This window comes from Neoarius graeffei, chromosome 12, assembly GCF_027579695.1.
Source record: "Neoarius graeffei isolate fNeoGra1 chromosome 12, fNeoGra1.pri, whole genome shotgun sequence".
Taxonomy (NCBI): Eukaryota; Metazoa; Chordata; class Actinopteri; order Siluriformes; family Ariidae; genus Neoarius; species Neoarius graeffei.
The window spans coordinates 46,817,762-46,889,850 of NC_083580.1; the positions used below are offsets into that span (position 1 = coordinate 46,817,762).

General features: G+C 42.6%; 1 protein-coding gene across 1 annotated transcript; it reads left to right on the forward strand.

The window, feature by feature from the left end:
* Positions 1–13,526: 13,526 nt before the first annotated feature.
* slc26a1 (solute carrier family 26 member 1) lies at positions 13,527–23,345 on the forward strand. Its single transcript, XM_060935060.1, has 2 exons — positions 13,527–14,123; positions 21,837–23,345. The coding sequence occupies exons 1-2, from the start codon at positions 13,530–13,532 to the stop codon at positions 23,343–23,345; spliced, it is 2,103 nt and encodes a 700-aa protein (XP_060791043.1). The 5' UTR covers positions 13,527–13,529.
* The last annotated feature ends 48,744 nt before the right edge of the window (positions 23,346–72,089 follow it).

Consider the following 72,089-nt stretch of genomic DNA (forward strand, 5'->3'; position numbering starts at 1 on the left):
ATGGTTTTGTAACCTTTTCTAGCCTGATGAGCATCAACAATGCTTTTTCTGAGGTCCTCAGAAATCTCCTTTGTTCGTGCCATGATACACTTCCACAAACATGTTGTGAAGATCAGACTTTGATAGATCCCTGTTCTTTAAATAAAACAGGGTGCCCACTCACACCTGATTGTCATCCCATTGACTGAAAACGCCTGACTCTAATTTCACCTTCAAATTAACTGCTAATCCGAGAGGTTCACATACTTTTGCCACTCACAGATATGTAATATTAGATCATTTTCCTCAATAAATAAATGACCAAGTATAATATTTTTTTCTCATTTGTTTAACTGGGTTCTCTTTATCTACTTTTAGGACTTGTGTGAAACTCTGATGATGTTTTAGGTCATATTTATGCAGAAATATAGAACATTCTAAAGGGTTCACAAATTTTCAAGCACCACTGTATATAAGGCTTTTTATTTGCAATGATCTGTGCATGTACAGTTTATTTACTTTGAGCTAAGTCTCTCATGAAATTCTTGTATCTTCTACAGAGAGATTCTCAGACAGAGGAGGCACTGTTTCCATGGTGATAAGACTGAGGGACCACATCTCCCCCCATCTTTCCTGGATTGGTTGTTGAGCCAGAGCTCTGAAAGGCACGACATTTTTTTTCCCATCATCCTCTATCCCATTCAAGGCATGCAGAGTGAACTACTCCATACCAGGAAGTCATGGCTAGGAGAAATGCATGGCATACATCCTCTCTCCACTGCACTTTCTTGAAGCTGTGATGTGGGTGAGTTGCTATTTCTGTCTCAGCTTAAAGCAAGCATTGTGAACTAAGAGTGTTAATGGATTTAAATGTTTCTATGCATGAATGCGTGCAGTCAGATCAGGGATATGATGTTTTGAATGAGAAAATGGCCCTGCTTTTTCACCCATCCTTTCAAACCTAGTTTGCTAACATGTCTTTGTATAACCATTGTGCTGGTTCCCAGCTGCTACTATCCAAAATATGATTCATGATGTACAAATAAGTTTTTTTTAAATATCCCATTCTGTCAGTGATTCTTACATCAAAACACTTTCCATATACTTTTCAACTAAATAGAGGAAAGGGCCATGATTATGCAGGGATATTTTTCAGTGTTGAGTCCTTTGATTGACACTGCAGACTTTCTTCAGAAACAAAACCAACTGAAAAACCAGTACAAAAACATGCTCTACTAATAAACACACAAAAATTTGGGACAAACCCAATCATTTCTCTGACACATCAGTCATCTGCTGAATGGCTTTGATGATAATACTGCTTGTAAGACAACTCCGAAGTGAAATTATTCAGCTAAACAAAGCTATTCTGTTTATTCAGTTCATATACTGTACCCCCACTTTCTCACACAAAGAAGCCTCTATTTTAAATGTACTTGTCTCACTTAAAGTACAAATCTGAACACTCCCCCATGGAGACATAAAATTTTTGTAATATAGTTGTGCTGAAATATGCATGGAAAAAAAACCTATACACTCAAATTATCACGATCTCATGCTTGCAAATGATACATTCAATCCAATATCAATTTAGATTTCACATTTTTAGGGCGGCACGGTGGTGTAGTGGTTAGCGCTGTCGCCTCACAGCAAGAAGGTCCGGGTTCGAGCCCCGTGGCTGGCGAGGGCCTTTCTGTGTGGAGTTTGCATGTTCTCCCCGTGTCCGCGTGGGTTTCCTCCGGGTGCTCCGGTTTCCCCCACAGTCCAAAGACATTCAGGTTAGGTTAACTGGTGACTCTAAATTGACCGTGAGTGTGAATGGTTGTCTGTGTCTATGTGTCAGCCCTGCGATGACCTGGCGACTTGTCCAGGGTGTACCCCACCTTTCGCCCATAGTCAGCTGGGATAGGCTCCAGCTTGCCTGTAACCCTGTAGAAGGATAAAGCGGCTAGAGATAAGGAGATGAGATGAGATTTTTAATGTTAGAGTTAGGGTCACGGCTAGTTTGGATGAAATAAAAAATAAAATAAATCCAGCCACTTCACTTCAATTTGTTACTCATCTCATTATCTATAGCCGCTTTATCCTGTCCCACAGGGTCGCAGGCAAGCTGGAGCCTATCCCAGCTGACTATGGGCGAGAGGCGGGGTACACCCTGGACAAGTCGCCAGGTTATCGCAGGGCTGACACATAGACAACCATTCACACTCGCGGTCAATTTAGAGCCACCAATTAGCCTAACCTGCATGCTTTTGGACTGTGGGGGAAACCGGAGCACCCGGAGGAAACCCACACGGACACGGGGAGAACATGCAAACTCCACACAGAAAGGCCCTCGCCAGCCACGGGGCTCGAAACCGGACCTTCTTGCTGTGAGGCGACAGCACTAACCACTACACCACTGTGCCGCCCTGCAACTTGTTACAATTCACAATTATTTTTATATGACCAAATAGTGTGGTTCCAGTGGCAGCACCAGGAAAATTGTATATTGCGTTTTGGGCTAGCTGAGCTACATGTTTCATGGTTTTGGTTGTCCTACAACAGTATGTAGAAAGCTTTCCAAACTAGAAACCTTTGAGAAAGCTAAGGCCCTTGAACTATATAAAGAATGCCTTGAAGAATGTCTTTTTCTAAGAGTTTATCATGAGGTATATCTTGCCGTTTGGCACTCTTGACCACAATGGTTTCTATTATTTGTCAGAAATACAGATGTTTTTGGTTGGTATTGTTTTTATCACTCGTACCACAATAATTTTCCAAAAGTATGATTTTTTTTTTAATTATGAAAGAATGACACTTCATTTTTTTTAATCCAGTATGGTTACATTTAATGTTCTGGAAAATCCATGAAACAAATTAAATCCTGTTATCACTTACTTATAGAAGCTATCAGCCCCTCTTTTTTTTTTCTTTCGCTTGAAATCAGTAAGAAAAAAATATGGCTTTCTATTTTACCACAGTTTACAAAAACAGAAACTCTCAAAGCATTGGAAAGGTTTTTCATGTTTATGCTAATGAATCCATTGTTTCTATTTACCTTTTTTAATTAAAGGAGAAGTAGGTGATTTTGGAAAAGAATCTAGATTTTGAGAGAATATGCTAGATTTTGAAAGTATCCACCTGAAAAATTCTATCCTCTCCCTCAGGCCTCTTTCCAAACCCACTCCTCCAAAACACATGAATGTGCACTGCTTGATTGCTGCTGGAGGACAAGTCCACGAAAAAGAGCAAGAGAAAGCGTTAGGGGAGGTGCAGTGCATCATTATCATATCAAACTAACAAAATTCCCCCCAAAAACAAAACAAACCAGATAACTCCCTCAGTTGTCACATCGTTGAAAAGCCATACCAATGTTCACTCTAGTTTGAATTTGCTTTTGTTGCCTTCATGTGCTAATCAGAAGGTCCTACTTCCCACTTGTGAAGTCAGAGTTAAGAGAATGTCATGGTCAAGTGCTTTGTTGTTGGAACAAAATGAAAAATAATGGACAAAAGATTTCTTCTCATTTGTTTCTTGGGGAAATCCTATTTTGATTATGTAATGTACATGCTAAAAAACATGCATTGTTCGATATAAAGTGGACACAAACAAGCACGATAGTTGTAGTGCTAAACAATTATGTACCATCCACTACTGAAACTGTCCTCTTCTCTGGCATGTTGAAAGGCTGAAGGTCATTTTGAAAAATCAGGTATCAAAATTACAGTACCACCCAAAAGTTTGGACACTCCTTCTAATTCAATTTTTTTTCTTTATTTTTATTAATTAAGGCACTTCATGTCTTAAAGTAATGATGGACTGTCATTTCTCTTTACTTAGTTGAGCAGTTCTTGACATAATTACTACAATTGTGGAATAGGGCTATTTACTGTGTTCTTATTCTTTACTATTTGATCTCAAATGCATTAAGACCACAAGAAATTGCACTAATTAACTTTTGATGAGGCACACCTGTTAATGAAAAGCATTCCAGGTGACTACCTCATGAAGCTGGTTAAGTTAATGCCAATAGTAAGAGTCATTAAGGTAAACACTGATTACTGTGAAGAATCTAAAATATGAAGTGGGGGTTTTTTTTGTGTTTTTTTTTTTTTTTACATCACATAATTCTATATATGTTCCATGTGTTATTTCATACTTGTGATGTCTTCAGTATTTTTCTACAATGTAGAAAGTAGTCAAATATGTAGAAAAACTGGTGAATGTGTTGGTGTGTCCAAACTTTTGACTGGTAGGGGAGAGCAGGGAGACTTGGGACAAGTTTTCAGCTTTTGTAGATTGTCAAGTCAAGTTTATTTTTATAGTGCTTTTAACAATAGACATTGTCACAAAACAGCTTTACAGAATTTAAATGACTTTAAACATGAGCTAATTTTATTCCTAATCTATCCCCCAATGAGCAAGCCTGTGGTGACAGTGGCAAGGAAAAACTCCCTTTTTGTCATCCAAAAAGGTATCCCTTTTTGTAATCCAAAAAACTGATTGGTTGAAATAAATTTAGACAGAACAGGACAAACTGTCCTGTCTCCCTGGTCCCAAGTCTCTTTGGAAAAAAATAAATAAATAAAAGGCATGGTAGGCTTTTTTTTTTAAAAGATAGGAATGTTCCATGAGTTGCTGTGTCTACTCCAATTTCTGTCAAGACTAAAGTCTAAAATAACAGACTGCTTGGTCTAATTTTCATTATGATGTGATTTGCATTTCAGCAGACATTTTTAGTCTCTGGGACATATTTAAAATAATACATTTAAGAAAAAGTACATTTTATAGCCAATGAACATTAAACCCTGAGATAACGATTTTTTCAAACCTCACAATTCATGTAGTAATTCAGAGCACAGACATAAGTAATGTCCTGTAAGAGACAGGCAATAAGTAGGTATAACTCATGTACTGAATCATAATTGGCTGGTTTACACAGTTGATCATTAGAGTGAAAAGCTGAGGTAGCTCTTTTAGGTGACTTCTGTACACTTTGCCCTTATCCTGCTGACATTGCTCGTTGGAGCATGTCCGAACCCTTGCTGCTCCACCCTGTGTGTTTTCAGCCTATAAAAACAGACAGTATCTATTGAGTGACTGTCTTTTATGCTGTGCCAACATGCTTCAATGACATGCTGTCTGAGCCACAAGGTAGCAAGTGACATTTCTATTAGAAAGGAAAGGTAGGACAGAAGTTTGATTTTAGTCTTGAACCTGTATTATTTGGGTATGTGGCTTTTTATGTCTAATGTATGAATTTGAACTTTGAATTATCATAACTTCAGAAAAAATAATGCTTTCTAAGTTTTTACCCTCTGAATTTTAGAACTTGGGTTCACACCTACTTTCAATGCTTTCAGTAATGCTTTACATAACGGTTCAGTTAACTAATATTCACTGCATTAGTTAAGATTACCACAGTACAGTTGCATTCTGTTTTCTGATCTGGTCAGATGTTTCTATTGTTTTTATTATTACAACAGCTGTGAATATATTGCAGCTGCAAATAAGAGATTTGTCTTTACGCACTTGCTCTAATATGTTGTCATGTCTATAGTAACAGCTCATTCACAGAGACTTGCATGGGGGATATAATCAAAGCCTAATAAGAACTTTATTTAAAGAAAAATAACTTCAAAATTATTATTGACTTCAAGAGAGACATTCAAGAGAGAAGAGAGTCATGGTGAAGGAATGACTTTTTATAGCTGCTATAATGTTGATGACAGGATTTAACTTGTTTTACAGACATTATACAACATCATCTAACTATAAACAAAGTATGATGCATCACTCTAATTACTTACATTACAGCATCTATAAACAGTTGCTCCCTCACCAGCTTCTGTAATTTAACAACCCTGCAGCTACACAGCTACCTCACAGCTACAAATCCTGAACATGACAGTGGCAGTATGGGGTTCTGTGTATGTATTCTTTTTTACAGGGAGGAAAAGCACATCAGTACCCATCTATGTGCTTTCATTACTTCATGACAGCATCATTTAGTCTTCTGTGCTTAAACATGTTACCAGGATGCAAGTGAATGCCTTTAGTAATTCACATATTCAACCAGAACTGCTCTCTTATTCTGTAGGAACTCATTATCTGGGGTAGCATTTACTTAAATTATCAGTTCAATAAAAGTAAAAAAAAAATAATAATCAAATGTGCACAGTTCTGCATGTGGTTTGAGGCAGATACTTACAGAAACAAGTGTTGCCAGACAAAACAAACCTCGCCCAGTAGCACTTATGATGAATATGAAGGAAGATATCGCGAAAAAAAGATTTTGACCTTTTTGGTGACCTTGACCTTGTGTGTGAACATACTTGGCCAATAAACATGGTTCTGATTTTGATTCTCTGCTGCCCTCAGCCAATCAGAACAAACGATTGTTAGACTCTTACATTCTTACAGCACGATGACAGTGGCTACCGCCTCTATATGAAGCAGTAGCCACAAAGACCTTGACCGGATGACCCCAAAAATGTTGGAGGTTCTATTTGAGACCAATGCCCATCTATCCTGAAAGTTTCATGAAGATTAAGTCAGCTGTTTTCCTGTAACGTCATTAGCAAGAAACAAACAAACCCCACTGAAAACAATACCTCGCCCCCTGGAGGACTGTGTCCCGGGCAAGGTAAATATGTTGGGTGAGACAGCCTTCAATTATGGGTTAGAATTGTAACTCCAGTGGAAAATCAAACAAGCAACCAACAAAACGTGTCTTAGTTAAACATGTCTTAGCCTGCTTTTTGTGTCAGGGGAAAATTATGGCAATTTTCACCAAATTATATCATTATTTAATTAATTTCCTCTAGATAGGCTTCCTAAAATGAAATAAGAAAACTGTTAGCAGAAAACAGGATGATCCTGGTGACCACATGTGAAAAAGTCTTCACCAGACCTTCAGTGGACTGCTTTATTGTGGACAGAAGTTTAGGCTTTTTCAGATTTTATATGTTAAAAGAATGTAGAAAAACATCCTGAAAATGTAATGCTGACAGATCAAGAGATGGGACACCACAGCGTATCTGTACTTTGAGTTTTTCTTTCACCTAACACTTTTACTACATCTTAAAAGAAAAAAAATTCACTTTCTACCCACTACTTTTTCAAACATTATTACATTTCTCTATAGCCATATATTTGTAAAATCATAAGGCAGTTTTTTTTAGCATCAGACAGTTTCCATCAGAAGAGTCAATCTAAATTCCTAACAAATCTAAAATTTAACAGATGTGACCTTGAGAGTGAGGCCTAAATACCATCACCGTAATCTATATGCTGCTGTACACTTTATCACTGCAATTTGTATTGTGACACCAGTGATTAGCATTCAGCTAGTTTGTAGCATCAGCTATTATCTCACTAGCTAATATTGGAAAGATTAGGACTAAAGAGGTCGTTAATTTGTTTAAGTTAATGTTTTCCCATGCTCCTTGGTGAAAGAGGTACTAATTTACCAACAGTATCTAAAATCAGTGTGAGATTTGAACTCGGGGCAGGCAGACACCTTTTTTTGTGAATCTTTCTTGTATTATTACATTCATACAAAGTAAAGTGGTGCTTTACTTATCTACTGTGTGAAGATTTTAAAGTTGTACTTTAACTTTTACCACAGTATTTATTTGGGTAAGTAATTATACTTTGACTTTTTCAAAGCATTTGGGTATGTTTACCTGGATGAACCTGCAATAATAATGTCTCTTAATGGGCTAATTTAGATTAGGCCATGCTGTTGTACTAATGGACATCTCTGGTCAGTGGCTGATGACTAGAATGAGTTAATGCTGCCTTCTGTAAATTCCTACTGTGCTGTGGATATGAAGTTATACCCTGTATAAGTAATCCCAGTGTTAGACTTACGTTGAACAAATGTAGGCAATTTCTGTTAGGAGTGCTTTTTTTTTTTTAAATAGACTGTGTTCAATTTTTGTATTTTGTCATTCTATGGCCTTTTATTACTCTTTTCATTTGTTCACATTTAAATCATCTATTCTTCTGTGTTTTTCACTTTATGTAATAAATTTATTTTTGCCTGGCTTGGTTTACTTTTGCAAAATAATCATATTAAACCTCAATCAAAACAAAGAATTGGGGCCACTCAGGGGTTAAACTGGGCCGGGGCTGTCCGGGGCTGAGCCCTGGCACATAAGCTCGGAGCGGATGGCATATGATCACGCACACATCAAAAGCAACAAACCCTTTTCACGATTTTCAGTTCTGCATAATTAAATATCGTTTTATTAATCAATCATGACTTTTATGAGAGAGATCATAGTTTTCCTGATAAGACAACCTATCAAAGCTATTTAGAACAGAACTTGCGATCAGAGATTCTGGTTTCTGGAACACTGCGTGGGTTGCCAATTCCGCTTTTTATAAGCGACTTTGGGGTTTCTTTTTTTGTGAGCTCGCTTTAAAAAAAAAATCAGAAGTCGTGGTTTGCGGGTTTTTGGGCTTGTGTTTCAGCGTTGTGACTTGTTTATAATTTTCTCCGTACACCATCTCCCCTTTTAGTGTTGTTTGTATTTGGTTGCATTCACTGCATGAATATATTTGATTGACAATTTGACTGACAGTGTTTTGGCATATTTAACATTTATCCTCCAAAATAAATCAACTGTTTTGGTTTAAGATTGTGCAAGCCTTCAAATTTTCTCACTGAACATTTCTCCTTCACATTTTTCACCTGTAGGCATGTGACAAGATTTAACATGATATTGCTCAACCTACCTCTGTAAAGTCAGCTAACAACTTATTAAAATGCACCAGAATTCAGCAAATAACATGTATGATAATAAAAAACTTCTGGAGGAGGACCCCCAGACCCCCCACTAATCATTTCCTTCAAACCAATGTACAACAACCTGTACAATCTGTTATATTGGCCAACCAATCTACATTCAAACTGCCATAATGTGTAGGGGGGCACTACAAGACACACATAAGCCTACAACACACAGATAAGGTGTATATCTCTGTGCAATATGATATGGTTATCAAATTAGAGGGTTATTTTCCAAAAAGTATATTGGGGCGGGGGCAGGGGTGGGTACGAGGCAGAGCCCCCCCACATAACCAATCCCAATTTAACCCCTGGGGCCACTAATGTGTAGTTTACAGCTACAGTAATTTATATATAATATATTAAACACTATATAGCAGTGGCGCGGGAAGACATTGTCGGCAGGGGGTGCTGTGACGTGACCTGGGACATTTTTTTTGAAGGGGGGTCTGGGGGTCCTCCCCCAGAAAATTTTGTATTTCTTAGATGCAATTTCCTGCATTTTAACCAATCAGGCGTCCGAAATCCTTTTAAGCTTGCAATTGCAATATTTCGTTAAACTGCCTACTACTTATAGGCCTAATCCGTAAAAACGAGGTTTTTGTTTTTTTTTTTGAGTGATGACGGAAGAATCTGAAGCCTGTCTGTCAATGACAATTCTCAGTTAACACGATTACGAAGGACAGGTTATTTTAGAAGCAGAAGCGCACTTAACAGTCGCAGGTTTTACATCTGCTCTAGATAAACTGAAGGAGATGCGGATTCCACCCGATTACAGCCTTACATACCCAGATCCAGTCAAGCGAGTGTGCATTTCAAATACAGTAGTTAGTCGCACGCACACACACACACGAAACAGAACAACACTCTCGCTGGAACAACACAAACACCATGGTTCTCTCAATCAACAGACCGAAATCCATGAACCCACTCATCCTACTACTATGGGTTAGTGACACTAACTTAGTGTTCTATTGCAAAAATCACTCATAAAAGTGATGCAGCGGTATTTCACACTCTCCATTAAGAAAAGTAAAACATGATGAGCATGGACACACCGTTTTAAACGAACATTTTTTAAGACTGTAGTTACATCTGAGTCAACTTCAAAGCACGATGCTAGCAACACCTGCACTTGTTCAAGGCATACCAAATAGGCTCAAGTGAACACGACACAGCGGGCAAAATTAATAACCAAATGGCCTTACCTTAAAGCGCTGTCTTGATCATATGACTTCTCGCAATTATTCCACTTAAATCCACACGGTTCTCTTCTGAGACATAGTAACTATTAAGTATCAACTAACTAACTAACTCTTACTCTTCTCTACAGACGGTCGACTCGTACTCGCTTCCTGTTGTAATTTCACGTGCTGAAAAGCTGAACGTCAACGTCACGACAAAAAAAATTCTGATGGTCCACTAGGCTACATATTAAGTTATAAGTTTTAATTAAATCCTTTTTTAAATAACTAAAATGTAGCCCTCATCATCCTACATCTAAAACATGACCTATAAAATCAGCAGAGCCAAATGAAAACAAATAAATAAATATATTTTCACGTAAGTGTTTTATGTTCATGTCAGTTTTGAGGGTCCACCACCAGGGGGTGCTGCCGCACCCCCCGCACCCCGGTTCCCACGCCGGTGCTATATAGTGTAAAAAAAAAGTTATATATTCATTATTTCATACTTGGGTTAAATAGAAAAGCTTCCTGAGTTTTTGTGAATGAAAAAAACATTCTACAAAGCAAAATTCCTTATTTGTTAAATAGTGTTTTCATTGAAACTTTTACATGACAACTCAGTTTAAGTCAGTTATTCCCTTTTAGGGCCTCTGCATGCTCTTGCGACAAGGCTTTCGCAGATAGCTTTTCGCAGACAGTTGTAATTTATCGTTGAGCGGGGAGTAATAGGCGTGCGCGATGTTATTCACAGCCACAACGCAAGGGGGCGCGAAGTCGCTAGGAGTAGTTGGTGGGTGTGGTTAGTGGAGTGTTTATCCTCCGGTTACTTATAATCAGTGTTGTGCAAGTTCACACTTTTTTTGAACTAGTTCAAGTTCAGTTCAAACATGTTAAAAGTGAACTGTTCACGTTCATAGTTCACAGTTTTAATTCTGAACTAGTTCAAAGTTCAGTTCATTTTACTTTTAGGTGGGATATGAAAATAAAGACTAAAATCATATGCTACACTCTAGCTCAAAACTACTCGTATATTATAGATATTATATTCTATCACACAAAATGGAAGTTATTGTACATACTATATATGGAAAAAAGGACAAAATATTTTGATTTCTTCAGTGACTCAACCACTGCTACCAAAACGTTACACGTGACTTCAAACAAATGCTTTCAGTTTCAACTAACAGTAACTTCTAATAAACGACAACTAGACTTCCTCCTAAATGTGTGTTTCTAAAAAGATGACTGCCAATACGTATATACACTGAAGGAGTGCTATTTTAAGATCCATATCAACAGCATTGACCATATCAGCCATATTGATCAGACAGGGATGCATGCTCAAGGGCTTTTTATTTCTCAAAATACAAAACAGGAAAACTTCAGATAGCCTCATTCTTCAGTACACATCTGTGTATGCACACAACAATCAAATTTCTAAAATTATTTGGCATTGTACTCAGGGGCGTGTTTAGCCTATTTTTGGGGGTGCTCAAGCACCCCCAAAAACGAGCTCAGCACCCCCTAGCTCAGCACCCTCAAAAACACTGCTTTTGGACGTAATTTTCAGAAATAAGTGCCCTTGCGCACTGCGCAATGAATGTGTGCGCGGGCATGTGTGTGTTCTTGAATTCACCTGTTACGTGATAGTTCTATGACCAGTAAAATCCCTCTCCTCCTTGCGTCCCCATTGGGTTGCCTGTCTGCGCGAGTGCTTGCTACGACATGGTGTTTTTTTTAACTGGATTCCACGCCGATGAGGAACTCGAAGTAGCACCTGAGTATTACTGGCATAGCGAGATGTGAAGGTACGGACTGGAGTTAAGTAATTAACAATTACCACTGTTCAAAATGAATAGCTCCAACATTACAAATGCAGTGGTAGGTCTTGTTTAGTTAAAAATATAACGTAAATATTGTAAATCTGTAGATATCATAGTTTATTGGGTCAGCTTCTGTTAAAACATTGCATAAGTCTAGTCTTGTCTAGTCTAGTCTTCTTGTCTAGTTAAGTCTAGTCTAAATGCGGAATAAACGTGGAAACACTGTCGTTCAAGCCAGGTGCCTCTGTCAGCTCTGGGGGCTAAGCACCCCCAAAGATCAGATGCTAGAATCGCCCCTGATTGTACTCATCTATGTTCTCCGTGCCGCTACTTGAACTTTCACTGGCCATGTTGCTGTGAGTGTGCGCCGGCTGTGGTCGTGTGCGCGCTGTCTGCTGCCTGTAGCTAGGGAACGCTGGGTTACGCCTACTCTGCTCTGCTGCATCATGGGTAACGTAGTATGGAGCCAAATCATAGAGCCATCCACTATCTCCGGCTTCACACTACGTTATCCATGATGCATTGCACACACGCGGCACCTCAGGGCAGTGAGTGACAACAACATCAGACTGACAGTGAAGTAGTAGAAAGTAAAATATCTTGCAAGTAGACGTGCCACTCGATTCATCAGGTTTCATGTTTCGTTCATCTTCATGTTTGTCGTTCATGTCGCATAATTTGAACGAATTCACGTTCAAGTTCTTTCATTAAAAAGTTGTTGCGTTCAGTTCAAAGTTCATGGAAAAACGAGCGTGTTCAGTGCACAACACTGCTTATAATGACTAGAACTGGAGTCGTATAGATGTATGTACTTCCTCGATCAACCGCTCTTCGTGCTGCTCCATCTTCGCTCGTGTTTTTAAAAATGGCGGTAGTGAAAACAAACCAAACTGGGAAAGTAGGGAAGCGGAAGTGCGTGTACAGCGGATGTAGAGTGGACCAATCAGAGCCCTCTTGTCTGCGATGCTGTCTGTGAAGCTTCTGCGGTGGTCACAATTTTTGGGAGGTGCGCGCAGAGCGTCTGCGAAGGGGGGGCTACGCAGACGCCATCTGCGACACCATCTGCGAGGACTGCATTGTCAGCATAAATTAGCCTTTAGTTTGCATCACTATTAGCATGCTTTACTTCATTGTTCTCACACATCTTACCCTTTCTCCAACCTCCATTGGTGGAAAACCCAAAACTGCAGGCATCGCATACTTTCTTAGCAAATAACCACACAAGAATATACACAGCCAGAATTTTGAGATTTTGGATTTTCTTTTGCACTCGGCTCTCTCTTGCCATTACTTTCATTTGTGAGAATATGACTTTGTCTTACCAGAAACTCCATTTTGCTAATAGCCCTGTTCTGATGACATTCAGGTAACTTGTTAATTGTGTACAGAACAGCTGTGAATTGTAACTGGTTGGCATATAGTACATTTCAATAACTTTTAGCATCTTTTCTCATTTTGAGAACTGCTGCTGTACCTTAATTATTTGAATGGACCTCATTAAAGTGTAATGAATTAACCTATGCAACACACTTAAGTCTTGTTAAAACGACAATTTCAGTTAATCTGAAGCTCTCAAGTAGCTTGCTGTAAGCAGTCAATTTAGAGATCAATTGAAATCAGGAAATTCATTCAGAAATTTTAGCAATTTTATCACCATGCAGTCTCTGAATCAATTAACTAAACAATATATCTGTTTTTTGTGTCTTCTTCAGGAGGTAGGATAAAGAACCTCATTGGCACACGAGGATAACATTAGAAGACATGGAGGATGCAAAACCTCAATACATATGCCATCTGGAACGCAAGGTTCAGCAGAAGAAGGGGACAGTAAAGATTATTAAGACCAAACTGCGTCAACTGTCTTGTTCACTACCAAAAGTGAAAAGCACATTAACTGACTTTTTCCCTGTCGTGCTCTGGCTGCCAAAATATAAAATAAAGGAATATATCTGGGGTGATGTGATGTCTGGGCTCATAGTGGGGATTATTTTAGTGCCTCAAGCCATTGCTTACTGCCTTCTTGCAGGCTTAGAGCCAATTTACGGTTTGTACACATCCTTTTTTGGCAATCTTATCTATTTCTTCTTGGGCACATCCAGGCATGTATCTGTGGGTATCTTCAGCCTCATGAGTTTAATGGTAGGACAGGTGGTGTACAGAGAAGTCTATTTAGCAGGGTTTGATTTGAGTGAGAACAGTAAGCAAAACTCCTTGCCTGCTGGATGGAACAGTGCTGATGAAAACCAGGATACTGCAGTGAACCTCACCCTAGGAGCCTTCAGCATGGAGTGTGGAAAGGAATGCTACGCTATCAGCATTGCGACAACTTTAACATTCCTTGCCGGAGTTTACCAGGTATTCCCTCTCTCCCAATTACACACACACAAATTAATTATATATATATATATATATATATATATATATATATATATATATATACACATACACTTGTGGTCAGAAGTTTACATACACTGACATGAATGTCATGGCAATATTTGGGCTTTCAGGCAGAATGTACAGCATACATCTTTAATTAAAAAAAACACTAGAATTTGGTGCACAAGATTATCATCTTTGGGTTTTCTGAAATCAACACGGTCAAAATTATACATACACAGTAAAATCGCCAGTGTTAATATAACACTTAGAGTTAATTTCAACACTACCTCAGTGAACATATGGTCCCTATCTACAGAGTATAATGTGTACACTGAACATAGAGTTAAATTTCCAGAGTCAATTTTACTCTGGTAAGAGTTAATATTTTACACTACACTAAGAAGTGTCAATCAAGTTTTACACTATGTGAGATGTAACACCCATAATGTTATTCACATTCAACACTGAAGAGTTAAGTATTAAGAAATAAACTTTTCCAGTGTTAAACCTACTTAACACTACATGTTGATTAAGAAATTACTCCAAAGAGTGTTGATTTTTAACTGACTCCTACCAGTGTTACACATGATCTAGTTGTGTAGTTCCAGTGTTATGGCTCACCATGTAGAGCTATGACACAAAACTTTGTTTGTGGGGGGGACACAATTATATCCATAACTTAATACCAGTTTATTCACTTTAAAAGGCTTACATATCCATTTTTAGAGTAGGGATCCATCAAGTACAGGAAGAGCTCAACTATGCCTCGAGCGTACATCTCTCTCACATTCCATAGTGGGGCCGTCCTGACCAGAGTAAACTTACTGTTAAATGACATACTTCCAATGACTTCACAGCAAAGCCAATAACAAGAACATAAATGTTTTCCCCACAAACACAGAAGAAAAAGTTCTAGCAGAGACAACCAAATTACTCATGTGTTTATGTCATGTCAGCCACAAGTATGTTGATCATTTGGCGGTGTGAGGAGTCGGGCAGACTTTTGGTGTGGTGGTACTCTTTGGTGATATGGTCCCCTCCAGGTCTCCTTGTTAGCGTCAATTCAACCAACTGAAGTGGACAAGCCTTTCACAACTGACAATGCATATACTTAACTAGATAGAACTCGACGCCAACAGCGTCGATGGGGATGCCTCCGCCCGGTAGACTACATGCCTTTATTAAGTTGTGATTTGGGGATGGACATTTGACCTCACAGTAATCTTGACTTGGTGAAATTACTTGTATTAGCCTTGGAGATATTGTGTTCACAAGGTTTTTGGACAGACATTTGACCTCACAGTGACCTTGACCTTAGACCTTTTGATCTCAAAATCTAATCAGTTTATCTTTGTCCCCAAATGCACAAATGGTGAGAGTTTGGTGAAATTCCTTTCATCTGCCTTGGAAATATTGTGTTCACAAGGTTCTCGGACAGACATTTGACCTCACAGTGACCTTGAGCTTAGACCTTTTGATCTCAAAATTTAATCAGTTCATGTTTGTCCCAAAGCGCACAAATAGTGAAAGCTTGGTGAAATTCCTTTCATCTGCCTTGGAGATATTGTGTTCACAAGGTTCTCGGACAGACATTTGACCTCACAGTGACCTTGAGCTTAGACCTTTTGATCTCAAAATTTAATCAGTTCATATTTGTCCCAAAGCACACAAATAATGAAAGCTTGGTGAAATTCCTTTCATCTGCCTTGGAGATATTGTGTTCACAAGGTTTTTGGACAGACATTTGACCTCACAGTGACCTTGACCTTAGACCTTTTGATCTCAAAATCTAATCAGTTTATCTTTGTCCCCAAATGCACAAATGATGAGAGTTTGGTGAAATTCCTTTCATCTGCCTTGGAGATATTGTGTTCACAAGGTTCTCGGACAGACATTTGACCTCACAGTGACCTTGAGCTTAGACCTTTTGATCTCAAAATTTAATCAGTTCATATTTGTCCCAAAGCACACAAATAATGAAAGCTTGGTGAAATTCCTTTCATCTGCCTTGGAGATATTGTGTTCACAAGGTTCTCGGACAGACATTTGACCTCACAGTGACCTTGAGCTTAGACCTTTTGATCTCAAAATTTAATCAGTTCATGTTTGTCCCAAAGCGCACAAATAGTGAAAGCTTGGTGAAATTCCTTTCATCTGCCTTGGAGATATTGTGTTCACAAGGTTCTCGGACAGCCATTTGTCCTCACAGTGACCTTGAGCTTAGACCTTTTGATCTCAAAATCTAATCAGTTCATGTTTGTCCCAAAGTGCACAAATGGTGAAAGTTTGGTGAAATTCCTTTCATTAGCCTTTGAGATATCACGTTCACAAGGTTTTGGGATGGACGGACGGACGGATGGACGCACGGACGGACAACCTGAAAACATAATGCCTCCTGCACCTTACGGTGGCGGAGGCATAAAAATGTAACAAAACATGGTAACTCCCAGAGTAAATCAATTGCAAAAAAGATTTCCTACACCAACTTACATGTTTGACCTCTTCATCTTCCCTCTGTCGCCTTCTGGATGGACTGTCACTCTCCTCCAGTATGATTGTCATCTGAGTTGCAGGACACGATTTCAAGGATGACCATCATCACTACTACTACCAGCAGACAGTGCACTGGAATTTGTTTCTTGGGAACTGCTGGACAAAGTTTCCTTGAAATCTGTAGTTCAGGAGAGACAGTACAAAATAACACCAATTTGTTTTATTGTTTAACAATAAAAAAAGCAATTTATCAGTACATTCCATTGATTATAGTGACTTAAATAGAATCAATAAAGAGCAATTATACCATCATCAAATTTGATGGTAAGTATGCCAGTGTTGGGCTGCTGCGCTATGTCAGAGAAGACCTCCACATCCACCTCAGTTCCTGTTTCATCAAAAACCTTGACACCTTCACTGACTGGTGGAACTGAGAACTTCAAGAAAGCTATGACCAAAAAAACAAACAAACAAGATTTCAATCCATACAAAATGCTCAAGATTAACCAAGGCCATTCTCCAAAAACACATCAGTGCATTAGTAGCATGGTCTGAGGTGCTAACATGCTACTAATGCTGCCAGACATTGAATCTTTCAGTAGTGTACAACTAATACAACTCAACTAAACCAACTAAACCAATCACAAAACTCAGATCTTAATTGCTGACCCCTAAACATGCCCATAGGGTAGCTTGCCAAAAAGGCAAAGACAACGATTATTTTCAAGGTTAAAAAAAAAAAAAATTGAACACACCAACACTCTTAGTTCCTTTAGTTTTAAACAACGGTGTGTAACTGACAGTGTCATACTGACTCTGGCTTACCGGAATTTAAGAATTCCTTGAGACTTGGCTCATTTATCTTGACATATTTCTGTGTATTGTAGATTCTGGTTTTGATTAACATGATGGTATCTGCAAAGACAGCAAACTGAAAATCAACATTATGGTCCACAACACAGCAGTACAAGCTGTGGCACAAAAGGTAAATAGACAAACTGAAATGACTTATTTCAGCTTTAAAAATCACACCACACACACACAAATCAACTTATTACTTACCACCAGAGCACCATAGTACATTACAGAACAATCTGAAAGAAAAAAGAAAAATGTATATTCTGAAAAAACAGGAAAACAAAGCCATCTCAAATGTGGGTATGAAAATATTTCAAAAGTCCAACACACACGCGCGCACAGTATTTCTGTCCAATTTATTGTGATTCACAATTTACAATTAAAGCCATTCTGCACACACCACCACCTCCCCAGCCCCCACAGCTGACGGCATGACATCCCATGCTGATGTGCTCACACCGCATTAGTAAAACATAACAAAAGTCATTGATATTGATTGGCGTATGAAATTTTAGCGGCAGCGACCATGTTTTAGCAGACACAGTGCGCAGCATGTAAACACATCCAGAGCACCGACTGCACCGACCAACACCGGAAATCGATTCATTCAAGGCCACGTTCGACTAAACTCTCCCTGCAGCATTGCCGCGCTAGCCACCAAGTCACTAATGTTAGCTACTTTAGCTGACTCCCGATACATGCAGTGTTGGCTATTTTACTGGAATAAATGTGGAAGCATGACACACAACACAACAGTCTGTCCTCGCTGACATTAATGTTACCTCATGCCGTTTTTGTTCAGTTTGGCATTGCGTGGTCAGCCTTAATTATCTCCATGTGGCTGGTACATTTAAGCTAGCCACCAACCCAATATCACATTAGCCATTTGAAATTCGATATTTGAAGACACATACCCAACATTGACAGGTATGGTAAATGACGACATACCTTTATTCTTACACACAGATTCTGCTTGAATAAAAAACAACTACTAATAGTTTATTTTGAAAAACTTACCACAATCTTTCGATGCAAGGAAGATGGCGATGCCAGAGTCAATGTTGTCAGTTTGACCAGGGAAGTTGGTGGGCGGGGCTTTTCAGAGTAATTTTTTTTTTTTTTACACTGGAAGGTATTGTGCTCTAATCGGTGTAGAATTAACTCAGAGTCAATTTACTTTAAACACTAAATGTGTGACACTGACAGTGTAAAACCTGTTAACTCCAATTATTTTCACCAACGCTGGAAGTTATCTTGTTCAATTTTACTCTGTCCATTGTTGGAAGAACTCCGAAAGAATTAGAATACTTTGACACTGCATATTTTACACTGGCAAATTTATGTGTACGGGGTCAAAAATATACAAACAGCACACCTAATATTTGGGTAAAATGTCTCTTCGCAAGATTCACCTTGACTAAACATTTTTGTTTACCATGAACAAGCTTCTGGCAGAATTCTGGCTGGATATTTCATGACCGTTCATGGTAGAATTGGTAGAGTTCAATTTAAAAAAAATTCTTGGTATAGACTCAACATATAAGCACGGTCCATATATTTTCAATAGGGTTGAAGTCAGGACTTGTTTTAAGCTTAATGTTAGCCTGCTTTATCCTCCACAACCAGCTCTGATGCATATTTGGGTTCATTGTCCTGTTGTAAAGTCCCAAGTCATGTTCAAGTTTCTGATGGTTTATGTTGAAGAATTCTGAGGTAGTCCTCTTTCTTCATAATTCCATCCACTTTGTGCAATGAACCAGTTCCACTGGCAGCAAAAACACCCCAGAGCATGATGATCCTACCACCACAACCAGCTGGTACAGTGTTCCTCTGTACATGGTGGTCATTGTGGCCAAACAACTCAATCTTTGTCTCAGATGACCATACAGCTTTCCTCCAGAAGGCTTTTTCTTTGTCCATGTGGTCAGCTTCAACCTTTAGATAAGCTTGAAGGTGTCATTTTTGGAGCAGGGGGTTATTTCTTGGATAGCAGCTTCTTAGTCCATGGTGATCTGAACTGTAGATAGTGATCCATCGGCTTCCAGTTCATGGCATGGCTGTGCCATGGTGGTTCCCAGGTTGTTCCTGACCATCCAAACCAATTTCCTTTCAACTGAGAGTGACAGTTTGTGTTTTCTTGAAGCACAGTGGTTTGGCAAAGTGACTACACCTTGCAATAACTTGGATACAATTGTTTGACCTAATCTTGGAATTTGCAGTTGTTTACAAATGGCTCCAAGAGACACTCTGGAGTTGTGTACATCTGCGATCCTCTTTCTCAGATCTGCACTGAGCTCCTTGGACTTTCCTGTTTTACTGTGTGTTGGTCAATCCAATGAGTGCTGTTAACAAACCCTTTTTATGAAGGCACAGAGAAGCTACCAGCTGTAGTCAATCATGATTACTAACAGGAAGTTAAGAGAGCTCAGCGTTGGCAAGATAAAAGACATTTTGGAAGTTTCAGCACCTCTGAATTAATAATCTAAGTGAGTCAAGTCAAGTTTATTTGTAGCACTTTTAACAATAATCACTTTCGCAAAGCAGCTTTACAGAATTTGAATGACTTAAAAACATGAGCTAATTTTATCTCTAATCTATCCCCAATGAGCAAGCCTGTGGCGATGGTGGCAAGGAAAAACTCCCTCAGACGACATGAGGAAGAAACCTCGAGAGGAACCAGACAAATGTATGTAAACCTCGAGAGGAAGTGGGTGTATGTAAATTTTGAGCCAGTATGTATAATTTTGACCCTGTGTTGATTTCAGAAAACCCAAAGAAAATTAGAATTTGGTGCACCAAATTCTAATGTTTTTTTTTTAATTAAAGATGCATGCTGTACATTCATTCTGCCACAGAAAAAGAACAGTTAAAAGAAATTACTGAAAGCCCAACTCTGTGTGTGTGTGTGTGTGTGTGTGTGTGTGTGTGTGTATTACACAGAGATAGAGAGTGGCAGAGAGAGAGATTACATGGTGGCACGAAGATATGAAGCTTATCTTCGAGTGGTGAACCTATTTCATGAGTGAGCAAAGCGAACAAGTGAAATATTTTTCAACAAAAGAAGAGAAACTTCATATCTTCACACCACTGTGTAATATCCTTTTTATTATATAGACACATCCACAAAAAATGCAACTTCCATCCATCCATTATCTGTAGCCGCTTATCCTGTGCAGGGTCGCAGGCAAGCTGGAGCCTATCCCAACTGACTGTGGGCGAGAGGCAGGGTACACCCTAGACAAGTCCCTAGGTCATCGCAGGACTGACATATAGACACACACACAACCATTCACACTCACACCTATGGTCAATTTAGAGCCACCAATTAGCCTAACCTGCATGTCTTTGGACTGTGGGGGAAACCAGAGCACCCGGAGGAAACCCACACAGACACCGGGAGAACATGCAGACTCCACACAGAAAGGCCCTCATTGGCCACTAGGCTCAAACCCTGAACCTTCTTGCTGTGAGGCGACAGTGCTAGCCACTACACCATCGTGCTGCTCAAAAATGCAACTTCATCAAAAGAATTTTAATTTTGAATTGGTTCACCATTTTGACAACACACGTCAAGTCAACAGGAAAATGGTGGGAGTGACGTCATTGGAGTGAAGATATTGGAAAATATGTAACTCAGGTTCGGGATGTATTTCATATGGAAAATAGTTTTTCAACATGAGAAGATAAACTTCAAATTTTCAAGCCAACGTGTAATTTTCTTTTAATTATATAGACACGTTCACAAACAAAAAGTATGCAAATTTATCAAAACAACTCATCAGTATCTTCACAAGATATTTGAAAATATGTTACTCAATGTCCCAGATATAGTTCATATGAAAAATATGAGCAGTGTATTTCCCAGTAAAACACTCATGTCTATATAATAAATATATGCACTGCAGTGAAATGCAGTGAAATGGCCACTCTGACAGCTTCAGCCATCAAAGTTTCAAGAGAAGAATTACAGTAGTGGTTTCCCATTGCCTTCTACTGGATTATTATAGAGGTTTTCTCCTCTCAACCATTCACACACACACACACACACACACACACACACACACACACACACACATCTATGGGCAATTTCAAGTAGACAGTTAACCTAACTGCATATCTTTGGACCGTGAGGGAAACCAGAGCACCCAGAAGAAACTCATGCAGACATGGTGGGAACATGCAAACTCCACATTGAAAGGCTCCCATTGGCCATTCAAACCCTGAACCCTCTTGCTGCAAGACAACAGTGCTAACCACTGCACTACTTTGTGTGTATGTATGTGCGTGTGCGTGCCTCATTGTTGAGAAGCTGTGATGTGTTATATATTTTCCTTTCAGGTCCTGATGGCCGTGTTCAGGTTTGGGTTCGTTTCAGTTTACCTTTCTGCTCCACTGCTGGATGGCTTTGCCACTGGTGCCTCATGCACCATTCTGACAGTCCAGGTGAAGTATCTTCTGGGCCTGAAAATCCCTCGTCATCAGGGATCTGGAACTGTTGTTGTGACTTGGATCAATCTTTTCAAGAACATACATAAGACCAATTTTTGTGATATGATTACAAGTGCAATTTGTATCACTGTCCTACTGGTGGGGAAAGAGCTCCAGGAACGGTACAAGGACCATTTGAAGATACCTCTGCCTACAGAACTGGTAGTAGTGGCCTTAGCAACAGTGGTTTCACACTTTGCTGATTTGAATGGTCAGTACAACTCAAGCATCTCAGGTGCTATTCCAACTGGTTTCATTCCTCCAAAGGTTCCGAGTTTTGAACTCATCCCAAGGGTAGCAATTGATGCCATCCCATTGGCTGTGATCAGTTTTGCCTTCACTGTCTCCTTGTCAGAGATGTTTGCAAAAAAGAATGGTTACACAGTCAGACCAAATCAGGAGATGTTGGCAATTGGCTTTTGTAACATCATCCCATCATTTTTCCACTGTTTCACCACAAGTGCTGCACTTGCCAAGACTATGGTGAAAGACTCAACAGGTTGCCAAACACAACTTTCTAGCGTGGTGAGTGCTTTCATTGTGCTCTTTGTCCTTTTGTTTTTAGCGCCGTTCTTCTACTCTCTGCAGAAGTGTGTCCTTGCCTGCATCATTATTGTCAGTCTGAAAGGCGCCCTGCGGAAATTCAGAGACTTTCCCAGGCTTTGGCGCCTCAGCAAGATTGATGCGGTTGTCTGGATGGTGACTATGTGTTCAAGTGCTTTGATCAGCATAGAGATCGGGCTGGTGATTGGAGTAGTCTTCTCCATGATGTGTGTCTTGGTGCAAACCCAACATCCGAAGGCTTCACTAATGGGTCAAATTGAAAATACTAATCACTATGAGGACATGAGTGACTATGACCACCTTGTGATCATTCCAAAAGTAAAGATTTTTCGCTTTCAGGCTCCACTTTACTATGCAAATAAGGACTTTTTCTTAAAGTCTCTATTTAAAGCAGTTGGACTTGAGCCACTCCTTGAAAAAAGTAGAAGGAAAGAAATAGAGAAAAAAGCTAAAATCAGAACTGCAAAGCAGACAGACAAGGAAAATGATGTTAGTTTAAGCCTAGTAGCAAGCGAAATAGATTTCCACACCATAATCCTTGACTGTTCTTCTGTCCCTTTCATTGACACCACAGGCATTAACACATTGAAAGGACTGAAAAAAGAGTACAAAGAACTTGATGTAAATGTGATCCTGGCATGTTGCAATACAACAGTCATAGATTCTTTGAGGCGAGGTTCTTTCTTCGGATCTGATGATAAAGAAATGGATACACTGTCATTCCACAACCTTCACAGTGCAGTTTCTTTTGCTACAAGGGACACTGCAGCATCGGTTAACACTTCATCTGTATAAAGAGAGTGCAACCTGATTTAATGCTCACAAACATCACAGACATAAAGTATACACCAATAGGCTACTATTATTATGTTTTTAAAGAATCTAACTTTTTTTTTAACATCATAAATGATTCGCCAAAAGGTTGCAATCTGACAGCATTACTACTCCACTTTTTTAGCCTTATACATAAATTTATACTGAGGGTTTTTTTTTTTTTGCTTATTTTCTCTTAAGAGGTAAAGGTATTGTTACTGTATGTACTTACACCACATTCACATCATGTGGGAGAATGGGAAAATGTCCTGTTGTTCCAACTTGAGAGCATTCATGCATTGCCATTTTGTTTACTAGATGCAGTTTTTATCTAACATTATTTAATATTAGCATACAGTTGTGTTCATAGCCTGTTTAATACAACCCTGATTCCAAAAAAGTTGGGACAAAGTACAAATTGTAAATAAAAATGGAATGCAATGATGTGGAAGTTTCAAAATTCCATGTTTTATTCAGAATAGAACATAGATGACATATCAAATGTTTAAACTGAGAAAATGTATCATTTAAAGAGAAAAATTAGGTGATTTTAAATTTCATGACACCACCACATCTCAAAGTTGGGACAAGGCCATGTTTACCACTGTGAGACATCCCCTTTTCTCTTTACAACAGTCTGTAAATGTCTGGGTACTGAGGAGACAAGTTGCTCAAGTTTAGGGATAGGAATGTTAACCCATTCTTGTCAAATGTAGGATTCTAGTTGCTCAACTGTCTTAGGTCTTTTTTGTCATATCTTCCATTTTATGATGCGCCAAATGTTTTCTATGGGTGAAAGATCTGGACTGCAGGCTGGCCAGTTCAGTACCCGGACCCTTCTTCTACGCAGCCATGATGCTGTAATTGATGCAGTATGTGGTTTGGCATTGTCATGTTGGAAAATGCAAGGTCTTCCCTGAAAGAGACGTCGTCTGGATGGGAGCATATGTTGCTCTAGAACCTGGATATACCTTTCAGCATTGATGGTGTCTTTCCAGATGTGTAAACTGCCCATGCCACATGCACTAATGCAACCCCATACCATCAGAGATGCAGGCTTCTGAACTGAGTGCTGATAACAACTTGGGTCGTCCTTCTCCTCTTTAGTCCGAATGACACGGCGTCCCTGATTTCCATAAAGAACTTCAAATTTTGATTCGTCTGACCACAGAACAGTTTTCCACTTTGCCACAGTCCATTTTAAATGAGCCTTGGCCCAGAGAAGACGTCTGCGCTTCTGGATCATGTTTAGATACGGCTTCTTCTTTGAACTATAGAGTTTTAGCTGGCAACAGCGGATGGCATAGTGAATTGTGTTCACAGATAATGTTCTCTGGAAATATTCCTGAGCCCATTTTGTGATTTTCCAATACAGAAGTATGCCTGTATGTGATGCAGTGCCATCTAAGGGCCCGAAGATTACGGGCACCCAGTATGATTTTCCGGCCTTGACCCTTACGTACAGAGATTCTTCCAGATTCTCTGAATCTTTTGATGATATTATGCACTGTAGATGATGATGTGTTCAAACTCTTTGCGATTTTACACTGTCGAACTCCTTTCTGATATTGCTCCACTATTTGTCGACGCAGAATTAGGGGGATTGGTGATCCTCTTCCCATCTTTACTTCTGAGAGCCGCTACCACTCCAAGATGCTTTTTTTATACCCAGTCATATTAATGACCTATTGCCAATTGACCTAATGAGTTGCAATTTGGTCCTCCAGCTGTTCCTTTTTTGTACCTTGAACTTTTCCAGCCTTTTATTGCCCCTGTCCCAACTTTTTTGAGATGTGTTGCTGTCATGAAATTTCAAATGAGCCAATATTTGGCATGAAATTTCAAAATGTCTCGCTTTCGACATTTGATATGTTGTCCATGTTCTGTTGTGAATACAATATCAGTTTTTGAGATTTGTAAATTATTGCATTCCGTTTTTATTTACAATTTGTACTTCGTCCCAACTTTTTTGGAATCGGGGTTTGTTAGTGTATATCTTCCTACATTATAATAGACCAAAAAGGGTGGACCAATTTACTGTCTGTAATTCATCATATGATTAAACATCAATTAATTCCTTATTTCACTGGATGTATGGCATGTTTATGCAGTCCATTGACTCACTACTGGCTTTGATTAGCAAAATGAGGGCTGTCAGAGCTCCCAAAGCTTGAAATTGCTCCTCAAAGGTTGTCGTTAATGGTTCTCAGTAAGAAAGTGTGAACAGTTTTTCCCATATAATGTGAATGTCGCATTAACCAGCTCTTATGAATGTGACTAATGTGAACCAATTTTTGTATTAATAAATTGTATTGATTTTTCTTATCTTTCTGATTTTCCTTATATTTCATATCTATATAATGCTAAATTCTACTGTGGTTTTGAACCCAATATATCTGTAAAATTTATAGACTCAAGAATTAAGGGACAACAGCATTTACAGCATAATATCTATCCATTTGTAGATACAGTATCTAACCATTATTGATGTACAGATGTAACAATGAAATGAAACTATAAGTCTGTAGGAATAACATTTACTTGGACAACCGTAAGTGAACAATCAATCAATCTAAAATAGTAATTGCACTATTTACAAATATATGTTAGATTGAGATGTAAATTAATTTGGCATTATAAACAACAGTATTAAATTAATACAGACACCTAAATAAATTCACTTTTCCCTATGACTCCATGAAAATAAAGATATTTATGATCATTTTCACCCACAATGCGATTGTGAATAATAAGCCTTCGATAATAAAAAAAAAGTGAAAAAAAAACCCCTCCACAGCAGTATGATCGAGCAGACAGGAACTGTGGCGCCTTGTTGTGACGTGGATCAGGGACTCTCCAGAAACCAGAAGTGTGCGCACAGCATCTAAAACCAGGACTTTTACATCATTTTCCATCACTACCAAAGGAATACAGACAAGCCCAATCACTTTATAACATGGCAGTTTATTTAGAAATATTATGGTATTAATGCAGTATTCCTCTGTGGTACTTTACAATACTGAAAAGGTTTTAAAATAATATTGAGACCTAAATAAATTCACTCTTCTCTATGACTCCACGAAAATAAAGCAATCTGGCAGACAGATGGTGCGCTCTATTGTACACATACTCTATTCCTCCTGAGTATTGAAAATGCTTGAAAACAATGACAAACGCAGGCTTGAACAGTGGGTAGGTACTCTTAGGTAGCTGGGAAAATATTTTATTTTAGCCTTCAGGTCATGGTTCGAATTACGTGGTAGCCAGTGGAAGCTGAACTCCCGCTGAGTGAGGAAAATGAAAGCAGTAAAATCATGTATCTGTGGGGGTCTCTAAAAATACAGCATCATTATATTTGAATCACAAATAAAGCTCATTTTCCTTCAATATAATGAGTAATATTTATGTTAAAGATAGTCAAATAGCCTTAAATAATAATAAGAAGAAACATGTTTTCCAAAAGAACACATTACAGCTAGGTGCATACTCTTGTGAATGCAGCACCACCATGCCACTATGTGTGCAAACTATCCTTTTGAGAGCTCGCGGACATTAACAGACACACACACACACACACACACACACGTTAATCTTTTCAGAAGAAGAACCAATTGACCTTGGTTTCATGCATGGGTTAAGTTTTCAAGAAAAAGATCAATAGGTTAGAGACTACTGGCTACCATGCCACTGAAAACAAGACCACTACTGGTGCCGAAATCGTGGTCAGCCCTGACACGTTTTGGTACTAGTAGAATGCATTCTCCCTCTGTTTAAAGTGTAGGCTATAGGAAAATGTCAAAAACAATATGCTCAAAAAAAACAATAAAAAAGACTACTCTGTGGGTATACAAGTATAGCCTAATGAACCACGTAGCCTCTCACTCACAGAAAGTGCACCTGTCAGGCTATTTATTTATATATTTACTCTCAGCATCCATGCACCATTCCTTTTTTTTTTTTTAAAGAGACCCCCACAAAGATGGATTCATAATTCAAACCCTGCTTCAGGTAATAAAATAAGTAGAGTAGATCTACACTATCACTGTTCTGGTACACTGGCTGCAGTCTAGTGACTACTTTCCATGACAATTGTCTACACTAAGCAACATATCTCTGTGCCACACTGTGCTTTTGGGAGGTCGGTATTCGATAGACATTTGCCGAATTAGAACAAAAACAATTATTTTATCTTGGCCTGAGTTATAACTTATTGACAGGAATTACTATTATACAAACAGTTATGTCAGTAAAAGATTCTAACAACAGCTAGTATTGGTAATTATTAATGTAAACCAAAAACAGGTGGTCTGTTACAATCATCACTCCACCATGTCCACTTGTGAGCTTACCGAGATCTGAATGGCAGTCACTCGGCTCATTTTGTAGGTACTTTCATGTGATGAAGCAGAGTTATTGTTACAAGTCCAAATTTTCTTATAACAGTGTGGCAGCGGGGGCGTGGTCAAGCGCCGGTCTGTGACAGGAGGGCGGAGTCAGGGAAGGTAAGTGGCAGAATCACTACACCTGAGAGCAATTAACCTGTTTGTGTGTCTTCCCAGTGACCGCGCCCTATATAAGGAGGGAGAGTGAGAGCAGAGGAGATGATCCCCGAACAAGACGCCTGTCGTGTGTGTCTATCTGTGTAATAGAAATATTGTTCACTGAAAAGTGTGGCAATAAAAGCCCTTTTCCGAAACCTGATCTCTGTCCCGCCGTCCTCTGTGCTCCACCCACCCATACGAATTGCTACAGTGGTGCTGAAACCCGGAAAAAAGTGGAGCACCAGCCGAGCAGCCCCATGGAGTCCTCCCCGTTCGCCGACCTGGTCCACGCCCTCGCCACGGCCCAGCAAAGCCAGCACCAGGCGCTCGTCACCCTCCGGAAGGAGCAAGAGCAACGCTTCGAGGCCCTGGTGCTGGCCCAACAAGAAGATCGAGAGGCGTTCCGGCACCTCCTCGCGTCGGCGGGGGCCACCAGCGCTCCTACCGCAGGCTCATCTCCCCTCACCGTCACCAAAATGGGCCCGCAGGACGACCCCGAGGCGTTCATCACGCTCTTCGAGCAAGTCGCTGAAGCCTCGGGGTGGCCGATGGAGCAGCGCACGGCGCGCCTCCTCCCCCTGCTAATGGGAGAGGCACAGCTGGCCGCGCTACAGCTCCCCGCCGACTGCCGGCTGGCCTACGCGGACCTCCACCGGGCTGTCCTCCAGCGCGTGGGGTTCACCCCAGAGCAGCAGCGCCAGCGCTTCCGCGCGTTGCGCTTGGAGGAAGTCGGCCGGCCGTTCGCGTTTGGCCAGCAGCTCCGGGACGCCTGCTGGCAGTGGTTGAGGGCCGACAACCGCGACGCCGAGGGAATCAATCATCGATCAGGTGGTGCTGGAACAATTTGTCGCTCACTTGCCAGCAGGAACCGTGGAGTGGGTCCAGTGCCACCGCCCAGCGTCGCTGGATCAGGCAGTGGAGCTGGCGGAGAACCATTTGGCGGCTGTCCCGGCGGCAGGACAGCAGATGGCATCTTCTCTTCTCTCCTCTTCTTTCTCTCTCTCTCCCCCTCCTCCTGTGTCCCATCCTCGCCCCATTCCCCCACCGCGGAGGCGGGGGCCGGCACCACCCCAGCCGGCCCGCCGCACCCGCAGTGCCCTCCCGTTTCTCCCTTCTGTGTCTGTCTCTCCCCCACCTCAGGCGAGTGAGCCCCAGATCACCGGTGCAGAGGGAAAGCCCGGGCCGGTTTGCTGGCGCTGCGGGGAACCGGGCCACCTTCAACAGCAGTGCACGGCGATGGAAGTGGGCACGGTGGTTCGGATCCCCAACGCGCCAGAGGCCGCCCTCAATCGGGCCGGAGCGTATCGCATACCGGTGAGTATCCAAGGGGATACATATCAGGCGTTGTTGGATTCTGGTTGTAACCAGACCTCAATTCACCAAAGCCTGGTGCAAAACGAGGCACTGGGGGGAGCACAGGGGGTGAAGGTGTTGTGTGTGCATGGGGATGTTCACAGCTACCCTTTGGTGTCGGTCCACATTGTTTTCAGAGGGGAAAAATTCATAGTGAAGGCGGTGGTTAATCCTCGCCTTACCCACTCTTTAATTCTGGGGACTGATTGGCCGGGATTTCGGGGTTTAATGACACGCCTAGTAAAGAGTGGGTCCTGCTATTTGACAGGGGGAGGTCCTGGTGTCGCTTTGGCGGGAGCAGCTGTCACAGAGCCGTCTACGTCTTTCAGCTGGCTACCAATCTTTTTCACCATCTAAAAGATACATGACATCATCAATCCTTCCACCCTCAAACCAAATGGAACATACAGAGAGTCTTGTATGATGTGCTGTGGGTCCCTGCATTGGGTGTAGTTTTGAAAACAAGCTGGGACCCAGTATGCCTATGCCATTCTCTATTCCTGTGTTGATAAGAAATAGAAAACATAGAGCATATTTAACCCAGGGGGTAAACCAGTCTAGTCTCCTTCCTGTTTCAAAATAACATCAGAGTGCCCAAGCGGATATTACTTCTAGACTTTCTGTAAAGCTTGCTCTTCTGAACGTTAGATCACTTTCAAACAAGTCATCTTTAATTAATGATCTTATCTGCAAACACAATCTTGATTTTTTGCTTCTAACTGAAACTTGGCTGGATCAAGCAAATAGAGCTACCCACCCTTATTGAAGCAGCTCCCCCAAATTTTAATTTTATGAATGTTACCCGACAGGGGAAAGGTGGAGGGATCGCAAATATATTCAAAGTCTCTTTTCAATGTAAACAATCCTCACTTGGTGATTTTACATCCTTTGAACACTTATGTGCACTTGTTACATGCTCTCCTAACATATTGTTATTAACTATTTACAGGCCTCCAAGACATTCAGCCAAAGTTTTTCTGGAAGAGTTTGGTGAACTGTTATCAGTCATTTGCTTAGAGTTTGACTGTCTTATTATATCTGGGGATTTTAACTTGCATGTAGATAATCCTGAAAACACTTATGCGAGAGAACTACTTGCACTTATTGACAACTTCAACCTAGTACAACATGTACAGGGGCCGACCCACTCTCGTGGTCATACCCTTGACCTTGTCATCACAAAGGGTCTTACTGTTTCTACTACTGTTGTTGACCTGGCCTTATCTGATCATTTTTGTGTTTTCTCTGATGTTTCTATGTCTCCTCACATTCAGAACAGCTCAACGACTATGGGTAGGAGAGTCATAAACGACAACACATATGTTCTCTTTGAGCAAGCTCTCTCTCGGATCTCAACCAAAATGTCAGACTCTGTAGATGATTTACTGGAAATTTTTAATTTAAATATGACCCAAATTATGGATGATATTGCTCCATTCAAAATCAAAAGAGTCAATGACAAGCAGAAAGCACCATGGAAGCAATACCCAGCTGTTAAACTGCTAAAGAGAGAATGTAGAAAGACTGAAAGAAAATGGCGCAAATCTAAACTTCACATCCATTATCAAATCCATAAAGAGATGCTTTGTAAATATAATTATGAAATTCATAAAGCAAGACAGTCTTTCTTTTCCAACATCATAAACAGGAATATGAACAATGCCCGTGTGCTATTTTCAACAGTAGAGAAGCTAACTAATCCCCCACCACAATTAGCACCTGAACTTCATCTCATCTCATTATCTCTAGCCGCTTTATCCTTCTACAGGGTCGCAGGCAAGCTGGAGCCTATCCCAGCTGACTACGGGCGAAAGGCGGGGTACACCCTGGACAAGTCGCCAGGTTATCACAGGGCTGACACATAGACACAGACAACCATTCACACTCACATTCACACCTACGGTCAATTTAGAGTCACCAGTTAACCTAACCTGCATGTCTTTGGACTGTGGGGGAAACCGGAGCACCCGGAGGAAACCCACGTGGACACGGGGAGAACATGCAAACTCCACACAGAAAGGACCTCGCCGGCCCCAGGGCTCGAACCCAGGACCTTCTTGCTGTGAGGCGACAGCACTAACCACTACACCACCATGCCGCCCTAGCACCTGAACTTCCCTCAGTTAATAAATGCAATGAGTTTGCATCCTTCTTCAAAGGTAAAATTGATAAAATATGGCAGAATATTGCTCATAATATATCTCAGTTGCAAATAATTGAAAAACTGCAATCACCAGTGACACAGACAGATAACTTCAACACAATGTCAGAATTTTGCTTAATTGATTATAAGACTCTTGAAAAAACTGTACAAAATCTCAATTCCTCAACATCTGAATTGGACATTCTGCCCACCAACTTTTTTAAGTCTGTTCTTCATCTTATAATTACAGATGTGCTTCAAATCATAAATACATCCCTAGAGACTGGCATTGTTCCTATGTCCCTGAAAAAAGCCGTTGTAAAGCCCCTACTTAAAAAGAATAATCTGGATGCTTCAGTATTAAACAACTATAGGCCAATATCAAATCTACCATTCATCAGGAAAATCCTTGAAAAAAATTGTCTTCAATCAATTAACTGCCTTCTTGATGTCAAACAGCTGTTTTGATAACTTTCAGTCAGGATTTCGTGCCAATCATAGCACTGAAACAGCGCTGATTAAAGTTATAAATGACATACGTCTTAATACTGATGCAGGCAAAACATCGGTCCTGGTGTTACTGGACCTCAGTGCAGCTTTTGATACTGCTGATCACAACATACTGCTACAGTGGTGCTTGAAAGTTTGTGAACCCTTTAGAATTTTCTATATTTTTGCATAAATATGACCGAAAACATCATCAGATTTTCACACAAGTCCTAAAAGTAGATAAAGAGAACCCAGTTAAACAAATGAGACAAAAATATTATACTTGGCCATTTATTTATTGAGGAAAATGATCCAATATTACATATCTGTGAGTGGCAAAAGTATGTGAACCTCTAGGATTAGCAGTTCATTTGAAGGTGAAATTAGAGTCAGGTGTTTTCAATCAATGGGATGGCAATCAGGTGTGAGTGGGCACCCTGTTTTATTTAAAGAACAGGGATCTATCAAAGTCTGATCCTCACAATACATGTTTGTGGAAGTGTATCATGGCACAAACAAAGGAGATTTCCGAGGAGCTCAGAAAAAAAGTGTTGTTGATGCTCATCAGGCTGGAAAAGGTTACAAAACCATCTCGAAAGAGTTTGGACTCCAACAATCCACAGTCAGACAGATTGTGTACAAATGGAGGCAATTCAAGACCATTGTTACCTTCCCCAGAAGTGGTCGACCAACAAAGATCACTCCAAGAGCAAGGCGTGTAATAGTCCGAGAGGTCACAAAGGACCCCAGGGTAACTTCTAAGCAACTGAAGGCCTCTCTCACATTGGCTAATGTTAATGTTCATGAGTCCACCATCAGGAGAACACTGAACAACAAGGGTGTGCATGGCAGGGTTGCAAGGAGAAAGCCACTGCTCTCCAAAAAGAACATTGCTGCTCGTCTGCAGTTTGCTAAAGATCACGTGGACAAGCCAGAAGGCTATTGGAAAAATGTTTTGTGGACGGATGAGACCAAAATAGAACTTTTTGGTTTAAATGAGAAGCGTTATGTTTGGAGAAAGGAAAACACTGCATTCCAGCATAAGAACCTTATCCCATCTGTGAAACATGGTGGTGGTAGTATCATGGTTTGGGCCTGTTTTGCTGCATCTGGGCCAGGATGGCTTGCCATCATTGATGGAACAATGAATTCTGAATTATACCAGCGAATTCTAAAGGAAAATGTCAGGACATCTGTTCATGAACTGAATCTCAAGAGAAGGTGGGTCATGCAGCAAGACAACGACCGTTAGCACACAAGTCGTTCTCCCAAAGAATGGTTAAAGAAGAATAAAGTTAATGTTTTGGAATGGCCAAGTCAAAGTCCTGACCTTAATCCAATGGAAATGTTGTGGAAGGACCTGAAGCGAGCAGTTCATGTGAGGAAACCCAACAACATCCCAGAGTTGAAGCTGTTCTGTACAGAGGAACGGGCTAAAATTCCTCCAAGCCAGTGTGCAGGACTGATCAACAGTTACCGCAAATGTTTAGTTGCAGTTATTGCTGCACAAGGGGGTCACACCAGATACTGAAAGCAAATGTTCACTTACTTTTGCCACTCACAGATATGTAATATTGGATCATTTTCCTCAATAAATAAATGACTAAGTATAATATTTTTGTCTCATTTGCTTAACTGGGTTCTCTTTATCTACTTTTAGGACTTGTGTGAAAATCTGATGATGTTTTAGGTCATATTTATGCAGAAATATAGAAAATTCTAAAGGGTTCACAAACTTTCAAGCACCACTGTATATCAACTTGAACACTGGGTTGGATTGACTGGTAAAGTTATCAATTGGTTAAAATCATACTTAAAAGATAGAAGCTTCTTTGTTACCATGGGAAATTGTTCCTCGACATCAATGTCCTTGACCTGTGGTGTCCCCCAGGGGTCGATTCTTGGACCATTACTATTCAACCTTTATATGCTCCCACTTGGGCAAATTATCAAGAACAACTCAATTTTGTATCACTGCTATGCAGATGACACCCAAATTTATTTTGCTCTATCACCTAACGATTATACCCCCCTTGAATGTCTCTACCAGTGTATCGACCAAATCAACAATTGGATGTCACAAAATTTTCTTCAGCTGAACACAGATAAAACAGAAGTAATTCTATTTGGGGAAAAAAGATGAAAGACTCAGGATTACCACTATTCTTGACACAAAGGGGATTAAAACAAAAGAAATGGTTAAAAATCTTGGTGTTTTCATTGATAGCGAGCTAAATTTTGACAGTCACATGAAAGCAATCACTAAAACAGCATTTTATCACCTAAAAAACATTTCCAAACTAAGAGGACTTATGTCAAAAAATGATCTGGAAAAACTTATGCATGCCTTCATCTCTAGCAGGGTTGATTACTGCAATGGCCTTTTCACAGGCCTGCCAAAAAAGACCATCAAACGACTTCAGCTGGTTCAAAATGCAGCAGCTAGGGTTCTCACATGAACAAAAAGAACAGAGCACATTACTCCAATTCTAAGGTCCCTTCATTGGCTTCCAGTAAGCTACAGAATTGACTTTAAAGCATTGCTGCTGGTGTACAAATCTTTAAATGGTACAGGGCCCAATTACCTCTTTGATATGTTACAGCGGCCTAACCCAATCAGATCTACCAGATCGCAGCAGGAAAATTTACTGGTAAGACCTGTTGTTAAAACAAAGTGTGGTGAAGCAGCTTTTAGCTACTATGCAGGACAGCTATGGAACCAACTGCCAGAGGACATCAAAAATGCTCCTGCTGTTGGCAGCTTCAAATCTAGATTAAAGACCAAGCTGTTTTCAGATGCTTTCTGCTAAATTATTAATATTGTCATCTCTACATGTTTTAAACTCTTAACTTTTACAGTCTCTGCATGTTTTGAAATTTTACTTAACTTTTATTCTATTTTATTCTGCTGTTTTTTTTTACTGAACTTTTACTTCATTTTATTATTTTATTTCTACTATTGTTTAATTCTTATTATTTTTCTTCCCCATTTATTTTATGTAATTTTATTTTCTATTGTTTACTGTTTTGCTTTTACTTCTGTAAAGCACATTGAACTGCCACTGTGTATGAAATGTGCTATATAAATAAACTTGCCTTGCCTTACGTCATCTCCGCGTCAGAGTGAGGAGCCGCCGGCTCCTCCTCTCTCTATTGGGGAATCCCTCGCGGATTTCCCGTTAGAACAATCGCGAGACGAGACTCTGCGACATGCGTTTGACCAAGTGAGAGCAATCGATGGTCAAACGCTCCAGCCGAACGCCACCCCGTCCTTCCCCTACTTCACAGTTATGAGGGATAGGTTATACCGAGTGATGCAGGACACTCAAACTAAAGAGCGAGTCATGCAGCTTTTGATTCCGAAGAGCCGCCGGGAATTGGTATTCCAGGCGGCTCACTTTAATCCCATGGCTGGACACTTAGGGCAGGATAAGACACTAGCCTGAATAATGGCCCAATTCTATTGGCCGGGGATTCGTGGCGATGTTCGTAGGTGGTGTACGGCATGCCGCGAATGCCAGTTAGTGAATCCAGCGGCCATTCCAAAAGCGCCTTTGCGCCCTCTTCCATTGATCGAGACCCCGTTTGAGAGAATTGGGATGGATCTCGTCAGGCCATTAGATCGGTCAGCACGGGGGTACCGCTTTATATTAGTTCTGGTGGACTATGCAACGCGATACCCGGAAGCAGTGCCTCTGTGCAATATCTCAGCACACAGTATTGCGGAGGCGCTCTTCCTCGTCATCTCCCGAGTCGGAATCCCGAAAGAGATTCTGACTGATCAAGGCACTACGTTTATGTCACGAACACTGCACGAACTGTATGGGTTATTGGGGATTAAGCCGATCCGCACTAGTGTGTCTCACCCACAAATGGACGGTTTAGTAGAACGGTTCAACCGCACCCTCAAAAATATCATTAAAAAATTCGTAAGCGAGGACACACGTAATTGGGATAAGTGGCTCGAGCCCTTGTTGTTCTCAGTGTGAGAGGTTCCCCAAGCCTCCACGGGGTTCTCCCCGTTCTAGTTATTATATGGGCGCAAGCCGCGCGGCATCCTAGATGTGCTGCGGGAAAATTGGGAGGAGGGACCTTCACAAAGCAAGAACGAAATTCAATACGTTATGGACCTGCACGCAAAACTCCACATGCTCACCCACCTAACCCAGGAGAATTTGTGGCAGGCCCAGGAACTGCAAGCCCGCCTGTACAACAAGGGTACATGCCTTAGGGAGTTCACACAGGGAGATAAAGTACTCGTACTGTTGCCCACTTCGAGCTCCAAATTGATCGCCAAGTGGCAAGGACCCTTTTTTTCTGCTCCTCCTACTCAAGCGAGTAGGACGCTTCTTTGCTTTGCTCCTGCTTTCTTAATCTTTATTTCTATACTTTATTTTCTCATTGACTTTCCACTATTTTATTATTTTTTATTTTTTTATCTTTATAAGCTTTTAATTTAATTTTAATTTAATTTCCACTTTTTTTTTTTTTTAAATGCCAGGAAGCAAAAAATCCTGCAGAAAATGCATGGAATTAGAACAGAGGATTTCTATTCTGGAATCAAAGATTAATGCTCTGCCAAAGACGGACGAATTAAAAGCGATATCTCAGGAAAGGAGTACAGAAACAGTGGCTGAGAATGCAGAGATTGCGCTCCGACAGACTGAGGACATTGCAGACCAAGTGGGAGAATTCATAACTCAACCTGTAAGTACTGAAAACTGGCAAATGATGGGTGCTAAGCCAAAAAACAAAAACAGAAGAGTAATTACTTCAACACCAGCTCGTTCTACAAATTACAATAGGATCTACAATCCTATGGAAAATCCACAGCCTATAAGGCTTCAGAACAAATTTGAATGCCTCAGGGATGTGGAAGAGGATTTGTCAAGCGGACAAACACATAGTAAAAAGAGATCACACCAAGATCGAAGAGCTGTGAGAAGAGGCAAAAAGCAGCTCGTAACACCACCTGATCCCACAACCCTTGTTCTTGGTGATTCCACTGTAAGACAATTAAAAGGTTATGAGATGATTATTTGTTGTCTTCCAAATGCATCCATCTCTGACACCAAAGACAGCATTTTGAAACTCATGTCCGAGCATAAAACTATAAAACGTATCGTTGTGCATGTGGGAGCAAATGATGTTTTCAGAGAACAGCTGTTTGTCCAAGATGATTTCAGAAAACTTTTTTCTGAGCTCTATAAGACTGGAATTCAATCTTTTATCAGTGGCCCACTCCCAGCGAGAGGAAGTTTTTCTTTTTCTCGATTCTTCAGTCTTAACACCTGGCTTGGAAAAACTTGTTCTTCATTTGGTATGAATTTCATAGACAATTTTAACCTTTTTTGGAATCGCAAAGAATTTTACAAGCCAAATAGCACTGAACTCAGCTGGATTGGAGCCAAAGTCTTAGCAGACCACTACAAACTTGCAATCTTTTCTCAGCCAGCAACGAGGAAAACAGTTGATAAGATGTCGCAGACTGACATAGTTACAAAGCCTAAACAATCATCTTTGCAAGTCGTCATCAAGGACACACAAACATCTGACTTGCAGGCCTCCCAACATTCAAGGACAGACGACTCCACTTCTCCTCGGATGGATTTCCCAAATAGCATGAAAAAACTGCTCCCAATGGCTACACTTTCCTTTTCCAGCCCAAATCTGTCGCGACAAGCAGTGTATCCAGTACATCAAAATTGTGTTCGTCCAGGACTTTCAGCTGGCTACAAATCTTTTTCACCATCCAAAAGATACATGTCATCTCCAGTCCTTTCACCCTCAAACCAAATGGAACATTTAGAAAGTCTTGTTTGATGTAGTCTGGGTCCCTGCAAATGGATGTAATGTTGAAAAAAAGTTGGGACCCGATGTTGACACTATTCCTGTGTTGATAAGAAACAGAAAACATAGAGCACATTTAACCCTGGGGGTGAACCAATCTAATCTCCTTCCTGTTTTAAAACAGCATCAGAGTGCACAACCAAATATTGCTTCTAGAATTTCTGTAAAGCTAGCTCTTCTGAACATTAGATCACTTTTAAACAAGTCATTTTTAATTAATGATCTTATTTGTAAACACAATCTTGATTTTTTGCTTCTAACTGAAACCTGGCTGGATCAAGCAAATAGTGCTGCCACCCTTATCGAAGCAGCTCCCCCAAATTTTAATTTTTTGAATGTTACCCGACAAGGGAAAGGTGGAGGGATCGCAAATATATTCAAAGTCTCTTTTCAATGTAAACAATCCTCACTTGGTGATTTTACGTCCTTTGAACACTTATGTGCACTTGTTACATGCTCTCCTAACATATTATTATTAACTATTTATAGGCCTCCGAGACATTCAGCCAAAGTCTTTCTTGAAGAGTTTGGTGAACTGTTATCAGTCATTTGCTTAGAGTTTGATTGTCTTATTATATCTGGGGATTTTAACTTGCATGTAGATAATACTGATAACATTTATGCCAAAGAACTATTTGCAATTATTGATAACTTTAACCTGGTACAACATGTACAGGGACCGACCCACTCTCGTGGTCATACTCTTGACCTCGTCATCACAAAGGGTCTTACTGTTTCTTATACTGTTGTTGACCTGGCATTATCTGATCATTTCTGTGTTTTCTTTGAAGTTTCTATGTCTCCTCACATTCAGAATAGCTCAACGACTATAGGTAGGAGGGTCATAAACGACAACACGTGTTCTTTTTGAGCAAGCTCTCTCACAGAACTCAACCAAAATGTCAGACTCTGTAGATGATTTACTGGAATTTTTTAATTTAAATATGACCCAAATTATGGATGATATTGCTCCATTCAAAATCAAAAGAGTCAATGATAAGCAGAAAGCACCATGGAAGCAGTACCTGGCTGTTAAACTGCTAAAGAGAGAATGTAGAAAGACTGAAAGAAAATGGCGCAAATCTAAACTTCACATCCATTATCAAATCCATAAAGAGATGCTTTGTAATTATAATTATGAAATTCATAAAGCAAGACAGTCTTTCTTCTCCAACATCATCAGCAGGAATATGAACAATGCCCGTGTGCTATTTTCAACAGTAGAGAAGCTAACTAATGCCCCACCACAATTAGCACCTGAACTTCTATCAGTTAATAAATGCAATGAGTTTGCATCTTTTTTCAAAGGTAAAATTGATAAAATAAGGCAGAATATTTCTCATAATATATCTCAGTTGCAAAAAATTGAAAAACTGCAATCACCAATGACACAGATAGATAACTTTAACACAATGTCACAATTTTGTTTAATTGATTATGAGACTCTTGAAAAAACTGTACAAAATCTCAGTTCTTCAACATCTGAACTGGACATTCTGCCCACCAACTTTTTTAAGTCTGTTCTTCATCTTATAATTACAGATGTGCTTCAAATTATAAATACATCCTTGGAGACTGGTGTTGTTCCTGTGTCCCTAAAAAAAGCTGTTGTAAAGCCCCTTCTTAAAAAAAATAATCTGGATGCTTCAGTGTTAAATAACTGCAGGCCAATATCAAATCTACCATTATCTCTTCACATCTCTAGCCGCTTTATCCTTCTACAGGGTCGCAGGCAAGCTGGAGCCTATCCCAGCTGACTACGGGCGATAGGCGGGGTACACCCTGGACAAGTCGCCAGGTCATCACAGGGCTGACACATAGACACAGACAACCATTCACACTCACATTCACACCTACGGTCAATTTAGAGTCACCAGTTAACCTAACCTGCATGTCTTTGGACTGTGGGGGAAACCGGAGCACCAGGAGGAAACCCACGCGGACACGGGGAGAACATGCAAACTCCGCACAGAAAGGCCCTCGCCGGCCCCCAGGGCTCGAACCCAGGACCTTCTTGCTGTGAGGCGACAGCGCTAACCACTACACCACCGTGCCGCCCAAATCTACCATTCATCGGGAAAATCCTAGAAAAAATTGTCTTCAATCAATTAACTGCCTTCTTGATATCAAACAGCCGTTTTGATAATTTTCAGTCAGGATTTCATGCCAATCATAGCACTGAAACAGTGCTGATTAAAGTTATAAATGACATACGTCTTAATACTGATGCAGGCAAAACATCGGTCCTGGTATTACTGGACCTCAGTGCAGCTTTTGATACTGTTGATCACAACATACTGCTATATCGACTTGAACACTGGGTTAGATTGACTGGTAAAGTTATCAATTGGTTAAAATCATACTTAAAAGATAGAAGCTTCTTTGTTACCCTGGGAAATTGTTCCTCAACGTCAATGCCCTTGACCTGTGGCGTCCCCCAGGGGTCGATTCTTGGACCATTACTTTTCAACCTTTATATGCTCCCACTTGGGCAAATTATCAATAAAAATTCAATTTTGTATCACTGCTATGCAGATGATACCCAAATTTATTTTGCTCTATCACCTAATGACTATGCCCCCCTTGAATGTCTCTACCAGTGCATCGATCAAATCAATAGCTGGATGTCACAAAATTTTCTTCAGTTGAACACAGATAAAACAGAAGTAATTCTATTTGGAAAAAAAGATGAAAGACTCAGGATTACCACTATTCTTGACACAAAAGGGATTAAAACTAAAGAAATGGTTAAAAATCTTGGTGTTTTCATTGACAGCGAGCTAAACTTTGACAGTCACATGAAAGCAATCACTAAAACGGCATTTTATCACCTAAAAAACATTTCCAAACTAAGAGGACTTATGTCAAAAAATGATCTGGAAAAACTAATACATGCCTTCATCTCTAGTAGGGTTGATTACTGCAATGGCCTTTTCACAGGCCTGCCAAAAAAGACCATCAAACGACTTCAGCTGGTTCAAAATGCAGCGGCGAGGGTTCTCACACGACCAAAAAGAACAGAGCACATTACCCCAATTCTAAGGTCCCTTCACTGGCTTCCAGTAAGTTACAGAATTGACTTTAAAGTATTGCTGCTGGTGTATAAATCTCTAAATGGTACAGGGCCCAATTACCTCTCTGATATGTTGCAGCGGCCTAACCCAATCAGATCTACCAGATCGCAACAGAAAAATTTACTATTAAAACCAGTTGTTAAAACAAAGTGTGGTGAAGCAGCTTTTAGCTACTATGCAGTACAGCTATGGAACCAACTGCCAGAGGACATTAAAAATGCTCCTGCTGTTGGCAGCTTCAAATCTAGGTTAAAGACCAAGCTGTTTTCAGATGCTTTCTGTTAAATAATTAATATTTTTACATTTTTTTATAATCTTTACTTTCTCTGCATGTTTTAAATTGCTTTTTCTTTTTCTCCTTTTTTCATTTTGGCATTTTATTATTTTATTTCTACTATTGTTTAATTCTTATTATTTTCTTTTAATTCTTTTAATTCTTTTAATTAATTGTTTTAGATTAAAAATAAAATTATTTTATGTAATTTTATTTCTCTATTGTTTACTGTTTTTGTTTTTGCTTCTGTAAAGCACATTGAACTGCCATTGTGTATGAAATGTGCTATATAAATAAACTTGCCTTGCCTTGCCTTTGAGGTCACATGGCGAGTCGGGGACGTCGACTATGAGGTGAGGCGAATGGACAGGGGTGGGGCACTACAGATTTACCACCTCAATCTGCTGAAACTCTGGAATGAGAAGGTCCCCGTGGCGTTGGTGTCGGTGGTTCCGGAGAAGGCGGAGCTGGGGCCAGAGGTTCAAAAAGGGGCATTGGCATCCCGTACCTCTCCGGTCCCCTGTGGAGACCACCTCTCCCCGACCCAACTCATGGAGGTCGCCCAGTTGCAGACCGAGTTTTCGGGTGTGTTCTCGCCCCTGCCCGGTCGCACGAACCTCATAGAGCACCACATAGAGACGCCCCCGGGGGTGGTAGTGCGTAGCCGCCCTTACAGGCTACCCGAACACAAAAAAAAGGTAGTTCGGGAAGAACTTGAGACCATGCTCGAAATGGGCATCGTCGAGGAGTCCCACAGTGACTGGAGCAGCCCGGTGGTCTTGGTACCCAAGGCCGACAGGTCGGTCCGGTTCTGTGTGGACTATAGAAAAGTCAATGCGGTGTCTAAGTTTGACGCGTACCCAATGCCTCGTATTAATGAGTTGCTCAATCGACTCAGCACGGCTCGCTTTTATTCGACACTGGATTTGACGGAGGGATATTGGCAGATCCCCTTGACTCCACTATCCCTAGAAAAAACGGCCTTTTCCACACCATTTGGTTTACACCAATTCGTCACACTTCCGTTTGGGCTGTTTGGGGCACCCGCGACGTTTCAGCGGCTGATGGATAGAGTCCTCTGCCCCCACGCCACTTATGCGGCCGCATATCTAGATGATATAATCATCTATAGTAATGACTGTCCGAGGCACCTTGAACATCTGAGGGCCGTCCTTAGGTCGCTGAGGCGAGCGGGGCTCATAGCCAACCCAAAGAAGTGTGCGATTGGGCGGGTGGAAGTACGATATCTGGGCTTCCACTTGGGCAACGGGCAGGTGCATCCCCAAATTAACAAGACAGCAGCGATTGTGGCCTGCCCAAGGCCCAAGACCAAAAAGGGGGTGAGACAGTTCCTGGGGCTGGCTGGCTATTACCGTAGGTTTATACCTAATTATTCGGACGTCACCAGCCCGCTGACTGATCTCACTAAAAAGGGGGGCCCAGATCCGGTCCAGTGGACGGAGCAATGCCAGCGGGCTTTTTCAGAGGTAAAGGCTGCACTGTGTGGGGGGCCACTTTTACACTCCCCTGACTTTTCTCTCCCCTTTGTGTTGCAGACTGATGCGTCGGACAGAGGGATGGGGCAGTTTTGTCCCAGGAGGTGGAGGGGGAACTGCCCCGTCCTCTACATCAGTAGGAAGCTGTCAGTGCGTGAGGGGCACTACAGCACCATTGAAAAGGAGTGTCTGGCAATCAAGTGGGCGGTCCTCGCCCTCCGTTACTACCTGCTGGGGCGCCCCTTCACCCTCTGTTCAGACCACGCGCCCCTCCAGTGGCTCCACCGCATGAAAGATGCCAACGCACGGATCACCCGTTGGTATCTGGTGCGCCAACCCTTTAATTTCAAGGTGGTCCACAGGCCGGGGGCGCAGATGGTCGTGGCGGACTTCCTCTCCCATCAAGGGGGGGGGGGGAGTCGGCTGCAGGCCGGACGGCTGCCCGGCCTGAGTCGGGTGGTGGGGGTATGTGGCAGCGGGGGCGTGGTCAAGTGCCGGTCTGTGACAGGAGGGCGGAGTCAGGGAAGGTAAGTGGCAGAATTACTACACCTGAGAGCAATTAACCTGTTTGTGTGTCTTCCCAGTGACCGCGCCCTATTTAAGGAGGGAGAGTGAGAGCAGAGGAGATGATCCCCGAACAAGACGCTTGTCGTGTGTGTCTGTGTAGTAGAAATATTGTTCACTGAAAAGTGTGGCAATAAAAGCCCTTTTCCAAAACCTGATCTCTGTCCTGCCGTCCTCTGTGCTCCACCCACCCATACGAACTGCTACAAACAGCACATACCAAACTTTTCATTCCTCTTATATCATGGCAATTTGCCAATGATGATTTTTTTAAATATTACAATTTATTAAAGAATGATACATTGCAATTTTTACTCACTTTATAGTTACATTTAAGGTTCTGGAACATTGGTGAAACAATTTAAGAAGTTAACAAGAAGACAGAGTCATCTATATCCCCCACCCTATATACCAACTATATACCAAGTTTCAAGATATTATTTGTCACATTTTTCAAGTTCTGCTGCAGGAAACCAACCCTACCTCTTTACACTAACCTCAGCAGCTCATGGCATAAACCCACCGGACCTTTGGTCCAGGTGAGCTAAAAATTAAAATTTCTCACATTTCTTAGTATTAAAAGGCACGTATACATTACTTAAACAACACATATACCAACTTTCAAGACCATACCACTCATAGTTTAAGTTCTGCTCCGGAAACAAAACCTACCCCTAAGACTAACCTGAGAGACTAAGTCTGAAAGTTTTTCCATGGAAACATGAAAAATTTAAATTTCTCAAATTTCTTAGTATGAAAAAGCACATCTACATCACCTTGTTAACATGTATACCAAGTTTCAAATCCATATCATGAATAGTTTTGGATATATGCTCCAGAAATGAACGTTGCTCTTAGAAACTAAGTCAAAATCTATTTTTATGTAAAAATTTGAAAAATACTTTTTTTCAAAAATCCAAAATGGCAAAAGGCACCAATTCACATGTTGTTTGATATGTATACAAAGTTTGATGAAGATATCTTAAGTAGTTTTAAAGATATGGCCCAGAAACAAAAACGTGACCGGACGGATGGACAGCCAGCTGGCCAGATGGATGGAACCCGTTTCTATATCCCCTACCAAACTTCGTTTGGGCAGGGGATAATAAGACAAAAGCACACTTGTCATGTTACTTTCCCATGGCAGAATACTTGATACTTGACTCAATAATTTTTTTTTTCTTTGTTAAATAACATTTAACCCATTACTTTAATCTTAAATTAGGTGGAGCTTCTGCCATACAAATCATGTGAATGAGCTATTACTATAGAAACAATAATGTATAACAGAAACCTGTAACTTGTATCTGCATTATCTGACTATATATTATATATATATAGTCAGTGCTACTGCATAGAAAATAAACCAACACATTCTGACCAGTCAAAATTGAGAAAGCAACAGGCCCATGGTTTAAACCCAACAAAATAGCATCATGCTGCTCAGCTACTCCAGTCTAGACAATACCTGTGATTATGTTGTGAAGGAACGGACATGGGGTGCTGACTGGGTTTGCTTGTTTTTAAATGAAGCTCTGACTGAGGCATATAAAACACAGTCCACAATTTTAATGACACTGAATAACCCATTACAAATGTGGACATGTAAAAAGCATATTGTTTAGCAATGAATGAAAAGCTTAATATAATGAAGATCGGCTGTGCAAAGCAGCAACAAGAATATAATTGTGGATATGTGCCAAACCACAAACCATAGTACTAAACCATTCATCTTCAGCAACTGCTCCATCCACCTAGGAGCCAATCCCAGCATGACACAGGAGACACCCTAGATAGGACTCCAGTCCATCACTGGCCACCATGCACATATTTACCATCCATCCATTATCTGTAGCCACTTATCCTGTTCTACAGGGTCGCAGGCAAGCTGGAGCCTGTCCCAGCTGACTATGGACGAGAGGCGGAGTACACCCTGGACAAGTCACCAGGTTATCGCAGGGTTGACACAGAGACAAACAACCATTCGCACTCTCATTCACACCTACGGCCAATTTAGAGCCACCAATTAACCTAACCTGCATGTCTTTGGACTGTGGGGAAACCGGAGCACCTGGAGGAAACCCATGCAGACACAGGGAGAACATGCAAACTCCACACAGAAAGGCCCTTGCCAGCCGCTGGGCTTGAACCCAGGACCTTCTTGCTGTGAGGTGACAGTGCTAACCACTACACCACCGTGCCGCCTACTTGGTACTAATCTCATCTCATCTCATCTCATTATCTCTAGCCGCTTTATCTTTCTACAGGGTCGCAGGCAAGCTGGAGCCTATCCCAGCTGACTACGGGCGAAAGGCGGGGTACACCCTGGACAAGTCGCCAGCTCATCACAGGGCTGACACATAGACACAGACAACCATTCACACTCACATTCACACCTACAGTCAATTTAGAGTCACCACTTAACCTAACCTGCATGTCTTTGGACTGTGGGGAAACCGGAGCACCTGGAGGAAACCCATGCAGACACAGGGAGAACATGCAAACTCCACACAGAAAGGCCCTTGCCAGCCGCTGGGCTTGAACCCAGGACCTTCTTGCTGTGAGGTGACAGTGCTAACCACTACACCACCGTGCCGCCTACTTGGTACTAATATTAATGTTAAATGACAATTACAGTGTGTGTGTGTGTGTGTGTGTGTGTGTATATATAGTCAGCAGCCTCCAGTCAGCCAAAGTGAAAGCCAGCTTCCAAGCAAGTTTACAAGTCAAGCTTGAACACCAAAGTGCTAATCTGGGGATGGAGCCAGAAGACCAGTGGGAAAACCTGAAATCTTCCATCTTTCAAGTGTTAAAAGATATCCTTGGATACACCACCAAAAAACACAAAGACTGGTTCGATGAAAATGATTCACAAATTCAAGAACTTCTGGAGAAGCAGAGGTCAGCACATCAGGCCCATCTTACTCAGCCGTCTTGCCCCGTGAAGAAAGTGGCCTTCCGCCTCACATGCAGCAACCTCCAGCGCACACTTTGAGAGATCCAGAACAAGTGGTGGCTAACCCTTGCAGAGAAGGCTCAGCAGTACGTAGACATGGGAGACTACAAGGGTTTCTACAAAGCTCTAAAAGCGGTCTATGCCCCCACTTACCAAGTCCAGAGTCCACTGCACAGTGCAGGTGGAACGGTGCTAATCACTGACAAGACTTCCATCCTGAACCGCTGGTCTGAGCGCTACAAGACCCTCTTCAGTGTCAACTGTACAGTCCAGACTATGGCATTGGATCATATCCCCCAACAACAGATCAAGGAAGAGCTGGATGCACCCCCAACTTTAGAAGAGACGATGAAAGCCATAGAACAACTGAAGTCAGGAAAGGCAGCAGGAATAGATGGTATCCCACCAGAGATTTGGGTACAAGGTGGGCCAGCACTCCATTCAAGACTCCACAGCTTCTTCACCTGCTGCTGGGAAAGAGGAGAACTCCCCCAAGATCTTTGAGATGCAGTCACCATCACATTGTACAAGAACAAGGGAGAAAAATCAGACTGCTCCAACTACAAGGGAATAACTTTACTATCCATTGCTGGTAAGATTCTTGCAAGAATTCTTCTTAATAGACTGGTCTCCACTGTTGCAGAAGAACACCTCCCAGTGCAGATTCAGAGCCAACAGAGGAATGCCCAACATGCTGTCTGTCCTCAGGCAGCTCCAGGAGAAGTGTTGCGAGCAGAATAAGGGCCTGTACGTGACCTTTGTCGATCTGACCAAAGCATTCGATACTGTCAGCAGAAAAGGACTCTGGCAGATCTTGGAAAAGCTAGGCTGCCCTTCAAAGTTCATGAAAATGATCACCCAGCTTCATGAGGACCAGTCTGGACAAATCAGACTGAATGGAGAACTGTCTGAGCCCTTCCCTGTCATCAATGGTGTCAAGTAGGACTACGTTCTCGCACCAACACTCTTTACCATCTTCTTCAGTGTGATGCTGCAGCAGGTCACTCAAGATCTTGACGAAGAAGATGGCATCTACATCCGCTATCACATGGATGGCAGCCTATTCAACCTGAGGTGCCTGCTGGCTAACACCAAGATGACAGAGCAACTGATCCGTGAACTGCTGTTTGCAGACAATGCTGCTCTCATGCAATGCATTGTGACCTGCTTTGTAGAGGCTGCCCAACAATTTGGCTTGGAAGTCAGCTTCAAGAAGACAGAAGTTCTCCATCAGCCTGCACCCAACAAACTGTACCAACCACCACACGTCAGCATCAACCAAACTGAGCTGAAAACTGTCAATCAATTCACCTATCTTGGGTGCACCATCACTTCAGATGCCAAAATTGACAGAGATTGACAACAGGTTGGCAAAAGCAAACAGTGCCTTCGGTAGACTCTACAAGAGAGTTTGGTCCAACAAAGACCTGAAAAAAGAGACAAAAATATGAGTGTACAGAGCAGCTATACTGATGACACTCCTGTATGGCTCTGAGACATGGGTGACCTATCGACAGCATCTACGACTCCTCAAGTGCTTCAATCAGCACTGTCTCTGCTCCATCCTCAACATCCACTGGAGCAACTTTGTCACTAATGTGGAGGTCCTCCAGCAGGCAAAGATCTCCAGTATCAAGGCCATGTTCCTCAAAGCTCGGCTGCATTGGGGTGGGCATGTATCCAGAATGGAAGACCACCACCTGCCTAAGATATCACTTTATGGCAAACTGTCCACTGGGCAACGCAACAGAGGAGCCCCACAGAAGAAGTACAAGGACCTCCTCAAGGCCTCTCTGACCATGTACCACATTGACACTCGCACCTGGTCCTCTCTTGCTGCTGACCAGGTGGGCTGGCGCAGTATCACCCATGGGGCAGTCGCAGCCTTTGAGTGTGCACGTACAACCAGCCTGGAAGAGAAGAGATGCAGAAGGAAAAACAAGGTGCCCTCCACTCCAAACACTGATCAGTCATTCATCTGCAGTCACTGCAGTCAAGCCTGCCTGTCCCAGATAGGCCTCAGCCATCAGCGTGCCTGCAGTCATCGTGGACAGACCTGACCCTGAATCATCGTTCGCGAAGCCAAGGCAAGAGAAGAAGAAGACACACGCACACAAAAAATATTTCCAGTATTCCATCTATTTGCAGAGTTTATGTATTTTCATCTTGGGCAGAAAAATCTACCTTCGCTAGTTTATTTTATGTGAACAAACTTGCTAACTGACAAGAACTATCCAAATAGCTTGATAATCTAAATGTTTAGATAGACTTACTAAGAAAGAAAGATAAGATAGACTTGCTTAGTAGAAAGTGTTATGAAGTTTTGAAAATATTTAATGCAACTTATGTGCTATGAAGACTGCAGTCCAGCAAATACAGGTGGTGGTAAACAGAAGTCAAACTGCAAACTAAGAAGGAAACTGTAAACCCAAGCAATTTCATCATGGTCTGGAGTGGAGCCCCATATGTAGTTGGCTGGCTATGTCTCCTGTCAACCCTTCAACAGCTCCTGCATCCCTGCTCATTCCCAGTCATCTTGACCCTGTCCTGCTACTGGATCCAAATGAGCTGGGAAGAGAGGGTGAGGCTGATGATGTGTGACTCGTCCTCACCTTAATCAACGTCAGTAGTGCAAGTCATGACTTCAAAAAACCCTGTGGTGATGGGGAAGTGACAAACCAGAAAGTGTGGACTACACCCAAGCTGCAGCTATAAACCTGCACAAAGGTGACTCAGGTCATATGGTAATTTTCCATTGGACTGAGGTGGCACTGGAACCCAGCAGCTCCATGAGTGACCAAGCAGCCCTTTTTAGGATCATTCTGCTCATTTCCACAGCAAGAGGATGGGGCTAGAAAAGGTGCTCCAAACATAACCTGCCTCAACCCAACCTGACCAGCTAACCATGGCTGGAGGGAATCCCAACACATGGTCGAACAAGGAAAGAAAAGAAATGCAAGATGACATCATTTACCCTTGGCACATGGAACGTGCAAACCCTAGTGGACAATGTCAAGGCTGACAGATCTGAACAATGCACAGTGCTTGTGATTAGAGAACTGGCCCGTTACAACATTGATATCATGGCCCTCAGCGAAATGCACCTACCCGGCAAAAGACAGCTTTCCAAAAAAGGCTACACCTTTTTCTGGACTGGTCACAGAGAGGGAGAACGAAAAGCATCATCTTCAGAGAGTTGCTATGAATGACCCCACAACAACCTTTAAGGGGCAGCCTTCAAACAACATCTGCATGGAAGTTCAGACCAAGTTTTGCAAGATGCAGGATGACTTTATCAGCAACAAAGCTGCTGAAATCTAGGCTTTTGCAGACAGGAAAGACTCTAAGCACTTCTACAACACCTTAAAAGCCATCTGTGGACCTCAGCCAGCCAGCTCCTTCCCCCTCCTCAGTACAGATGGGACAATGGTCATTACAGATTGAGCTAAGGCCCTGGAGCATTGGGCTGAACACTGTGATGCTGTCTTAAATCATCTGTCATCCATCAACAATGAAGCTATCCGATGCCTCCCACAGATTCCAGTCAAGCACGAGCACAACACACCACCCACCATTAAGGAGACTCAAAAGGCCATCAGTCAACTGTCTAGTGGAAAGGCAGCCAGCATCAATGCCATACCTGTAGAAGTGTACAAGTTAGGAGGTCCTGTCCTCACCCAGAAACTGGTAGACCTCTTCCAGTCCATGTGGGAACAAGGTGTCATACCCCAGGACTTCAAGAATGCTTACATTGTACACCCTTACAAAAAGAAAGGAAACCACCAATCTTGTGACAGCCACTGGAGCATATCACTCCTGCCCATAGCCAGCAAGATCCTCACCAGAGTTCTTCTCAACCTCCTCACCCAACACCTTGAACAGGGGCATCTCTCCGAAAATCAGTGTGGCTTTCATGCTGGTAGAGGACATGATCTTTGCATCAAGACAGGTTCAAGAGAAGTGTCCAGAACAGAACAGGGACCTCAACACCACCTTTGCTGATCTCACAAAGGCATTTGATTCAGTCAGTAGAGATAGTCTGTGGAAGATCATGGCTAAGTTTGCATGTCCAGCACGCTTAATCACTATGAAATGCCAGTTCTATGATCGCATGACAGCCCATGTACAGGATGATGGAAAAACATCAGAAGCCTTCCCAGTGACACATGGTGTGAAGCAGGACTGTGTTCTAGCACTGACACTCTAGAGCATCATATTCTCTGCCTTGCTTAAAGGATATACGCAGAGCCATGGCCTCACTTTCATTTATAAATGCCTTGAGACCTCAAGAATGGCATAGGAATAGTTTTAAGCATTAACAATAAATCTAATATAGTAATTTTTATGATTAAAGTGATTTATATAGGTAGCGGTCTGAGTGAATGACCTTGACATCTGTAACATCATAGCAGGAAGTCCATCGGGCTCATCGCCACTTCCGCTATACTAAAACACAGAGCTGACTGCAACTCTGATCCTCCATTTTGAGCTAATTTATCGCCATGCCACGTAGATGTGTTTTTGGCCGGTGCAGCAACACGACAGAAGGTGGATTTACATTGCATTCATGGCCCAAGAATGTTCAAACTGCCAAGATTTGGACGCGTTTTGCGAGAAGTTCACGGGCACATTGGGCGCCTATGAAGTGGTCTCTCCTCTGCTCTGCACATTTTACTGAAGACTCATACGAAACCTCTGATCTGTTGAGGAGCTTTGGCTATAAGCCCGTATTGAAAGCGGGTGCAGTATCAACAATTAAAGAAAAAGAAAACTACAAGAAAAGGAAAGTATTTATTTTTCTTTAAAAGGAAAGTAAGTTTAGTTGCACCAGTCCTCCCGGAGTGAGCTGAGGGTTGTTGCTAAAACCCAGGATGGAACGGGACGGGACATATTGCTCGGGCAGTGACCTTCCTGCAGTTGTTGCTAAAACCGGTGACATCCTGTTCCATCCCAGGTTTTAGTAATTGCCTGAGCCCAGCAGTAATGGTAGAATACACAGTATGAAGAAAAGTGAATGAGTGGACCAGCCATCTTATTTCTAAACTGGATATTGCTGTCATCTCTCCCTTACATGGAAGAAGTTAATGAACGGAGAACTGAACAAACAACTGAAAGTCAGATTGTTTCAAAAACAATCGGCCTTCAAGAAGCGAGAATACAGATGGGTAAACTCCGACTCTCATTTGGATAAAAAAAAAAACAATTCGTTGTTTACCTGCATTTAGATTAATACTTGAAACTTGTATTGTGTGTTTAAATTACCGGTATAAGATTATTTAATTTGCTTCAGAATGTGATTGTCTCAGTTCATCTGATTATTTAATTAGCCTTTTACGTTTTATCAGTGAAAATGCATGCATGTACATGTATGTTGCATAAGTTATAACACTTATCCTGTTCTAATGAGAGTCAACCCACAATCAGTGAAGTCAAACCAGTCTTAGTTGAGCAAGTTGGTAACGGTATTTCTTACTTTCACCATAAATTTTTATTTACATGACTTTGGTCTATAGCTGTAAAAGGCCCCGGCCTTAAAACTGGTTCCTGCTATGATGTCACGCACTCAGGGCTGGCTGGCTCAGCGGGACAGCTCGAATGCCAACTTTGTGGTCGATTTTAACTCTCAAAAATATATAATTTTTATTCCCATTTATGCAGCATACAAGAATCAAGGATGGAGATATTATCCATTCAGAAATTTATTTAAAAATAAAGGCTCAGCATATCTCCTTTAATGATGCCTTCTGTGACTGCAAGGAAGGGATAGTTGTCAGGTACAGGACAGATGGGAAGCTCCTCAATCAGCACCAACTACAAGAAGTAACAAAGGTGAAAGAGCCACTCATCCAAGATTTCCTTTTCACTGATGATCCATAGGTGCTAAAGAAGGCAATGGAGCACTTGCATGTGACGTCACAGCCGATCCAGATTGTGACAGACGCCATCTTGTCGGTCAAATGCCATATTCTGCCTTCTACTTCTGGTTCTACTTCTGCTTTTACTTCTACCTTTTCTTCTGGAAAACCCTACTATATACAATTCTACTACAACGGCTGCGGCTACAAGCTCTCCCTACCTGTGCACGTTTATGTTTTTTGTGTGTATTTTTGCATGTTGTTCGTCTGTACCAGACTTCAATATCCACTACAACTGTATGGACTTACTGGACATTGATTTCCAGCAGAAAATGACGGTTTGTAGCGATTTCCATCGCATGCACAACATTCCGGACGAGATAGCGAGACCAGCGGGGTCTCCATGGATTGTTATCGGAAGCAAAGCGAAGGAGGCGGCGCCGGGAGCGGAAGCAAAAGCGAGGCTGCAGAGCCGGCCTGTTGACTAAGCTCAGAAAACAGCCACTCAAACCTCCACTGCTAAGCCTCTATCTCTCCAATGCCAGATCCATGTAAACAAGACGGACGATTTGGAATTACAGCTGGAATTACCTTATTCGATTCTATAATCGGCTGGTCAGTGCTATACTCAATACTTAAGTGACTTACCCATCCAATGAGGATTCTTGTTTACAAGATGCCACATCTGAGTCGCTGACAAATCCTGAATTTCTGTAAAGATAACTGTCCAGAGATTTATAGGCACGCAGTGCTTCACCACTGAACAGCGAGGGAAAGTTAATGAGGTAATTATACACGTCCGGGTATTCCGCTGGCAGTTCAAAATCCGGTTGTGAAAACTCCATCCGGTAAGCCATAAGGGTCACTAATCTGTAGATCGTTTATTTTAGACATATATCTAGTTATCTGTTCATTAGAAAAATGAGCCGTGTAGTCCGTCGGTTGAAATTGATCCATTCTGTACACGAGTGCAGCAGTATTCAGCGGTGTTTTTGACCGACAAGATGGCGGTTGTGTACTTTCCGGTCACGTGACTGCAAGATCTCTATTGGACTTGCTTGAAATCCTTGAAGACATTTCACCTCTCATCTGAAAGGCTTCTTCGGCTCTGTCTGACTAATGGGGAGTTTCAGGTATTATCCTCTAGTGGACCAAAAGCAGCCCTAAGGTTAGTCATTGAGATCACATGGGTAATTGACCCTCTCAGACATCCTGTAGTTTGTTATGGTCCCTGGAGGCCGGGTATGAATGGTGTTAGCACCCTAGAGGGTCGTTAGGGTGATCTGTGGGTCGTTGGCTCTCTCTGCCATCATGTGAGTCATTGAAGTCAGTTGAGTCTTGGTGTGGATGTGTATTCAGTTGTCTGGGAAGTGTGCCAAGGACTGCACTGTACATGGCTGATAAGTGGAGTTTCAGACCACCTCCTCTGTTCAGTGATGGTTGTTCCAGGTTGACAAAGATGGCTTCTTTTACTCCTCTTTCAAACCACTGGTCTTCTCTGGCTAAATTGTGTACATTGCAGTCCTGAAATAAGTGTCCTTTGTTGTTGAGATGAAGATAGACAGCAGAGTCCTGGCCTGAGGAACTGGCTCTCCTGTGTTGAGCCATGCATTTGTGAAGCAGTTGTATTTAGAGGATAAATACCTAAAACTCCCCACTAGTTAGACAGAACTGAAGAAGCCTTTTGGATAAGAGGTGAAATGTCTTCAAGGATTTCAAGCAAGTCCAGTTGCCTTCTTTAGCACCTATGGATTACGATGACCTGGATGACTGAGAACCATCACATACATATTTCCATGCACTTTGGGATGAGAACCCTTCAACTGGTGTGGGAGTATGAGGGGACTTCCAGAAAACTTGCAGATTACAGGAACCACCTGTGTTTCAACCTAAGATGCTGACAATCCAAGATTATTCCCAAAAGCATATGCCTGGGCTCCATTGTCAAAGGACACAGAGCAGAAAGAATCCTCCAAAAGGCCCAGAACCAGCTTCTCAATGAGACAGTGAGACACGTACATTTCACCATCGATGCCCTCCAAGCAAGACTGAACGGATGATTAAAGAATTGACAGTACTTCTTCCCAGTGAAGTTTTGAAATGAGTCTCTGAGTTCATTGAGAAGGCACGAATCTCACAACACAACAAAGGCAAGGAATGACAGATACACAAATTTCAAACACTGCTGTCTAAAGCCACCTCTTCCCACAAGACAGCAGTGCTGACTTGGAGGAAGAAATCCAACTAAGCAACACAACCTGACATCCAAGAGAAGTGGGTGAAGAACTTATCTGACAGGGAATTCACCCAACCAGAGAAGGATGTTTTATATAAGGGACTAAACTTTGCAGTTTCATCAGAGCAGATACCAGTGGTAGATCTCATCACAGCCACAGAGTCAGCTATCAGAAACAACAATTTGACCAACACAGAGGTGTAATAACTTGGACTGAAAGTTTCAGCTGCCCTCGCCAATGCGAAAGCACCCCCCTCCAACCTCATCATCCAAGAAAGGAGGGCTCTTACATCCCTTCAAAGAGACTGGAATATCACCATCCTTCCTGCTAACAAAGGGAGATGCACAGTGGTACTAAACACAGCCAACTACCACTCAAAGGTGACCAGTCTCCTCAGCGACACAACCACCTACAAAACCCTGAGGCGGGATCCCACCAGCAATTACAAACAGAAAGTTGTGAACTGCCTACAACAACTAGAAAAGGACCATGCCATTGACCAATCGCTGTAGTACAGACTGTACCCCGGGGAAGACATTCCTCTCATTTATGGATTCCCCAAGAGTCACAAGGAAGGAGCGCCACTCAGACCCAGCAGCAGCAACATAAAGTAGGTCACCTACAACATCACCAAACACCTAGCCACCATCCTGGCTCCTCTTGTTGGAAATATGCCATATCATGTCAATAACTCCCAAGATTTTGCTACTAAAGTTGCAGACCTAAAGCTAGACTCAGATGACACCATGGTTTCCTATAATGTCATTTCTTTTTTCACCTGTATTCCCACCACAGAAGCAGTCAAATTGGTGAGGAAACAACTTCTTCAAGACAGCACCTTACTGGACAGAACAAACCTCACCACGGACCACATTTGAGCCCTGCTTGACCTCTGCCTGACCACAACCTATTTCTAGTTCAATGAATGCCTCTACAGACAGAAGCATGAATGCACCATGGGCTCACTGGTGTCCCCTATAGTGACCAAACTATACATGGAGGAAGTGGAAGACAAAGCCTTGACCACTTTTTCAAAAGTTGCTCCCAGCCACTGGTTCAGGTATGTGGAAGACACCTGGGTAAAAATCAAAACCCATGAAATGGAAGCCTTCGCAGAGCACATCAATGCAGTGGATATCAACATCAAGTTCACTCGGGAGGACGTCAGTGGAAACAACCTAGCCTTTTTGGACTGAAGTGTGCACATTGAACAAGATAGAAGCCTTAGCATCAAGGTCTACTAGATGCCCACACACACAGACCAGTACCTACTGTCTAACTCTCACCACCCACTGGAACACAAATTGAGGGGTCATTAGGATCTTACATCACAGGGCTCAGAATGTTCCTGCAATGGTAGAGGGAAATGAGAAGGAACAAAAACGCATCAAGGAAGCACTTCAGAAGTGCAGGTATCCTAGCTGGGCTTTCGTCAAGACCAGGAAAAGAAACATAATGGACAGGGAAGAAAACAGCAACAAACACAAGAACATTGTCATTCCCTACATTTCCAGACTATCTGAAAAACAAAGGAGGATCTTCTACAAACACAAGATCCCTGTAAACTTCAGACCCAGTAACACTCTGAGGCAGAAACTGGTCCACCCTAAGGACAGAATACCCAGGCACAAACAGGACAACGTAGTGTACTCAATTCAATGCAGTGAGGAATTCATAGACCTGTACATTGGGGAAACGAAACAACTGCTTCACAGGTTCAACACACCAATTGAAGGGTTCTCATCCCAAAGTGCATGGAAATATGTATGTGATGGTTCTCAGTCATCCAGGTCATTGTAATCCATAGGTGCTAAAGAAGGCAACTGGACTTGCTTGAAATCCTTGAAGACATTTCACCTCTTATCCAAAAGGCTTCTTCAGTTCTGTCTAACTAGTGGGGAGTTTCAGGTATTTATCCTCTAAATACAACTGCTTCACAAACGCATGGCTCAACACAGGAGAGCCAGTTCCTCAGGTCAGGACTCTGCAGTCTATCTTCATCTCAACAACAAAGGACACTCATTTCAGGACTGCAATGTACGTATTTTAGCCAGAGAAGACCAGTGGTTTGAAAGAGGAGTAAAAGAAGCCATCTTTGTCAACCTGGAACAACTATCGCTGAACAGAGGAGGTGGTCTGAGACTCCACTTATCAGCCACCTACAATGCAGTCCTTGGCACACTTCCCAGACAACTGAATACACATCCACACCAAAGCTCCATTGACTTCAATGACTCACATGATGGCAGAGAGAGCCAACGACCCGCAGACCACCCTAACAACCGTCTAGGCTGCTAACACCATTCACACTTGGCCTCCAGTGACCATAACAACCTACAGGATGGCTGAGAGGGTCAACAACCCATGTGATGTCAATGACTCTACTTAGGGTTGCTTTTGGTCCATGAGAGGATAAATACCTGAAACTCCCCACTATTCAGACAGAACTGAAGAAGCCTTTCAGATGAGAGGTGGAACGTCTTCAAGGATTTCAAGCGAGTCCAGTTCCTTTCTTTAGCACCTATGGATTACGATGACCTGGATGACTGAGAACCTTCACAGACATATTTCTATGCACTTTAGGATAAGAACCCTTCAACTGGTGTGGGAGTATGAGAGGATTTTTGCTGATGACTGTGCTTTCAATGCCACCAGTTAACAGGCAATGAAAGCATCTACCGATAGCTTATCTGGGTCATGTGACAACTTCAACCTAACCATCAGTACTAAGAAAACTGAAGTCATGTACCAACCCTGCCCTGGCAAACCCCACCAGAAATCCAACATCACAGTACATGGCAAAGTGCTCAATGATATGAACAAGTTCACAATCCTGGGTAGTACCCTCTCGCGTTAGGTCAACATTGATGAGGAAATCAAATGTAGAATTGCCAAGGCCAGCTATGCCTTCAGGAGGCTCAGACTAAATGTTTGGGAGCGAAGAGGTATTATCCTCAGCACCAAGCTCAAGGTCTAACAGGCTGTAGTCATCACTACACTCCTTTATGACTGCGAAATCTGGACTGTATCCAGCAGACACATATGACAGCTGAACCATTTCCATACAACCTCTCTCCGCAGGCTGATGAAAATCAGATGGCAGGATCACATCCCCAACACAGAGATCCTTGCCTGTGCCAGCATGCCCAGTATACATACCCTCCTTGAGAAGGCACAGGCAAGATGGACTGGGCATGTCCTGCACATGAATGATCAGTGCATCCCCAATGTGCTTCTATATGGTGAGCTAGCAGAAGGCAAGCATCAATTTGGGCATCTCAAGTTCCTCTTTAAAGGCAACCTCAAGGCCATCCTTAAAAGCCTTGAAATTCTTGTCAACACCTGGGAAGACCTTGCCCTAGATTGACCATCATGGTGCAGCCTGATCAACAGAGGCATCAAGTCAGCTGAACAGCATTGCAGAGCCTTGGCTGAAAGTAAACAGAAACCACAGACATATATATAGTGGGGGGGGGGGGGGTGACACGGTGGTGTAGTAGTTAGTGCTGTCGCCTCATAGCAAGAAGGTCCGGGTTCGAGCCCCGTGGCCGGCGAGGGCCTTTCTGTGAGGAGTTTGCATGTTCTCCCCGTGTCTGCGTGGGTTTCCTCCGGGTGCTCCAGTTTCCCACACAGTCCAAAGACATGCAGGTTAGGTTAACTGGTTACTCTAAATTGACCGTAGGTGTGAATGTGAGTGTGAATGGTTGTCTGTGTCTATGTGTCAGCCCTGTGATGACCTGGTGACTTGTCCAGGGTGTACCCCGCCTTTCGCCCGTAGTCAGCTGGGATAGGCTCCAGCTTGCCTGCAACCCTGTAGAACAGGATAAAGCGGCTAGAGATAATTAGATGAGATGAGATATACAGTGGGGAAAAAAAGTATTTAGTCAGTCACCAATTGTGCAAGTTCTCTCACTTAAAAAGATGAGAGAGGCCTGTAATTTTCATCATAGGTATACCTCACCTATGAGAGACAAAATGAGAAAAAAAAATCCAGAAAATCACATTGTCTGATTTTTAAAGAATTTATTTGCAAATTATGGTGGAAAATAAGTATTTGGTCAATAACAAAAGTTCATCTCAATACTTTGTTATATACCCTTTGCTGGCAATGACAGAGGTCAAATGTTTTCTGTAAGTCTTCACAAGGTTTTCACACACTGTTGCTGGTATTTTGGCCCATTCCTCCATGCAGATCTCCTCTAGAGCAGTGATGTTTTGGGGCTGTCACTGGGCAACACGGACTTTCAACTCCCTCCAAAGATTTTCTATGGGGTTGAGATCTGGAGACTAGCTAGGCCACTCCAGGACCTTGAAATGCTTCTTACGAAGCCACTCCTTCGTTGCCCGGGCGGTGTGTTTGGGATCATTGTCATGCTGAAAGACCCAGCCACGTTTCATCTTCAATGCCCTTGCTGATGGAAGGAGGTTTTCACTCAAAATCTCATGATACATGGCCCCATTCATTCTTTCCTTTACACGGATCATTCGTCCTGGTCCCTTTGCAGAAAAACAGCCCCAAAGCATGATGTTTCCACTCCCATGCTTCACAGTAGATATGGTGTTCTTTGGATGCAACTCAGCATTCTTTCTCCTCCAAACACGACAAGTTGAGTTTTTACCAAAAAGTTCTATTTTGGTTTCATCTGACCAGATGACATTCTCCCAATCCTCTTCTGGATCATCCAAATGCTCTCTAGCAAACTTCAGACGGGCCTGGACATGTACTGGCTTAAGCAGGGGGACACGTCTGGCACTGCAGGATTTGAGTCCCTGGCGGCGTAGAGTGTTACTGATGGTAGCCTTTGTCACTTTGGTCCCAGGTCTCTGCAGGTCATTCACTAGGTCCCCCGGTGTGGTTCTGGGATTATTGCTCACTGTTCTTGTGATCATTTTGACCCTACAGAGTGAGATCTTGCGTGGAGCCCCAGATTGAGTGAGATTATCAGTGGTCGTGGGTGGTAAAAGAGAGCAACTGGACTTGCTTGAAGATTCTTGAAGACGTTTCACCTCTCATCCGAAAGGCTTCTTCAGTTCTGTCTGACTAGTAGGGAGTATCAGGTATTTATCCTCTCATGGATGAAAAGCTCATCTAAGGTGTCGTTGAGTCATCCTGTTGGTGTGGGTCAATGGGGGCTGGATGTGAACGGCCTCGAGAGTCGTTTGGGTGATCAATGGATTGCCCGTTAAGGTGAAACGGTCAAAGGACACAGAGCTGAAATGATCCTCCAGAAAGCCCAGAAGCAGCTTCTCAATGAGAGAGTGAGACAAGTACATTTCACCATCGATGCTCTCCAGAACAAGACTGAACTGATGTTTGAAGAGTTGACAGTACTTCTTCCCAGTGAAGTTTTGGAACGAGTCTCTGATTTCGCGGAGAAGGCACAGATTTCGCAACATACCAAAGGCAAGGAACGACAGATGCGCAAATTTCAAACATTGCTGTCTAAAACCACCTCCTCCAGTAAGACAGAAGTGCTGACTTGGAGGAAGAAATCTGACCAGGCTACACAACCGGACATAGAAGAGAAATGGGTGAAGAATTTATCAGACAGGGTACTCACCCAACCAGAGAAAGATGTTTTATCCAAGGGACTTAACTTTGCAGTTTCACCAGAGCGGATACCAGTGGTAGATCTCATCACAGCCACAGAGTCAGCCATCAGAAACAACAATCTGACCAACACAGAGGCAGAACAACTTAGACTGAAGGTATCAGCTGCTCTGTCCAGTGCAAAAGCATCCCCCTCCAACCTCACCAGCCAAGAAAGGAGGGCTCTTACATTGCTTCAAAGAGACTGGGACATCACCATCCTTCCTGCTGACAAAGGGAGATGCACAGTGGTGCTGGTGCTAAACACAGCGGACTACCACTCAAAGATGACCAGTCTCCTCAGTGACACAACCACCTGTGAAACCTTAAGGCGGGACCCCACCAGTTGTTATAAAAAGAAAGTTGTTAGCTGCCTGCAACAACTAGAAAAGGACCAAGCCATCAACCGATCTCTGTACTACAGATTATACCCTGGGGAAGCCGTTCCTCTCATATACGGACTCCCCAAGATTCACAAGGAAGGAGCTCCACTCAGACCTATCATCAGCAGTATAAACTCGGTCACCTATAACATTGCCAAACACCTAGCCACTATCCTGGCTCCTCTTGTTGGGAATACGCTACATCACGTCAAAAACTCCCAAGATTTTGCTACTAAAGTTGCAGACCTCAAACTAGACTTAGATGAAACCATGGTTTCTTACGATGTCACTTCTCTTTTCACCTGCATTCCCACCACAGAAGCAGTTGAATCTGTTAGACAACGACTCCTTCAAGACAACACCTTACTGGATAGAACAAACCTCACCACGGACCAGATTTGCACCCTGCTTGACCTCTGCCTGACTACCACTTATTTCCAGTTTAATGAAAGTTTCTACAGACAGAAGCATGGATGCGCCATGGGCTCACCAGTGTCCCCTATTGTGGCCAATCTTTACATGGAGGAAGTAGAACATAAAGCTTTGACCACTTTTTCAGGAGTTGCTCCCAGCCACTGGTTCAGATATGTGGATGACACCTGGGTTAAAATCAAAACCCATGAAGTGGAAGCCTTCTCTAAGCACATCAATGCAGTGGATATCAACATCAATTTCACTCGGGAGGACGTCAGTGGGAATAATCTAGCCTTCTTGGATTGTGACGTACACATTAGACAAGACAGAAGCCTTAGCATCAAGGTCTACCGGAAACCCACACACACGGACCAGTACCTACTCTTCGACTCTCACCACCCACTGGAACACAAATTGGGGGTCATTAGGACCTTGCAACACAGGGCTCAGAACATCCCTACAACGGTAGAGAGAAAAGAGAAGGAGCAGAATCACATCAAGAAAGCACTTCAGAGCTGCGGGTATCCCAACTGGTCTTTCTTCAAGAGTAGAAAAAGGAACATAACGGACAAGGAGGATAACAGGAACAAACGCAACAACATTGTCATTCCCTACATTTCTGGTCTATCTGAGAAACTCAGGAGGATCTTCTACAAACACAACATTCCGGTACATTTCAGACCCAGTAACACCCTGAAACAGAAACTGGTCCACCCTAAGGACAGAATACCCAGACATAAACAGGACAACGTAGTGTATGCAATTCAGTGCAGTGAGGAATGCACGGATTCGTATATTGGAGAAACTAAACAACCGCTCCACAGGCGTATGGCTCAACACAGGAGAGCCAGTTCCTCAGGCCAGGACTCTGCTGTCTACCTTCATCTTAACAACAAAGGACACTCATTTCAGGATTGCAACGTACGCATTTTAGCCAGAGAGGATCGTTGGTATGAGCGAGGAGTTAAAGAAGCCATTTTTGTCAACCTGGAACGGCCATCACTGAACAGAGGTGGGGGTCTAAGACATCATTTATCAGCCACCTACAATGCAGTCCTTGGCACACTTCCCAGACAACTGAATGCACACCAAAACCCAGCTGTTTTCAGTGACTCACAAGAGGACAGAGAGAATCAGCATTCCATTGATCACCTTAACGGGCAATCCATTGATCACCCAAATGACTCTCGAGGCCATTCACATCCAGCCCCCATTGACCCACACCAACAGGATGACTCAATGACACCTTAGATGAGCTTTTCATCCATGAGAGGATAAATACCTGATACTCCCTACTAGTCAGACAGAACTGAAGAAGCCTTTCGGATGAGAGGTGAAACGTCTTCAAGAATCTTCAAGCAAGTCCAGTTGCTCTCTTTTACCACCCACAGTTACTATGACTTGGATGACTGAGAATCTTCACAGACATTATCAGTGGTCTTGTATGTCTTCCATTTTCTAATAATTGTTCCCACAGTTGATTTCTTCACACCAAGCTGCTTACCTATGGCAGATTCAGTCTTCCCAGCCTGGTGCAGGTCTACAATTTTGTTTCTGGTGTCCTTTGACAGCTCTTTGGTCTTGGCCATAGTGGAGTTTGGTGTGTGACTGTTTGAGGTTGTGGACAGGTGTCTTTTATACTGATAACGAGTTCAAACAGGTGCCATTAATACAGGTAACGAGTGGAGTACAGAGGAGCCTCTTAAAGAAGAAGTTACAGGTCTGTGAGAGCCAGAAATCTTGCTTGTTTGTAGGTGACCAAATACTTATTTTACCAAGGAATTTACCAATTAATTCATTAAAAATCCTACAATGTGATTTCCTGGATTCTTTCCCCCCATTCTGTCTCTCATAGTTGAAGTGTACCTATGATGAAAATTACAGGCCTCTCTCATCTTTTTAAGTGGGAGAACTTGCACAATTGGTGGCTGACTAATGCCGCTTTTCCACTACCAACGCGGCTGAGTCGGGCTGAGCCCTGCCGTGCTGAGTTGGGCTGAGTCGAGCTGAGCGGGGCTGTTGGAGTTGCATTTCGACTACAACTGCGCTGAACCGTGCTGGCTGGAAGTGGGTGGACACATTGGGTGGAGTTAGTGAAAGTGGGTGGACGTCATGTGATGTCATTAAGCAGCGCAAACAGTGACATCAGTGAGCTTTTAAGCGGTAGTCTCACGACCCGGATAGTAAACAATAAACATGGAGGACATGGAGTCGTTAGTGTTGCTGGTCTTGGTTCTGTGGCTTGTTGTCACCGACAACGCCAACAGATACTGGCAAGAGCGTATAGATGAGGCGAGGCGCATAAGGCTCCAGAAATTCTCATAATTCGTAATTATTCTTCTTCCGGGTTTACGGTGTTTACAGATCCCAGCGTGCTCACGGGGCGTGTGTGGGCATGTGAGGACACGCCTCTTCACCAATCAGTGCACAGGGGAGTGTCTGATCATGCCCCCAGCCTCACTCAGCTCGCTTTGGCTCGCTTCAGCCCCACTCCAAAACGGTGCGAGTTTTAGGGGCTAAGCAGGGCTGAAGCGAGCCGAGTCGTGCTGTTCTTTGGTAGTCGAAACACGAGCCGTGTCGGGCTGAAGTGAGCTGAAGTGAGCTGAAAAAGGGTAGTGGAAAAGGGCCATAAATACTTCTTTGCCCCACTGTATATCCCTTATCAGTAACCACAGTACTAAGCCATTCATCTTCAGCAACTGCTCCATCCACCTAGGAGCCAATCCCAGCATGACAGAGGAGACACCCTAGATAGGACTCCAGTCCATCACTGGCCACCATGCGCATATTTACCATCCATCCATTATCTGTAACCACTTATCCTGTACAGGGTTGCAGGCAAGCTGGAGCCTATCCCAGCTGACTATGGGTGAGAGCCGGGGTACACCCTCGACAAGTCGTCAGGTCATCGCAGGGCTACGGGTACCGATTCCGTAGTGGGGCAACAATCAGCCACCTGCTCTACATGGATGACATCAAGCTGTATGCCAGGAACGAGCGAGAAATAGACTCGCTGATCCACACTACCCGGATCTACAGCGATGACATAGGGATGTCATTCGGATTGGACAAGTGTGGCCGGATGGTCTCAAAGAGAGGCAAGATGATCCGGACTGAAGGGATTGACCTACCAGAGGGCAACACAGGTGATATCCAAGACAGCTACAAGTACCTTGGCATCCCACAGGCTAATGGAAACCATGAAGAGGCCACAAGGAAGTCAACCACAGCCAAATACCTCCAGAGAGTAAGGCAGGTCCTGAAAAGTCAGCTGAATGGTAAGAACAAGGTCCGAGCCATCAACATGTACGCACTACCAGTCATCAGATACCCCGCTGGTATCATAAACTGGCCAAAGGAGGAGATAGAAGCCACAGATATCAAGACTAGAAAGCTCCTCACCATGCATGGAGGGTTCCACCCCAAGTCCAGCACCCTGAGACTATACACCAAGCGGAAAGAGGGAGGCCGAGGGCTAGTGAGCGTCAAGACCACGGTCCAGGATGAAACATCGAAAATCCGAGAATACATCAGAAAGATGGCCCCAAAGGATGAACTGCTAAGTGAATGTCTCAGGCAGCAGAACCCTGATGAGAGTGCAGAGGAGGAGGAGGAACAGACAACCTGGAGGCAAAAACCCCTACATGGCATGTACCACCGTCAGATAGAGGAAGTGGCTGATATCAAGAAATCCTACCAGTGGCTGGATAATGCAGGACTGACAGACAGCACAGAGGCACTAATCATGGCAGCACAAGAACAGGCCATAAGCACAAGAGCCATAGAGGCCAGGATCTACCAGAATAGATCAGACCCAAGATGCAGACTGTGCAAAGAAGCCCCTGAAACAGTCCAGCACATAGTAGCAGGGTGTAAGATGCTAGCTGGATCAGCGTACATGGAGAGGCACAACCAAGTGGCTGGGATAGTATACAGGAACATCTGCAACCAGTATGGAATAGAAGTACCCAAGTCCCAATGGGCCATACCACAGAAGGTGGCTGAGAACAACAGGGCCAAGATTCTGTGGGACTTCAGCTTCCAGACTGACAAACAGATCCTGGCTAACCAACCGGACATAGTGGTGGTGGACAAAGAGCAGAAGAGGGTGGTGGTGATAGATGTGGTGATCCCAGCTGACGCCAACATCAGGAAGAAGGAACATGAGAAACTTGAGAAGTATCAAGGGTTGAAAGAGCAGCTGGAACGGATGTGGAAGGTCAAGGGTTGCGTGGTCCCCGTGGTAGTGGGGGCACTTGGGGCAGTAACCCCCAAACTGGGAGAGTGGCTCCAGGAAATCCCAGGAACAACATCTGAAGCCTCAGTCCAGAAGAGCGCAGTCCTATGAACATCGAAGATACTGCGCAGAACCCTCAAACTCCCAGGCCTCTGGTAGAGGACCCGAGCTTGAGGATGACATGGATACCACCCCCCCGCCGGGGGTGAGAAGGAGATTTTATATATATATATATATATATATATATATATATATATATATATATATATATATATATCAGAGTTTCCCCTAAAGCGTCATAGCATAGCATCCCTGCTGCTAATTTATTGACCGATACGCTTAGTGACATGCTGCTACCCATTAAACTGCCACCGCGACAATTACAATTTAGGCCTACAAGGGATTGTGTTAATGCAGGAATCATGTATTTTTATGCACAAAAATGCATGTTCAGAATTTTAATGCATCCTGTGACGCAGGGCTCCTACTTGAATTTTTCCCGATTGCCTTGGCAAATCTGTTAGATGTTGTTTAACAAACAAAGTAAAAGTGAACAGAACAAAAAGACAACATCATGGTCATGTTTATGTGATGTCATGGCAACTGCGGATATCTGGATGTGGGCTTTGGATGTGATATATTTTATTAGACCAGTTGCTTGGCTCGACTAGCAGCATGTTTGTTATGTTCTGATAATGTAGACTAGGCTAAACACCATAAAAAATGCAAGCTCTAGGCTCTGGCTTGTTTATTAGACTACTGTTATAAGTCCACATTTGAGCTTTTTCTTTATCAGGAATTTCCCAGGGCGGCACGGTGGTGTAGTGGTTAGCGCTGTCGCCTCACAGCAAGAAGGTCCTGGGTTCGAGCCCCGGGGCCGGCAAGGGCCTTTCTGTGTGGAGTTTGCATGTTCTCCCCATGTCCGCGTGGGTTTCCTCCGGGTGCTCCGGTTTCCCCCACAGTCCAAAGACATGCAGGTTAGGTTAACTGGTGACTCTAAATTGACCGTAGGTGTGAATGTGAGTGTGAATGGTTGTCTGTCTCTATATGTCAGCCCTGTGATGACCTGGCGACTTGTCCAGGGTGTACCCCGCCTTTCGCCCGTAGTCAGCTGGGATAGGCTCCAGCTTGCCTGCGACCCTGTAGAAGGATAAAGCGGCTAGAGATAATGAGATGAGAATGAGGAATTTCCCATAACATTCTGGCATGAAACCTGCCTCAAAATATCAGTAGACATCTGTACTTTTTTTCTGCCTTTAGCATCTCCAGTGTATTTAAAAGTTCCAAATACTAAATAGTTCAGGATGTCATAGTGTCCCAAATCTGGTAGCTGGTTTGCTGAACACTTTTCAAGTGGAATAAATACATTTGTGGGTAAATTGAGAAGAACAATCCTTTATTTATTTTCATTTTTTAAATTTTTATCTAATGTAAACTCAAGCACAGTAAAATTCCTCCTCTGCATTTAACCCATCTGAAGCAGTGAACGTGCACACGTGCATATACAAACAGAGAGAGAGAGAGAGAGAGAGCAAAATAAAGAAATACATTTGTGGGTAAATTATATGGATCTGTGATGCCTGCATGCTTCAGCTTTTCAATGTAACACAATCTGCTGGTATAAAATAAATTTTTAATCATTTCAGAGAGATTGTACTGACTGCAGTCATCTCGATTTTCATTATTAACTGTCGCGGCTGATTTTGTTTACCCAGCAGTATGGCGGATGCTGCGTGATAAACAAAAATCTGTGACATCACTGAAAGTCCTCTATATTCTATTCCAGGTTAAACACTTGCAAAGAATGATCGAAAAGCCTTTAACTCAGTGGATTGTCATTGGAAAAAATGGGAAGATCATGGCCGCACACTGTGACTGTTTGTCTCTCTCTCTCTCTCTCTCATTTATTTATTTATTTATTTAGGACCCACAAAAAATGCCAGGGTGTCACAGTCCGGTCCAGTCCATCCATGCCTGAGTTTGTGGGACCTCCAGGCCGGATCCGGGACAGGAATCCAGTCCTGCCCTGCTGTAGGCCATTTTCCCTGAAGTGGCACTCCCACACCTGCTACCACTCCTCTCCCATCAGCCAGGGCCTTCTTAAGAGCTGTTTGGAGCTACTCCAGTTGCCAGACTGTCTCTTGCAGACTTTCCTCACCTCGCTACAGCCCTTTGGTATTGTGACTTCTCGATTCCCCCTGCCTGTATTATTCCGTGTCTTTTTTTTTTGTCTAGTTTTCTGTCCAGTTTTTGCCCCCGTTTACCTGCCTGTTCTTCTGGATTGTGTTTTTTGCTTCCTCTGCCTGGGTTTCCCTTGTCCCTGTTTTCTTCAGTTTTTGTGAAGATTTTTCTGTCCTGTTTTTGTCCCTGACCATGCCTGCCTGTTCTTCTGTGTTTTGACCTCTTGGCCTGTTCTTTGACCACTGATTTTTGCCTGAGCCCTATTGTACATCTGCCCTCAACTTCATTAAAGAAGTTATTTTCTGAACACTGCCTGTTTTGAGTCTGCTCTTGGGTCCTCACTCCCCCTGAGCCTCCCATCCCTTCCGCTGAGCCAATGCAGGTAGACTGAGTCTGCATCTCACCTGAGGAACGACAGCGCCGTCGGGATATAAGGGCATGTTTTTATTGTGGACAGCTGGGGCATTTCTGCCAAACTTGCCCATTAAAAGGAAGAGCCCACCAGTGAGTTTAGGGGCCCTGGTGGACAATGTCCAGAATCAGCCCCCTACCAATCGACCGCTACTCCCAGTGGTCATCATCCATGGCAATCAGCCCCACAACCTCCAGGCACTCATTGATTCAGGGGCTGACAGAAACCTGAACTGCTCGACCACCCCCAAGCGCCTGGGGATTCCACTACTGGCTCTGAACCCATCCCTCACTGTCCTGACCCTTAACGGTACTGGTCTGACCACTATCACCCATAAAACAGCCCGGTCACCTTAAGAATTTCGGACAACCACTCTAAATCCATCCAGTTTTTCATCATGAGCAATCCCCATGTGCCCATAGTTCTTAGTCTGCCCTGGCTAACTCTACATAACCCCCATGTCAACTGGACTAACAACATCATTTTAGGATGGAGTCAATTCTGTTTATCATCATGCCTGAGATCTACCCTCCCTCACACCGAGCTGCTCCAGCCCACCATTGGTGAATATCCTGACCTCTCTAATGTGCCTCCTGAGTATAATGACTTAAAACCTGTGTTCAGCAAGTCTCAAGCTGTTTCCCTTCCTCCCCATAGGCCCTATGACTGTGGAATTAACCTTCTCCCTGGCACTGCACCACCTAAGGGGCGACTTTACTCTCTCCTTCTGAAAGGCAAGCCATGGATAAATACATCACTGAGTCCTTAGCAGCTGGAATCATTCATCCTTCCTCTTCTCTTGCAGGGACAGGATTCTTTTTTGTGGAGAAGAAGGACAAATCCTTGCGCCCTTGCATTGATTACTGGGGGCTAAATGACATCACCATCAAGAACCGTTACCCCTACCTCTCATGACTATGGCATTTGAGTTACTCCAGGGAGCCCAGATTTTCACCAAGCTAGACCTGCGCAATGCTTACCACCTCATGAGGATCAGGGAAGGGGATGAATGGAAGATGGCATTCAACACCCCCACGGGCCACTATGAATATCTCATGGTCCCGTTCAGCCTGACTAATGCTCTCGCAGTTTTCCAGGCCCTCGTTAATGATGTCCTGAGGGACTACCTTAACCTTTTTGTTTTTGTTTATCTGGACAATATATTAATTTTTTCCCTCTCCCTTGATGAACACCGCAAGGGACCATAGCCTTAGGCAGAAATGGCCAAGACCAAAAAGCTGTCAAAGGACACCAGAAACAAAACTGTAGACCTGCACCAGGCTGGGAAGACTGATTCTGCAATAGGTAAGCAGCTTGGTGTGAAGAAATCAACTGTGGGAGCAATTATTAGAAAATGGAAGACATACAAGACCACTGATAATCTCCCTCAATCTGGGGCTCCACGCAAGATCTCACCCCATGGGGTCAAAATGATCACAAGAACGGTGAGCAAAAATCCCAGAACCACACGGGGGGACCTAATGAATGACCTGCAGAGAGCTGGGACCAAAGTAACAAAGGCTACCATCAGTAACACACTACGCTGCCAGGGACTCAAATCCTGCAGTGCCAGATGTGTCCCCCTGCTTAAGCCAGTACATGTCCAGGCCCGTCTGAAGTTTGCTAGAGAGCATTTGGATGATCCAGAAGAGGATTGGGAGAATGTCATCTGGTCAGATGAAACCAAAATAGAACTTTTTGGTAAAAACTCAACTTGTCGTGTTTGGAGGAGAAAGAATGCTGAGTTGCATCCAAAGAACACCATACCTACTGTGAAGCATGGGGGTGGAAACATCATGCTTTGGGGCTGTTTTTCTGCAAAGGGACCAGGACGAATGATCCGTGTAAAGGAAAGAATGAATGGGGCCATGTATCGTGAGATTTTGAGTGAAAACCTCCTTCCATCAGCAAGGGCATTGAAGATGAAACGTGGCTGGGTCTTTCAGCATGACAATGATCCCAAACATACCGCCCGGGCAATGAAGGAGTGGCTTCGTAAGAAGCATTTCAAGGTCCTGGATGGCCTAGCCAGTCTCCAGATCTCAACCCCATAGAAAATCTTTGGAGGGAGTTGAAAGTCCGTGTTGCCCAGTGACAGCCCCAAAACATCACTGCTCTAGAGGAGATCTGCATGGAGGAATGGGCCAAAATACCAGCAACAGTGTGTGAAAACCTTGTGAAGACTTACAGAAAACATTTGACCTCTGTCATTGCCAACAAAGGGTATATAACAAAGTATTGAGATGAACTTTTGTTATTGACCAAATACTTATTTTCCACCATAATTTGCAAATAAATTCTTTAAAAATCAGACAATGTGATTTTCTGGATTTTTTTTTCTCATTTTGTCTCTCATAGGTGAGGTATACCTATGATGAAAATTACAGGCCTCTCTCATCTTTTTAAGTGGGAGAACTTGCACAATTGGTGACTGACTAAATACTTTTTTGCCCCACTGTGTGTGTGTGTGTATATATATATATATATATATATATATATATATATATACACACACACACACACACACACACACACACACACATATACATTGTATGTGTGTGTATAGACACACACACACAGTATATTTTATATATATATTTATATGTATATATATATATATATATATACACACACACACACACACCCCGATCTCCCGCGTCGTAGTCAGTGAGCATTACCACTGTACTATCCAGCTGATATATATATATATATATATATATATATATATATATATATATATATATATATATATATATATATATATATATATATATGTATGTATGTGTGTGTGTGTGTGTGTGTGTGTGTATTATACATACACTGTGTGTGTGTACATGTGTATCTCCGTGGTGGCGGCGGGGGGGTGCAGGGGAGGTGAAAAACCACCCCCCCAGATTATGTTGGGGGGGCTGTGCCCCCCCAAGTTATGATGGGAGTCCTTTGACTATTTACAAGGAAGAAAAGGGGACAGTAGTGTGAATAAACAGCCCGCTGTGTGCTTTTGTTTTCCCTCATTAAAAGGGCACTCTTTTGTACTGTAGGTTGGTAGCACCCATTCGCACCAAAACCAATACAAATTAGCCTGGCACTGATGTCACCGATTGCCTCCACTTTCCGGGATTTTCCTTATTTTGCTTATGCAGAACTGTAAAACCCATCATTTTTAGTAGACAAGCTGATTTATGAGTGTTCTGTGGATTAATTAACCCATTGCTGTGGCAACTGTCTAAACCTGTCTGTTCTCCTTGGGTACTCACGCCAAAGTGGGGACCCTGTGACAGCAAGGCTATGACAGTGTTACTACATTTGTATCTGACTGATACCTCGTGTCCTGTCCGGATGGCTAGATCGCGTTCACAAGGCATACAAGCAGTTTTGGGCGCCCAAAAACTTGATGCTGCTCTAGATGTACATGAATTCTCTTGCTGCCCTGACCACTCACTGAAAATCAGTATGAAGAGGAGTTTTAGACAAATATCCATTGCAAACTTTTTGGGCTCGACAAAGGCACCCAAGTTGCTTGATGATACCAAGGGAAGTTTTCAGTATAAATTTTTTTAACATCCCAAGTCAAATTTCACAAATCAAGAAATGAATGAGTATTTACTTGCACTGAAGACTAAAGGAAAGACCGTTATTCATGCTCTTGCTTTATACCACGTAGCTGAGCAGGTATATAAATCTATTAGCTCTTTAATTCAACAAGGACACTGAGGACAAATTTTCTCGCGTTTTGTTTGCGTGTGTGTGTGGGGGGGGGTGAGGGGGTGGAGCGGATCCATGAGAAAACTAAGGGAATGTAGTTTTTCCAATTTACTGATACAGCCCCATGTGTCATTCATACATGCTTCAATACACCAATATCTCACAGTTTTGATTTGAAAAATATGCAACAAACAGAAAAAAATATTCATTCGCACCCGATCTGGGGTCAGGACCGGTCATTACCAGTCAGTTGGATTTCCCGGGAGCTGACAGCGGTCCATGAAGGATCAGGAATATTACTTTCAAGGGCTTATTCCTTGGTCAAAACAGGATTGCCGAGAGATGTGATTGGTTTTTAGGTATTTTTACGTGTTTATTCAAAATTTCCAAGGCTATTTGACCTAATCATTGAAATATTTATCTAGCACTGTGTGAAGATTCATCATGATACGTGTTGACAGCAACCCATGGTAATGGGGTATTATCCTCTCAACGATACTAAGTAGATGTAATTACATGATAGTATCATTAGTTCTGTTTCATGTAGAAAAAATACATGGACGAAATCAGTGGCGGGTCCTGAAAATTTTCTCAGGAGGGGCAATTTATCCAATAATGTCACAAGGTGACTCATTCAACAGGTACATTATAGGTAGCCAGACATTATTGACTGTTTTCTCTCTGCATATCACAGTTCCATGCCACTTCTGTCCACTAGATGGCAGCACATTACAGAGACCCTTCCCACTCACATGACCTTCGTAAACGCGACCGCCATTTTGGACATGAAGTGGACTTCGGTTCGAATCGGTTTGAATGCGAGGAAGATGACAAACGTCAGATACTTGAACACACTGGGCACGTAGTCCGGAGATAAGGGGTTGTTGCTTTTCTTGCCTGCAATAACAACAGTAACGACACATTAGCAACGCCGTACAGAAATAATGGTTTATGGCACAGACCCTTTCGGTT

What these genes read in the sequence shown, in the direction of transcription:
- slc26a1 (XM_060935060.1), top strand. Translation starts at nt 13,530, where the DNA reads ATGGAGGATGCAAAACCTCAATACATATGCCATCTGGAACGCAAGGTT. An exon ending in TCCTTGCCGGAGTTTACCAG is followed by an intron (nt 14,124 to 21,836) that starts GTATTCCCTCTC and finishes TTTTCCTTTCAG; the next exon opens with GTCCTGATGGCCGTGTTCAG.